The following is a 68,876-nucleotide window of genomic DNA, read 5'->3' as shown; positions in this document are numbered from 1 at the left end:
ACACTACAGAGTGGTCCCCACCACAAGTCCAGCTGTAGCCCACCCCCAACCCGTCCCCTCTGGAAACTGCTAACCTGTTCTCTGTATCTATGAGTTTGTTTTTGTTTCATTTTGTTTGTTGTTTGTTTTGTATTTTTAGGTACCATATGTGAGTGGGGTCATATGATATCTGTCTTCCTCTGTCTTATTTCACTTAGCATCATACCTTCAAGGTCCATCCATGTTGTACAAATCGCAGGACTGCGTTCCTTTTTATGGCTGAGCAGTATTCCATGGTGCACATACCACATCTCCTTTATCCGTTCATCCACTGATGGACCCTTAGATTGTCTCCATGTCTTGGGATTTCTTTATCTATCCATCCACCCACCCACCCATCCATCCATCCATACATCCATCCACCCACCCACCCATCCATCTACCATCCATCCACCCACCCACCCACCCATCCATCCATCCATCCATCCATCCATCTATATATCTCCTTGCTTATTGGGGGCAGGACAGGGCTGGCACAGGCCTGGAAATTCATGGGCCCCTTCCCTCAGCAGAGCTGGTGCCAAAGGTTTCCAGGGGCCCACATATTCGGGGGGGCGCTCTGGATAAACCAGCAGCAAACGGCAGTGATAAGCCCCAAAACCAAATGTGGGGAAGCTAGTGCTGAGCAGGCCGTGGCACGCAGGGCCCGAGCTCCAGACCTCGCCCGGCCAGGACCTTTGCACGTCTGTGCGCGTGTGCAAGTGTCCGCACATGTACACAGGGGAGTCAGAGGACAATGGAAGCTGTGCTGAGTGCAAAGCGTTGCACACGTGACTCACGCAGGAACCTTTTCATACACATGCACACGCACACGCACATGTGCACACACAGGCACAGCCCATGGCCCTGGGAAGCACTTTTTGAGAAAACACGGTGAACCATGTGCAACCCCAGCCTGGGGAGCCTTGGAGCCCGTTTCCATCCCGAGTCCTTGTGGTGGAGTTGCTGTTGGGGGGTGGAGGTCAGCTCGGTGACTGGGTGGAGCCTGTTTGCAGCACTGGGCCTGGCGCAGTGAATGTGGCCCCGCGGGCAGTGGAGGCAGGGCTTGGGCCAGCGTGGGGCCGGCCCGGCTGCGGCAGTCTCCGCTGAGGGTCCATTAACAGGGTGGGCGGAGGCTCCAAGCTGCAGCCAGAGATGACTTAAGAGAGCGCCAGAGGGAAGGGACGTGGTCCAGGAGGGCGCCCCCGGCCCCCCTCACCGGCCTCGGCCGGCCGGGGCCAGCCCTGTGCTGAGTGAATAATGCAGCAGGCCGGCTGGGACAGGCGGGCAGGGCGGCTCCGGGCAGCCTGCGAAGGGCGGGCAGGACGAGGGTTGGGGGGCGTATGTGCTGCGTGTCATCCCCACGTCCCCGGAGAGAGCAATCGGTGACTATTTCGGAGCTGGGGAAGCTGAGGCCTGGAGGGCTCCCTGCCCAGCCCCTGGGCTGGCTCCCCGGCACAGCAGGCCCGCTCCCGCCAAGCTGAGAGAAGCCTCCGCTGCAGAGGTGACATCAGGGCCCCAGGGCCTCCAGGAGCAGAGCGCACCTCCCGGGGGGAGCAGCAGGGCTTCCCGGCCAGGACACAATGGCTGCTTCGTCCTGCCCTGGCCCCAGATGCTCTGACCGGCCCCTAGCTTAGCGAGGGCATCCTGAGCCCCCGAGATCTGGAGCCCACCCAGCCACTCACCGGGACCAGGCAAGCAGAGGGATCGGCGGGGCTGGGAGGGCTGCCTCCTGGCGTCTGCCCTGGGGCTCCTCAGGCGTCCCAGGTGGGCACATCGCCTCCCCTGCTCCAGCCCCCTTCCCCAGGGAGGCCCTACCCAGCCTGGCAGGAGCGCTGTCGGACCCCTGGCAGCTGCCTGGAATCTTTCTGGGCTGGGCACGGACCCCACGGCAGCAGCCTCCCTCCAGGACCTGCCTGTGGTGCGGATGGAGCATGGGATAGCACCCATGTGAGCACGTCCCAAGACAGGACGAGGCCGTGGCCCCCCGAGGTGGGCTCAAGCCCCACTCCGCTGCTCACTGCTGCGTGTCTCCATTTCTTCATTTCTTCATCCACACGATGGGCAGCGCTGATCCAGGAAACCTCTGAACCGGGTAGAGGAGGTCGCTGCCCCCAGGGGCTCACGTTCTAGTGGGAGGTATCGGGGGGCAGCGCCTATATAAGAGCAGCTGAGACAACGTCTCAGCTTTTATAGGAGATAGGCAGATGGGGGCATGGAAGGCCAAGAAGGACTCCCCCCGGAAGAAATGTCTGATTCATGCCCGAGCCGCCACGCAGCCTTGTGGGAGAGCATCGCAGGACGCAGGAGCAGCAAGTGCAAAGACCCTGATGCAAACGGGCTGGGGGGCAGTCCACGGCCAGAGGGGAGACCCATGCGGCTGGAGCCCAGGCAGAGGGGGCCTGTGGTAGGTCTTGGGGGGCGTTGTGGACCCCAGTAAGGAGCAGGTTTTGTTCTGAATGAGGTGGGGGCAGAGACGGCAGGATCTAATCCGTGTTTTCACAGGGTCCCTTTGGCTGCTGTGGGAGGGAGATGGGGGGTGGAGCCTACGGGCAGAGGGAAACTTGAGGCTTATTGTGAAGGAGGAACCACAAAGCACAGAAGGGATGGGACGAGGCGGCTGAACGGGTGGCGGGGCCGTGGGATGGCCTGGGCCTGACGGGGCAGCAGGACGGTGCTGCCTGGCCACGCTGGGCCTGAGGCTCCTGCTGGCCTTCACGTGGACAAGCAGGCCTTCGAGGGCTAAGACGAGCTCAGGGGAAATGTACGGACGTGGACGTGAATTTCGGATCGTCAATGTCCGGGTGACATTGAAGCCCTGGGACTGGCTGAGGTCATGAGGGGTGTGGACAGTGGGGAGAGGAGGCCTGGGTCCCGCGGCCCTGGGAAGCAGAGAGAAGAGGAGGGGCCTGGATGGGGGAGTGGGAGGAGAAGTTGGAGGACAGTGTGTGTGGTCAGGGCGGGCACACAGTAAGTGCTCAATAAATGCAAAGTCAGTAAGTTATTGACACAAAGTTCCCTGGTCGAGAGACAGTGGGACTTAGCTGTCTGAGTCCGGATGGACAGTGAACGGGTCCCTGGTGTCGGGGGTGGTGCCGTCGCCGTGGCAGGGCGCCCACGTGGTTCCCACAGAGGGAAACGGAGGCTCGGGGTTACACAACCTGCGCAGTGTGAGGGCTGCTCCGGGACCCACGCGGGCCTTCGCGCACCTCCCGTGTGCTCTCCGTCGAGGCCGGGGGAAGGGCCTCCCGTGGACCTCTGCCCTGGGCCACGCTCCCTGTGACTGCAGGGCAGGTGTTCAAGCCCATCATCCAGGTGAAGTGACTGAGGCTCCCACAGGCAGGAGGGCAGCAGCCAGGTGGAGGCCCAGCGCATAGTAGGACAAAACCCCCGCCCCTGGGCTCCTAACACCCGAATCGGCGGAGATGAGCCCCCTGGAGTCACCTCCATAGGGCAATGACAGTGACCCTCCAGCAGCCGGGAGGGCAGACGGCTCCAGGCCAGGTGGTCAGCCTGGGACAGACGCCGGCTGCGTCTTCCCGGGAGCACCGCTCCCCATGAGTCCCCGTGTGGCCTGGGGGGGAAGGGCTGGCTGTATGGGTGCTCAGCCCAGGTCAGCTCGGTAGCCCCTGGGGCCTCTGGCCATGTCGGCCCCGTGCAGGTCAGGCCCGGATGCTGGTCAGACCTGGGTGCAGGTCAGGCCTGGGCGCTGGTCAGGCCCAGGTGCTGGCCAGGCCTGTGTCCTGGTCAGGCCTGGGTGATGGTCAGGCCTGGGTGCTGGTCAGGCCTGGGTGCTGGTCAGGCCCGGGTGCTGGTCAGGCCTGGGTGCAGGTCAGGCCCGGGTGCTGGTCAGGCCTGGTTGCTGGTCAGGCCTGGGTGCAGGTCAGACCTGGGTGCAGGTCAGGCCTGGTTGCAGGTCAGGCCTGGACGCTGGTCAGGCCCAGGTGCTGGTCAGGCCCGGGTGCTGGTCAGGCCTGGGTGATGGTCAGGCCTGGGTGCTGGTCAGGCCTGGGTGCTGGTCAGGCCTGGGTGATGGTCAGGCCCGGGTGCTGGTCAGGCCTTGGTGAAGGTCAGGCCTGGGTGCTGGAGCGTATGCTGGACCTCACCTGGACAGCCTGAGGGGAGGCCGGGCCACATGAACATCAATACTGCCTTAGCCAGCTAGGCTGCCTCAACAGAATACCACAGCCTGGGTAGTCTGAACACCAGAAACTCATTTTCTTACAGGTCTGGCGGCTGCAAGTCCGAGAGCAGTGTGCTGGCACAAGCCGGTTTTGGCAAGGGCCCCCTTTGTGCCGGCAGTCAGCAGCCTTCTTGCTATGTCCTCACGGGGCCTCTCCTCGCTGTGCCTGCAGATAGAGTGGCTCTTCTCATGGGGCCACTAATCCTACCATGAGGGCCACATCCTCATGACCTAATCTAACCCTAATTACCTCCCAAAGCCCCCTCTCCAAATACCATCACATTGGAGATAAGGCTTCAACACATGGCTTTCAGGGTAATTTGAGGGGCACCCAGAGGTTCAGTCCATAATGTGCAAAAATCCTCAACAGATACTAGGAAATTGAATCCAGCAAAAATAATGAGTCTGTCGTAACTGAGCGGAGCCATCTCTGAATGCGTGGCTGGCGCGATACTCGATATTCCAGTTACGATACCTGGGCAGTGCCGTTAGCTCAGGGAGGCCGTGAGGACTCCATGGGCAGCCACCACAGCTGTCCTGCAGCTGGAGGGGAGGCTGAGTGCCAGCAGCCGGTCGGGTGGGCTGAGGTGTCAGCACATTGATGCAACCTCTTCTTTTTCTGCGTCAAAGTCGACCAACATCCTTGGACTTGGGCAGCAGCTGCCCATCCTCCCGCCTCGACCGTGGGGCAAGTGGGGCAGTGCCGGACTCCAAGTCTGAGCTGGGAGCTGGGAGCCACTCGGCCACACGTGGAGTTAGGAGCAGAGGGGCTGGAGCCCACTCTGGCCCCTGCCCACCATTCTCCGAGCCACGCAAGCTGCCTGGGACCCAAAGCCCTCGTCAGATCCAAGTTTCTCGCCCCACACCCCAGCTCTGGGGGTGAGTAATTGATGGCAGAGCTGATGAGCTCAGAGCTGGTGGGGTGGGGGGCGGTCTGGCTGGATTGCGGTGACTCGGTAAGGAGGAGGAGACGGGAAGAGACGCATCTCACGCACACCGGCCAGCGGTAACGGGCAGGAAGGGGGACGTGAGACATGTGGGCCGTGACAGCGTAATGGCCTTTGGTTAGAGCAGCCCCTGAATGCGCTGGCCTGGGGAGGCTCTGAGCTGAGGCCACACCATTGGCCAGGCTGGGAGGGCGGGGTGGCACCGCCTGCTGCAGCACCTGCTGACCTCGGAGGGGCGGTGGTTGGGTGGGGAAGAGGCTGCCTCTTGGGGACCTGCACCACCTGGCCACACCTAGATGGAGACGCATCAGGGCCAGACCTGGGCCCACCCTGCCTGTTCAGCGTGACGCCTGCCTCCCCTGGGGGCCCTCCCGGGACCTGCCAGCAGAGGCTGGGAGGCCGGGGTAGTGAGGGCCTGACTACATGGGTTCCTGTTACTGCTGCATCACGGGCGCCCAGACTTGGGCTGTAAGATGACCCAGTCCATTGCTTTCAGAACCTGTGTGGCAGGATTCGGACAGGCCCCATGGGATGGCCTGGTTTTGTTCCTCAAGGTCTGGGAAGACTTGAGCCTGGGGGTCCTGTCACCTGAGGGCGTCTCCTGCAGTCGTGGCCTCTGTCAGCAGGAACCTTGGCTGGGACCCCTGCCGGGGCCCTGAACATGGCTCCAGCTTCGGCACCTGGCGCCCAGCAGAGACCAGTGCAGCCTGGGCCACCTTTTACGGCCAAGACTCTGGAGTGGAATGGCGTCATTTCCACCATGGTTACAAGGCCGCCGGATTCCAGAAGAGGGGACGGAGACCCCCACCCCTCCATGGAAGGGTGTCAGAGTAACACCGGAGAAGAGCCTGGGGCTGGGAGAGACCTGTCTTTGGAAAAGTGCATCCGACCCTTGAGTGGCTGCCAGCAAGGCCCAGAGCTACGCGCAGCCACCCGCAGGCCCTGCCACCAGACCCCGCGGACTGTCCTGCTCCGCCAGGCAGCCCTCCTTCCTTGGAGCCCTGGGTACAGCGGGAGTTGCTTCTCTGATTACTGTGACCCCTGGGGGAAGGGGTGCACCCCCCACACACCTAAACACTCCCAGAGCTCGCCCAGGACAGGCCTCAGGTCGGGGCCTCCCTGCTCAGAGCCTGGGGGAGAAAGCACAGCCACTCCCGGCTGAGCCCAGACGAGCTCCCAGACCCCGACTGCAGTCATGCCCTCGAGCTCGGCTGCCCTCCCAGCCGTGCTCCCAGGTGAGAGGCCAGGCCCCCAGCCTCCTTGCCCGTCTGGAGCCACTGGAACCACACTGGTGGCCTGGCGCCCACCAGCCTGCTGTGCTCAACCCTCTGTGAACGTGGGGCCCCTCCCCTGCTCTGCACCACCCAGCTGGGCTCCACTGGTCACAGACGTCTCGTCCCAGCCCAGCCCGGTGATCCACTGGCCTCCCTTGGGATGTCTGCTTTTCTGTTGCATCGGTGACGGGGGTTGGGGGTGTGATGAGAGGTGGGGGTCTCAGCCTGGCTGGGGTCTGAGGACGTGGTCCCTACACCCCCTCCAAGGAGACTGTGCCCACTCCCCTCCAGCTGTGCGGGGCAGCAGGGGAGTGGCCGGGTGGGAGGGGGAGAGGCTGAGCGGAAGGGGCCTCGAGTGGGGAGACGGGGCCACCTAGACCAGCCCTAAGCCCCAGATCTCTGGCAGCTCCGGTCAAGCCCCACTTGGGGCCCCTTTGGGGCCTGATGCCACCTTTCCCTGACCCTGCAGCACTCCTGCGGCCCTCAGCAATGGCCAGCCATTCTCTGCCAGGGCCGGCCCACGCGCAGGGACAGTGGGAGGAGGGGTGCCCTGCAGGCCCATCCTCATGGGGCCGAGGGACAGCTCACAGCAGCTTCAGGACCCAGCAGGCCTGCAGGTGGCCCCTCACTGGTGGCCACTCTTCCAGGTGAGTGAGCCACTGGTGGAGACTGGCTGGCCGTTGGGAATCATGTGAACTGTTATTTGTCATTAACTCTTTTTTTTATAGGTTTTTTTTTTTTTTTTTTGGCTGCGTTGGGTGTTTGTTGCTGCACGCGAGTTTTCTCTGGTTGCAGCGAGTGGGGGCTGCTCTTCATTGCGGCGCATGGGCTTCTCATTGCAGTGGCTTCTCTTGTTACAGAGCACGGGCTCTGGGCACGCAGGCTTCAGTAGTTGTGGCGCATGGGCTTAGTTGCTCCACAGCATGTGGGATCTTCCCAGACCAGGGCTCGAACCCGTGTCCACTGCATTGGTAGGCAGGTTCTTAACCACTGTGCCACCAGGGAAGTCCTGTCATTAACTCTTCTCTGATGTCACTCTATGACCTGATGAATAGTTGAGCTGGGCGGCCCCAGAATGTTTAAACTTTTTCGCATTCGGGAATTGCAGGGAAGCACACATCTCCGGAATGTTCTCCCTCACACCTGTCCGGGCAACTTTATAAAATCCAAATTGCCACTCCCACCTTTTGGCCACCATCTCATTAATAACGAATAGAGCACTTATGGACGACACCTTCCTTCAAATGCAACGACTAACCTACTTGGCTTTCATGCAAGTGGGTGGCATCATCTGAAATTCCAAAAGGAGAGAAAGACACTGCTGGTCAGAGAGGGGGGAAAGCAGGGAGGGCCAGGGGCTGATGAAGTCCCTGCCGTCAAGAACAATCCCTTGCTGGAGAACAAAGGGTAAAAATAGCAACCCAGCTAAATGGACCACACTCCTGGCGAGCGATGCCGGCTCTTCCTGCCCCCAGCTCTCCGAGGACCTGCGGGTTGACCCTGAGCTGGGAAGTGCTGGGCTGGGGGCCAGTGAAGCACTCAGCGCTGAGAGCGGCCCAGTTTTAACTGGTGTTATTCATTAGCTGTTTTACTCAGCTGGCTGGCAGGGCCCCAGCATGGCCCCAGCTGCCTCCATGGCTGGAGGGACGCGGGACTCTGGGCGAACGTCCCCCAGGGCCAGGCAGGGTGCACCCCCCACCACAGCATCCTCTCCTTCCTACTCTCTGGGGGCGTGTCCCAGAAGACCCATACCCCCAGCGCTCACCACCCGTCCCCAGGCCCTGCCCAAGGAAGCTGGCTGCCAGCTCTCACTTTCTGTGGGTGACTGAGGCCCTGGCCTGGGGAACCCCTCGACTGCATGCCTGTCACGAGCAGATTCTCCGAGCTGTGGCCCAGCCAGAACCGCAGCTCATTTCAGCTCAATATTTACACTGAGGGTCCGCTATGTGTCCGCTGTGGGCGCACGCATTTTAGAGAATTTGGTTTCCTCCTTAAACAGCATTCAAGGGGACTAGCAAACTCACCCCCCAACCAAGCTCCCGACAGAGTAAAGGGCCTTGTACGCAGCATGCTCCCTAACGACGCTCGCCCAGACTGCAGCTAAAGTCTTCCTGTGCTCAACACTACTCGGGCCTAAAAAGGAACGAAACAATGCCATTGGCAGCAACATGGATGTGACCAGAGGTGATCATACTAAGTGAAGTAAGTCAGAAAGAGAAAGACAAATACCATATGATATCGCTTACATGTGCAAATCTAAAACACGACACAAATGAACATATCTATGAAACAGAAACAGAATCACGGACATAGAGAACAGACTGGTGGTTGCCAGGGGGAGGGGGGGGAGGGATGGAGGGGAAGGTTGGGGTCAGCAGATGTAAGCTTTTATGTATAGAGTGGATACACAACAAGGTCCTCCTGTAGAGCACAGGGAATTATATTCAATATCCTGTGATTAACCATAATGGAAAAGAATATTTTTTAAAAATGAGAAGCTATATATGTATAATGGAATCATTTTGCTGTATAGCAGTAATTAATACAACGTTGTAAATCAACTAGACTTCAATTTAAAAAAATTATATATATAATATATATAATTTTATATATATACATTTTATATATATATATCTAGGGCCTACCTTCAAACCAAGGCGACAACGCCCACATTTAGAAATCCGTTCTGCTTTATTGTCTCCTGCCTGGAAACTATTGCGGGGGGGCAAACACTGCATCTCACACTCTATGATGATCTGAGATGGGCCAATAACATGTCTCGTAAACCTAAAAATGCCGCTGCCCTGACCCCCTGCTCTGTGGCCATTACAGCGGAGTTCTGCAGCTCCGAGGCCACGGGGAGATGGGGTCAGCTGGGACTTCCTTCCCCGCTGCAGAGGACATTTGTGGGAGGACCCCGTTCTGGAGGTGGGGGGACCTGGTTTCTTCTGGGGGATCCATCCCTGCCCCTTCCCAGCCCACGTGTCCCAGGGCTGGCTGGCTGGCCCTGGTCCGGGGCTGGCCCGTGGCCTTGGCGGCGTCAAGGAGACTCAGTCCTACGAGCAGTGATGAAAGGAGCAGCCTCTGTCTTTTCAGGGGGCTGCTTCTCTGCTGGCAAGGTGGGCCTGCAAGGGCAGAACAGTGGGGCAGGGTGGATCTCGTGCTCATAAATGTGCAGTGGGGCCCGAGAATCACCGATTTAAGGCCTTGTTGGCCGTGATAAAGGTGAAACGTTTAAATGAATCAGGTGCTGTGCAGAGAACAGCCTGGGAGGAAAAGGGTGAAGCCAGGGTCCCCCCACCGTTGGCCAGGCTGGGGCGGCAGGGACAGGGAGGGTGGGAGAAGACACCGGGGGCCAAGGGGCTCCCCGCAGTGGCGGGTGACCCCCACCCCCCAAAGCCATGTCCTGGCTGGTGGCCGCCCTGTCAGGGGACCCAGGGGAGCGAGTGGAGTGGGGAGGAGAGGGAAGAGGTCGCTGGAAACGTCCAGGGGGCCCCTGGAACACTGGGTGGAGGGCCCTGCCCCCCACCGCCTGGGCCAGGGGACACTGGGAGGCCCCTGCAGGCGTGTGGGAGCTGGACCGGCGTGCACACCCCCATTGGGCGTGTCCCCGAGCCCCCGAGGACAGGTCCACGTGGGCGAGGGGCCCGAGCCGGCGGGCCTGGGAGCATTTTTTTTTTTTTTTTTTTGCGGTACGCGGGCCTCTCACTGTTGTGGCCTCTCCCGTTGCGGAGCACAGGCTCTGGACGCGCAGGCTCAGCGGCCATGGCTCACGGGCCCAGCCGCTCCGCGGCACGTGGGATCTTCCCGGACCGGGGCACGAACCCGCGTCCCCTGCATCAGCAGGCGGACTCTCAACCACTGTGCCACCAGGCAAGCCCCTGGGAGCATTTTAGTTGCGAATGGAAGGATGGGTGGTGCTTAACTGGGAGGGAGGAGGACAGCCCATTCCAGGGAGTCGGTGTGGTCAGAGGCTGAAGGGAAGCTGGGCCAGGCCACTGGGAGGGGTTTGGTCTGTTTCTAACGCAATAGAGAACCACTAATGGGCTTTTAAACTGGGGCGACGGGGAGGGGGACGTGATATGATTCAGCAGCTTGTGTCTTTCAAAGATCACTGCTCTTGTGACTGGATTGGAGGGGGCAGGGTGAGGGATGATGGGGTGGTGGGGGGATGTGTTAGGTGTCAGGTGACAGAAGGTGATGGTTTGTACGGGGCGGGGGGAGGAGAGACGCCCACAGACACCAAGGACACTCAGGGGCGAAGTCAGAGGGATGAGCCCCAGCCACGCTCAGCTGAGGCCCCTCCTGCATTGGTCAGCTGTCACCGTGTGACCAGCATCCCGTGGCAGGCGCCCCAGGCGTGTCCCCCTCACTCCTGGGTCTGTGGGTTGGTTGGGGGTGCGCTGTGGAACCACAAGCTCTACCCACTGTGTTTCTTGTTCTTCTGGAGGCAGCAGGCTGCCAGGGCCAGTCCTTCCCAAGGAGACAGAAGCAGAGCACGGCCCACCCGCCGATGCGCAAAGCGAGCCTTTGCTGGTCGAGCACAGGGTCCCTACGGGGTGTGGAGTCCCAGGACCGCCCCTGGGAACAAGGGCCTCTGGCCCAGACAGCGCTCCCGTCCCCGGTCATCTCAGAGGACTCAAGGGGCAGTGACCAGCAGCCTTTATCGTAGCTCAAAGGAAAAGCTTCACAAAGGGGGAGGTTCTGGCCTCAAGTCATCGTACGGGGCAATGTTCACTAGGCGTGTAAACTGTTTTAAAAGGCCTCTCCCCCGGGGTATGTCCGATGCAAACCTGGGTCAAATGAACAAAGAAATGCGGGGCGGGGGGGCTCCCAGGCTGTCCACGTGGAGGAGCAGGAAGGCTGAGCGGAGTCCAGCCCAGAGGCCTCAGCTCTCCCCCCGAGGGGTCATCAAAGGACCAGGAGCTTCGGGAACAGCGCGCCCGCCTTCTGCAACCCCTGTCTGGCCAGGCAGCCGCAGTACAGTCATCGGTCGCGAGGATGCTCAACATAAAAGGATTGCTTTCCGGGAAAACTGCTGACGCGCAGGACCCTGGCACAGAGAGAGCTTGAGGCAGTCGAGCCTCCCGGATCCGCACGACCCGGAATCAATTTTCAATCCTTGGAACAAAAATAGTCCTGATTTATGAAGTTCCACAAGTTGTTTCTTTTCTGCATCGCCCGGCGTTGGAAGCAGGGACGTCCTCCCAGGCAGCCCCATCGGGCGCAGGGCAGGGAGCCTCAGACCGGCACATCCACGACCCTCCCGGGCTCCCACAGGGCCCAGCGCCTCGCACGCTGACTCCAAACACAGCGGCAGCAACCCTAGCGTCCACGTCTCCCGCGGGAACCCGGCCACACCCACGCCGGCCGTATCTGGGGGACCGTGTTTCTGTGCTTTTGTGGCGCTCATGGGCTCTCCTCTCTGAGACCTTGTGCTCGCTGGGGTCAGCAGTGGCTCTGAAACTGACTGTTACTTCGGGGGGGTCACTGCCCGGTAGATGGAAGATGACCCATTAAGGGAAAACAATTCTCTCCAAGTCCACTGACCTGGGAAAACTTTGTATTCAGAGGGGTTGATGAAGATCTATAGGATCTGTAGGAAATATCAGCTTCTACCCATTTAAAAACCATATAGTCATGTTCCATCTGCAATCTCCAGTCACTAATGCAAGATCCTCAGCTAACTTTTAGGTAAAGCATCTGAAGCGTAGATTAGAAGCTTTGCGTCACCACATATCCCGGTCCACCAGGCAGATAAAATACTGGGCATACAGATGAATCACTTCATTATTCTGGGATGCGAGGCCCTTCCAAGCACCGCAGAGGGAAAGCGTGATATGTTTGGCTACATGAACATTTAAAACGTCTGTATGGTTAAAGATACCATAAACCCAAATTAAAAGCACATGGCAAACCAGGAGTAAGTGTTTCAATCCATGTTACAGACAAATGGTTAATAGTGTTCTGAAAAAGCGGTACGTTTCTGAAGGACAAGCACCTCCGCAGAAAATGGGCAAAAGACTTGAACAGGCATCTCACAAACGCTCTGATCGGCTCGTGACAAACACTTGATGTCGCCTGAATCAAAGAGGTGCGATGAAAGCCCTGACGATAGTCTGTTTGTCTTCTGTCAAACTGGCGAATAATGGTTGAAATTTTAAAGCTGGTGCTGGCCAAAGAAGAGAGAAAAGACACCCTCATGCCCTGCCAGCAGAAGTATAAATTGGCACGTCGTTTTTGGAGGGTGCACAGATGGACTAAAATCCCGATAAGATCCGTGGAACTGCGTCCTGCCTGAAGATTCGCAGGCAAGAATAGTCATTACACATAATCCCCAAAACTGGGAACAATCTACGTAAGTTAGATAAATTATGGTAGAACAGGATGTAGCCCCCGAGAAAGCTGTAGACGACTATTTATGGGCACAGAATGTTATCCATTATACACTGCTAAGTGGTAAAGAGGGTTACAAAAAACGGCGGGCATCGCGTGTGTGCTATTTTATAAGAAAGGAGCGAGTAGATAAATAGATGGTCAAGGGCGTGTGCACACTGGTCATCGCTCTCACGTGACCACAGGACCTTCATAAACTTTCTTGCTACAAATCAGAAGAAATTACAAGGCAGGTGGATCAGTTTCCCAGCTACCCTGCTGACTAATCATCATTCTGTTCCCAATAATTTTGTTCTACAAATCACCTCCAATTGAGTTATTTGGAATCATAACGCCAAGAGGCACGCACTTGCCTGACACCGGCAAACACAGACGAGGAAGACGGGCACCCTCCGGTCAGCCGGATCCAGCAAGTCAATTACTGTAATAACAGAGGGGGAAGCAGCAGGCGGCCGGGGCAGGCCTACCGTCATAATATTTTCCTTGCAATTAAAACTGAATTTCTAAAAGGTAACGTGAGTGGTGGAGAGGAAAACAAGCACCTGCCTTTCAGAGGTGAATAAAGGCCGTGTGAGCCGTGGAGACCGGTGCCGCCGGATCTGCATTCCAGCTCCCCGCTCACCCGCAGGGGGATCTGGGCAAGCTACCTCACTTCAGGGTTTATCCTGACCTGAGACGCTGGGGAACGATCGTGTCTGGCCCACAGAGGGGTTGTCACAGGGTTAGAATCCGCTTTGGAGGTATTTGAGGAATATGTGTGGCGACTGTCAACCTTGCTATGTTACTGTATTTAAGCACAACACAACTCCTTTCCAGGGAATTTTGCATGGATAAGGCTTGTGAAAAGCCAGTTAAGGGCTTCCCTGGTGGCTCAGGGGTTGAGAATCCTCCTGCCGATGCAGGGGACACGGGTTCGAGCCCCGGCCCGGGAAGATCCCACATGCTGCGGAGCAGCTGAGCCCGTGCGCCACAGCTGCTGACCCCGCGCTCTAGAGCCCGCAAGCCACAACTACTGAGCCCCCGTGCCACAACTACTGAAGCCCATGCGTCGCAACTATTGAGCCCACGCACTGCAACTACTGAAGCCCGCGCTCTTTAGGGCCCAAGTACTGCAACTACGGAAGCCCGCATGCCTAGAGCCCGTGCTCCCCAACAAGAGAAGCCACCGCAATGAGAAGCCCGTGCACCGCGACAAAGAGTAGCCCCCTCTTGCCGCAACTAGAGAAAGTCCATGCGCAGCAACAAAGACCCAATGCAGCCAAAAATAAATAAATAAATTTATTTAAAAAAATCCAGTTAAGGCACATGCATACCCTGGACCCATCAGCTCTGCACAGGTCTCCCCAGGCACGGGCTATGATGTGCAGGTGGCACCATTCGTAACAGCCCCAAACTGGAGACAGCCTAGTGTCCGTGAGCCATTTACTGGATAAATTGTTGTGTGTTTGTACAATGGCGCACAATAAAGCAGTGCAAAGAAACAGTCTGCCACTGTATGTGACAACCAGATGAATCTCATGAATATAATGTCACATGAAAGAAGCCATACACACACATGTACCGAATGATTCCACCCAAGGTAAAAGACGGGAGAACTGGAAAACAGGACGGCGGTTCCTCAAAAAAGTAGGAGCATAGGATTACTGTCTGATGGGACTTCCCTGGTGGCACAGTGGTTGGGACTCCGAGCTCCCAGTGCAGGGGGTCCGGGTTCGATCCCTGGTCAGGGAACTAGATCCCACATGCATGCCGCAACTAAGAGTTCACATGCCACAACTGGGGAGCCGGAGAGCTGCAACTAAGGAGCTGGTGCAACCAACCAACCAAACAAACAAACAAATAAACAAAAAAGAATTACCATCTTATCCAGCAACTCTGCTTCTGGGTATTTACCTGAGGAATGAAAGCAGGGTCTTGAAAAGATATTTGCACATGCATCTTCATAACAGCATTATTCACAATCACCAAAAGACAGAAACAACCCGGATGTCCATTGATGGATGAATGGACAAAAAAATGTGGTCCATGCAATGGAATATTATTCAGCCTTAAAAAGGAAGGGAATTCTGACACCAGCTTCAACATGGATGAACCCCGAGGGCATGATGCTAAGTGAAATAAGCCACTTATAGGAGGTCCCCAGAGGAGTTGAATCCATAGACAGAAAGTACAATGGTGGGTGCCAGGGGCTGGGGCAGGGGGGATGGAGGGGTCAGTGTTTAGCATGTAGTCAGTCTCCGTCCCAGCAATGCAGAGGCTGGGCTGGCTGGCTCCATGGCACCAGAGGGCATTGCTCCTTTTCTCCAGGCCGGAAGGAAGGAAAGGAATCTCTGCTTTGCACCCAGCACCCTGACGTCTGATCCAGCACAGGGATTTGGGAGACTGGCCCCTGCCCTCCCCAAAGAGCAGCCCCCAAGTGCAGAAAGCCAAGCTCCACCTCTATCTCTGCTGTGCGGCGGGGAGACAAGCGCAGAGGAGAGAACATTCAGGAATCCTTCAGGGAGGGAGGCAGAGAAGTGGGGGGAGGGAGGAACAGTCCTGACAGTCGCATCCTTGGAGGCCCTGGAGGAGAGGAGAAAGAGTGTTGAGAGGGAAAAAACATTTAAAGAAATAGTGGCTGAAAACTCCCCCAATTTGGTGAAAGACATAACTTCGCAGATTCAAGAAGTTCAGTGGATCCCGACCAGAATCAGTTCAAACAACACCACGCCCAGACACATCATCATCAAACTGCCAAAAACCAAAGGTGAAGAAAACTCTGGGAAGCGGCCATGGAGAGGTGGAGAGGAGGTGGAGAGGAGGGAGGGAGGGCGGAGCTGAGGGAGGGGGGCGGAGCTGAGGGAGGGAGGGCGGAGCTGAAGGAGGGAGGGCGGCGAGGAGGGAGGGAGGGCGGAGCTGAAGGAGGGACGGCAGATCCCCAGGGATGCCAGGCCCAGGGCTGACCCCAAGGCATGCAGCTCCAGTGCCGGCTGGGCAGCTCCCTCAGTGGGATGCTTTGTGATGCAGACCCAGACAGCAGGGAAGCCCGCTGGAGGGCAAAGGGAGGCTCCTACCAGGGCTGCCCCTTCTGGGCTGTCTCACCTGGAAGAATCAGAAAATGGGATTTCACGGGTTACAGACAAAGGGGAGACCAATCTGGGGATGTGAAGGACACCACAGCTGCAGGTCAAGGACGAGAAGCAGAACCCCAGAGCTGGGCCCAAGAGTTAGAGGGACCTGTAGGACAGACGGAGTTGGAGGTGAGGATGGTCCAGCCCCTGGTCGTGGACCCAAGGGCAGAGCTCATCCTGAGGATGGCTTTCCCCAGGCTGGAAGGGGCTCAGGAGCTGAGCCCTGGAGCCTACAGGACCTGGTTCAAAGCCAGCTCTCTCTGCCACTAGCTGGTGGTGGGCTCTGGACCAAATTTCTTACCTGGGAGACTCAGTTATCCCATCTATAAAGTGGGCATAAGACAGCCTGTGCTCCATAGGCTTGTTGTGGAAGGCCATGCTCGGTGCCTGGCCCGTGGCTCCCACGCATGGCTGTTACTGTTATCTTCCATGGTCCCGCCCAACCCCTAGACAGGCAGGACTCTGAGTGGGGTGGCCTCCCTCCTGGCCAGCTGGTAAAAGTGTGGAGGTTTTGTTTTCCTGAATCTACTCTCTGTGGATTCAAATCTCAGGGAAGATGCCAAGGAGAAGCTGCTCGCAAAAGAACAGTTGAAAGTGGACTCCATTCAAGCAGAGCCCACTGGGTTCTCATCACCTGGGCAGACAGAGCAAAGAGGCAGAGGCCAAAGGACCGGCAGATACCCTCCCCCCCGCTGCCCAGCTGAGGACCTGACACAGCACTTCCTGCAGGTGGATCCGCACCTGTGCACGGTGCGCCCTCCCCTCACCCACGCACAGGGGCTTCCTCCACAGACCCCGCCTCCAGACAGCCCCCTGCCCGTGGCATCCGATGGCAGCCAGCTGTAAGCACGAGGTGACGGTTTTGGAAGAGGTGGTGTCCCCTAGGTCTCCCACACCCACCTTCCTGTCACCCTCTTTCTCCTGTTTGGGGGAATGTGGAGCCCAGCCTGCCCTGGAGGAGCCGTGGCCTTGATGATTCAAGACAGGGACTCGGTCGAGGATGCACCCTCCTGAGAGGATCCGAGTGGACGCCGGAGGCCCCGCGGGTGCCGGGCAGACACGGGAACCGGAGAACGGAGCCTCCCGGGGGATTTTGTAGCTTCCTCTCCTGCTGCAGCAAAGACAGGGACTGTTGGGCATGGAAGAGCCATGCCTGTCTGGACACAGAGCCTCGGGCGGGAATCCGGCTCAGAAGCCAGTGTTCACAAGGTCACCAAGCAAGGCCACCTTCCTAGGTGATGCCGTTTCACTCCCCTCCTGGGAAGGCAGTCCCAGGTTCTCCCTCAGCAGGACCAGCAGCTGCCCCTCCCCTCCAGCCCACAGACACCAGCAAAGACACCGCCTGTCCTGTGGCTGCCGCAGCCAGGGCGGCCAGGGCGGGACCCGGACCTGGGCGGGCTTTCTCACCTGGCTCCGGGGCCCGGGGCGGCCGGTGTGTTCTGAGCCGTGAGTGCGGAGAAGCCGGCTACCATCCCTCACGTACACCTGATCCTTGCTCACAGAGCCCCTTCCTCCAAGGGCAGGCTTCCTGCGTGGCTGTACCCCTCTCAGGGCCAGGAAGGAGGGCAGGAGGGGGTGGTGACAAGACATGCCCAGCTGGCCTGCCTGTGTTCTCAGTGGCTCCAGGGTCCCCCCATGGCAGCCAGCTGACTTATCACCTTCCTGCATCATCGACCTTCTCAGACCCGCGTCCCAGGGAGGTGCTGCCTGAGGGGCAAGATGGAAACACAAAGGAAGGACACAGGTAGGAAACACAGGTGCTGGGGGCCAGCTGGGCGGCGTCCAGCTCTCTGCGGCCTCGTAAGCAGCTACCGTCCAGGCCCACTGCGCTTTCATCGCACCTGCCACCCCAGGGAGGCACCAGGAGAAGCGGGTGTCAGACCGCCTTCCTTCTTATCCACCTCCTGGCACTGCCACTCACCCTCAGTGGCCGTGGGAAAGGCCGACGGGCACCTCCCGGCTTTTGCGAGGCAGGTGACCTTGAGGGGGACACAAGACAGCGGGCTGAGCATCCCGGGGAAAGAGCCACGGCCACCCCGGCAGACCCAGGCCAGGAGGACGGACGTCCCGCAGTGGGTGTGGGCCAGCCCTCACCGTGGCCCGGCTCTAGGGGGGGCCCGCGGCCCCAGCCCGCTCGCCACCAAGGTCCCCCGCTTCTTGCCTTAGGCTGGCTTTGCCACCAGCCCTGGCGCGGACACTGAGAAAACAGGGCCTGGGCTACACAGACTCCCAGCTGGAGCCCGATGGGTCAGGCCACCGCGCCCCCTCCCCATCCCACCCTCACCCCCCTCACGGCCAGGGCTGCCAGACCCCTCCCCCGGCCTGGTGTCCAGCCCGGAGCCAGCTGGGAGCCCGAGGGGTTGGTGGCCCCCTTCCCAGCCCGGGCTCAGGTCAGCTCCCCACCAACACCTGCCCCAGGCCCGCCCGGGGAACTCGTGGTCCTGCGGGAGACGGGAGAGTTTCCCAAAGACAGAGTTCCGACTTGCCAACGCCTCCACGTGGCTGCCATGGCAAGTGCCCGCCATGCGACCTCCACTTCCTGAGCACGGGGGCGGGGGGCGGGGGAGCAGGAGCTGAGCAATCCTGGGACCGCAGAGCCCCAGGAAGTGGCCTTGATGGGAGGGTGACGAGACCACAGCTCGAGAGCAGCTAGCAACCAGCGAAGCCCAGCCCCTCCCTGGAAACACCCCATGCGAGGCCTGCCACCTCGCAGGGGAACCACCTGTCACCCAGGTTTGCCTTCCTGACAACCACCCTCTGCCCAGGGACCTGCCTCCCCGACACGCAGGGGCTGGGGGCTGGGACGCCCCTCAGGCCCCAGGAACCTCTGTGTGATCCAGCTGTGCGGCTCTCAGAAGAGGAAGCTTCCAGCCTGGACCTCCCTCCCAGGAGTCCTGTTTCTGGATGGAGAGCAACCTCTCCCCTGGGCTCCAGCCACTGAGCTGGGCTACCCCCAGCAAAGGAGGGGTCAGTGGGGCGTCCACTCTGCCCACTGTGCTGGGGACTGTGGCCCAGACTGGCCCGCTGGAGGCAGAGACCACGGGCTTCACATCCTTGTGTGGCCAGCACTGTGCCCTGCGCCACACAGACACACAGAGACACAGACACACAGACACAGAAGCACAGAGACACAGAAACACAGACACACACGCATACACACAGAGACACACATAGACACAGACACACAGAGACACAGACATAGACATATAGAAACACTGACACATACAGGCACACACACGGAGACACACACAGACCAACAGACACACACATGCACATGCACAGACACACACACAGAGACACAGACACACATAGACACACACACACACACACACACACACACACACACACACACACACACATTCCCACCACCCTGCAGAGATGCTCACAGCCCCCAGCTGCCCTTTCAAAGTTGCCACTAGGTGGTGCATTAAACTTTCAGGTTTTGTTTTTTAAACTTTTGTGCATCTAGACCATCACAGTTCAGTAAAAATATAATAGAGCCATATATGTAATTTTCCATGAACCAGGTAAAAGTAATTTTAATATCTTTTAATTTAACCCTAAATAGCCCCCAAATTATCACTTCAACATACAATCAACATAAGGAATTATTAATGAGATATTCTACTTTCCCTTTTTTCTGGTGAGTCTTCAAAACCCCATGTATGTTTTAAGTTTACAGCACATCTAAATTCAGAACCTAAATCTTTATCAGAAATCGTTGCTTATACTTGAATTTCATAAAATTTATGGTCAGAAAAGGACACTCATTTACTTAAGTTGTTTCAAACATAAGTTTTCAGAAACTGCATGGGTATCAGTTTAAATTTTTAAATTTAACTTAAAATCAGAATAAAATTCTCCATGGCTGCTGCGTGGGACTGAGTTTCAGAGACAGTGTCTCCAGCCCCCACCTTCAGGCAGCCCACCTGGCTGAGCAGCTGTGAGATGACATTATCGGTGTTCCGAGGGACAAACAAGGTGGGACGGTAGCAGACGCGTCCCCTGCCAGCACAGCACCGACAGCAGAAAAACCACAGGGACCAGGCACTAGCAGGGTGACCCTGGGGGGCCAGCCCCACCCTGGCAGAAAGAAGAGACACCAGCCGAGACCCCAGAGTGAGAAGGATGGCCAGGCTGAGGGCTTGAAAGCCCCTGGGAGCAGGCACAAAGAGGGAGGAAGGACAGCAAGGTGACCAGTGGAGGGAGGGTGCCTCTTGGCCCCAACAGCACCGCGTCCTAACCCCCGAATCTGCGAATATGTTACCTTACCTGGCAAAGGGGTATGAACCGTGAGATGGAAGATGAGCCTGGTGGTCTGGGTGGCCCACTGGTCTCCAGCGTCCCAAGAGGAGGGAGGCCGGAGGGTCAGAGCCAGAGGAGACGCAGCGATGGAAGCAGAGGTTGGGGTGATGCGAGGAAAGGGCCATGAGCCACGGGGCGTGGCGCCTCTGAGGGCTGGAACGGAAGAGAAAGCCTCCAGGAGCTCCATCCCACAGACACCGCACCCGGGGGACCCAAGACTCTGGCCCCAGAGCTGCAAGGTGCTGTCTGCGTGCTGCTCCCAGTCTGGCTTGGTGATCTGTCACAGCAGCCGAGACTCACCACCTCCTGGGGAGGAGCTGGGTGCCGGGAGCCGTGGATGCTTTAGGCAGGAAAGGGACAGTCTAATCCGTGCTTCTGAAATATGGGCTCGTGATGGGACGGCCACCCCAGGGCCGGCCCGAGCGATGCTCACACTGCTCTGGGCAGCTTGTGGCCTTGTCTCCGGAGCTCCTACAGCCCTGCTGGCTCCCCCACTGCACAGACGGACAGACTGAGGCCCACGATGCAGCCTGTGTGCCGGCCTCTTGGACACAGGATCACGGAGGAACCCGGAAGGGTTGATGTCATCATGCGGACATTTAATGTGCCTAGGGTTAGGGTCGGCTGCTCCGGTTTGCCCCTGTTTCCATCCGTCAAGCTTTATGTGGCCCCGGACGGACCCAAGCAGAGCTGTGTGTAACTTTCCAGTGGCTTCTCCCCTGGAGCGTTTAGGAACCTTCCCTGGGACTGACGGGGTTTACCCATGTGTGCTGGTGTGACACCCACACAGGGGGGACAGGTGCCCCAACCAGGGACAGAGCGAGATCAGAGGGGGTCACGTTCCCTCCTCGATCCGAGAGGAGGGAGAGGGGTGACACAAATATTCAGATTAGTGGCATCTACAGACCTGAACGGCATCACCTGTGCAGGTTGGGGAGCTCAGTGGGCTCTAGACCTGCCCCCCACCCCAGGACTTCCAGCCTTAAGTAGGCTGGTTGGCAATTATGTTTTCTGCTCTAATGATTTAGCTGGTACTTAACCCACTTTCCATATTTACCTGACTTCTAGGTGCTTTGATAAGGAGTTTGCCCAGGGAGGGTGGGGGAGGGCCCGGACTCCTGCGCACATAGGAATCATTTCAGGCAGTCTCTGGGGTTTGCCATGCTTTCCAGAAGGAGTCCATGTGTCTGAACTCACAACTTAGGGTTTGCACCTGTTCCAAACGGCGGAGCCGCTTCTCTGACACAAACTAGCTTGTGTCCACGAGGACAGTCTGGGACATGGCTTTCCTGCTGCCAGAGGGTCAGGAAAGTGGTTCTAATAAAGGTTGCCAGGAGTCCGTGTCTGTCCTCGCAGTCTGAGACCAGCCGGGAAATTTCTCTCTCAAACTGCCCCAGGGCAGAAACCTCCCTAGCTTCCTGGCCTGGTAATTTTCCAGAGCTGAAACTTTCCTCTCAAGGGGCAGGAAGGACGTTCAGCCACTGACAGCTCAACCAGAAACATTTCTGACCCACCAGAAGCCACAGCCTCCCTGAGCGGGAACGGAACGTGACTCAGCAGGACAAGGGGCAGGGCAGGGTGGGTGGCGGAGGCAGCCTGGGGACCGCCATGTTGGGTCGAGGTGGGATGGTCTGGCCGCCCCCCACTTTTCAAATCACGTGAGTCTCTGGCCTCACGTGAGCAGCCTTGACGGGTATAGATCGGTCTGGGGGCGGAGGCTCAGGACGGGGCCGAAGGTGGGAGAGAGGCCACGGAAGTACCTGGCCCCTGTTCCCGTTTGGTGGGAGCATCTGGGGGAGGAGGGAGGGTCCGCAGACTCAGGTTCCTCCCCGTCACAGTGCAGATGGCGGGGCCGGGTGCCTGAGCTCTGCCAGCTCCCCCGAGATGACCCCTGGATTAGACCCAAACGAAAAGGAGTGTCAGGCCGCGACTCTGTCCGGAAGTCCTTCTCTGGCCTCAGGGCACGTGGCAGGAGGCCACCTCCCTGCACTGGGGGTGGAGGCCCCCATGGAAACTGAGGTTCAGGTGGGAGCCCTCAGAACTCAGCAGGTGGGAGCCCTCAGGACTCAGCAGGTGTGAGGCTCACCTGCCCCTCCTCCCCTGACAACCTGGGCCCCTGCACTGGCCCCTCTGGGGGCCAGTCTGCTGACTGCTGCGCCTCTGAACCGGGCTCAGCCCCAGAAGTGCCGCTAACAGAGCCCCCTCTACTAAGCAACTTCTGCAGTTCTCTATTTGGATATCTTTAAGGGGAGTTCTTTATTATTATCTAAATATGGCACTATCAAAAAAAAGGGGGGGACAAAGAAGAGGGAAATGCCCATCCAAACCACACTTCTGCCAGTTTCACCAGAAAGACCAGATAAAACCGGAAATTGCATGAAGGGACAGAGCGAGGCCTTCATCCAGATAGAGGAAGCGGGCATCACATCCTCTTGCTCCCAGAGGGGCCACGCTGTCTCCACCCTCGAGTGCCTGCCAGGGACAAGTGGGGATGACACAGACTGTGTCCCCACGTCCCCATGTCCCCGAGTCCCTGTTGACCACTGACAGTTACAGATTGGTCTGAATAGAATCCCATGGAGTCTACGCAGGTCACTGGAGCCCTGGCACGTGCTTCCAGAATCACCTGTGTGGAGACACCCCACCTTTGCTTTCCTCCCCAGAAATGAGGGCAAAGAAAACTTAAATGCAAATCCCCATTTTATGAGTTTGGTTTTCATTATAAAACATCTCCCCATTTCCAGGCAACTCCCTGTGAAGTAGAACAGAAGCCGAGAAAGCGCTGTAAGGGCTGGAACCCGCAGCCCCACGCAGCAGGCAGAGCGGGGCATCACCAGGGTGGCGACTGAGAGCCTCGTCTGCGGCAGCAACTGGGCCCCGAGAGCACTTTCCTTGACCGTCACCCTCATGAGAAGTCCGCTCCGCTGCCAAGCACAGTGAAATTCCCACCATTTTCCACCCTTTGGTTTGTAACTTAATGTTGCTCCGACTAAGACAGAACAAAGCAGCTCACGGAAAAGCCCTCCCTGTGGCCGCCTTCCTGCCCCCGCGGCGCCAGGACGACAGCTGCCAGGATCGATTTCCTTGTTGGGCCCATCCTGCCAAGGGTGTGGCCGGCCCGGGAAAGCAGTGCCAAGGGCAGGAAGGGCACAGCCCTGGGCGATCCAGGAAGGAGACCCCAGAAATCAGAAGGCAGACAGGTGGGTCTCTGTGAAATGGGAGCGACCACAGGCCCCAGCGCGACCTCACCTGCAGGAGGTGGGCGGAGCTTTGCGGGCAGGACCCTTGCTGCCCCCAGGCCTGGTCCCCATGCCCCATGCCCCCAGGGCTTTGCACAGTGATGCAGCTGAGCCCAGTCTGGGATGTGCCGAGGTTGGGGGGCTGCTCAGACCTGAGTCCAGGGCAAGGGGCCCAGGGCAAGGAGCCCAGGGGAGGATGGGGTGACAGGTGACTCAGTGAGCAACAGGCTGCCCTCCTCCCTGCAGCCTGGCCTTTGCTGTGTGCTCTCCCCTCCTTGCTCCAGATAACTCGGGGCCCACCGAGACCTCAGACCAGGGAGCAGGGATCTCCGGGTAGAAGGACACCTGGGGAGAGGTCAGCAGCCTTCACATGGGCTTCTTGGGTGCTGCTGTCAGGGTCACGGGGGAGGAGCTGATGCCCCCTCCTCCTCTCCATGCCCCTCTCCTCTGTTGGCGCCTCCTTCCCAGGCTCCTCCCTGCCAACCTCCACCCCGGGGGCCCCAAGCCCTACATAAGTACCGCCTAATTTCCGCAGATGAAGTCCCATTTCTTGCATCCAGGCCTGACTGTCCCTGAAACCCAGAGCAGTGTGTCCAGCTGCTGATCCTGGGTGTCCAGCAGGCATCTCTGAGCAGCTGAATTCAGAAACTTTGGTCCAGATCTGCTCTCCCCACCTCCACATCTCATGGGTGATTCTCTCCCTTACCCGTCACATCTGCTCTAAGAGCTAGTCCTGGGCTCTACCTCCAATACATGTCTTGAACCTGCTGCCTTCTCGTCACTCCTCCTGTCCCCCTCACCTCTTGCCTGACTCCTTGTGCTCCTTCTGGTCCCCTGCACCCACTATGGAATCTGACTCCATACTGTGACATCCCCCAAGAACACACTTAGAATCATGTCCCAAAGCAGTGAAAACATCTCAATGGCTCACCATCATTCTCCAGATAAAGTCCAAGCTCTTTATCATGTGCTAGGAGGAGCGCTGACGTAGGAGGACCTCCATACATCACTGTCATCACCATCACCACCACCATCACCATCATCACCACCATCATCACCATCACCATCATCACCACCACCACCATCATCATCATCACCATCATCATCACCATCACCACCATTGTCATCACCATAGTTTGCCTACAAAGCAAGGGAGAATCTCCCTACAAGTGGAACCCAGGAGGCAAGGACATCCCCAGACAGTGCTTCTGTCACTGTGAGCGAGGCCCGGAAAGAAGGAAATTAACACCCCCAGGCCATGTAGAGACATAATTAATGAAGGTGATGAGGAAAATATTTATTAAACACTCAGGATTTTTCCACTTCCCTGACCTGAGCCAACCGGCTATGAGTCACTTGTCACTCGCGGTTGAGTTAAGCAGGCTGGGCAGCCCCCACCTCGCTCAGCCAAGCGTGGAGCCTGCCATCTGGAGCCCCACCCAGCACAACTGCCCCCCACGGGCTCCTGAAGCCTGAATTCTATTCCATTGTGCGGACAGGCACGTTTTGTTTATCCTTCACCCATCGACGGGCACTTAGTTTGCTTCCAGCTCTTGGCAGTTGTTAATAATGCTGCTTTGAACATGGGTGTGCAAACATCTTTTCAAGTCCCTGCTTTCAGTTCTCTTGGGGATAATATACCTAGAGGTAGAATTGCAGGATCACACCGTAATTCCGTTTTTAGGGTGTTTTTTTTTTCAGAATTGCCAGACTGTTTTCCACAGCGGCTGCAGCATTTTACATTCCCGTCAGCAATGCATGCAGGCGGACTTTTTGAAAAGCCCCCAGCGGGTAGAGGATGGGGTGGGTGTGCTCTTGAGAAATGCTGACATAAATTCCCTGGAAATTGAGGTCCTAGCTACCCCTGGCCTCCCCCAGTGGCCCCAGCCCCAGCAGGAGCCGGGCTCCCAAGTCACTTGCAAACACGGAAAGGATGAGAGCAGGAAACAAAGACTGAATCAGAGCAGCTACAACTCTGAGGAGGTGCAAGGCTGGTGCGGGCCGCAGAGGGGGCTTCCAGGGAAAGAGAATGGCTTGGCCAGGGAGGGGTGGGTCCTCCTCAGGGCTGGGTCCTCAGTGGGGCCAGGCACCCCCAGCCCAGTGCATGGGGAGCAGCCTGGAGAAGGGACCTTCCCCATGAATGGCTGAGCCCAGGAGGGTGTCCAGCCTGGGCCCAGCACACCTGGGGTCAGGCAGCCAGCCTTTCTGGTCTCTGACCCTGAAAGCTGCAGCTCCCAGCCCATCAGCTTGATCTCCTCCCCAAAACCATTCTCTGGGTTACTTGGTCTGGGCTGCCAGGCTGCCGGGGCAGCCCCCTCTCCTGGGAGTTGCACCGCCACCCACCCAAAAGCAGTAAGGGTCCCCCACAGGGGGCAGAGTGGGCTGGGGGCACCTTCTCTGCAGGTTCCAGGCCTGGGATTCTGGAAGGGGATTTAAAGGGGCACAAATGGAGCCTGGATCGCAGCCGGAGAGACGGCAGAACGCGTACTGGCTGTAGGAGATGCAGAGGCCGGAACAGGAACAAGGTAGGGGTGGGAAAGGGGGAAGCAAAGGGGCAAGGTCACACCTGGGGCAGAGCCTAATGATGTGCTGGACGGTGACACCGCTGGGCGAGGGAGGGAGGAGGGAGGAGGGAGGAGGGGGAGAGGAGCTGCAGGTTTGAGGACCAAAGGCTCGAAGGTGGGAGCCCAGCCCCCTCCCTCGGTGGGTGGTGTGTGGACTGGGAACTGTGCTGGGAGGTGCCCAGCGCCCACCGCTGGACCGGCTCGGGACAGGCGTGAGTGGGAGGTGCTGAGTGGTAACTGCTGGGTGAGAAGGCCACCCAGGAAGCCGGTGCTGCAGTGGGGAAATAGCTCTGGCCTCGAGAATGTGCTGTCCTGGGCCCGGCTCGCCACCAAGGTCCCTTCCCTCGCTGCTTCCCGTGCGCTGGGCTGGGGGTGCCTGGAGCCCACTGAGGAACCAGGCCTGCACCCCCAGTGGACCAGGTTGGGGTGTCTAGGAAGTCAGCACCCCCACCCACACCCCCCAGGGTGGACAGTGGGTGCCCTCCCCACCTTTTGCTAAGACAGGTGCCAGGCCGCAGGGGTGCAGCTCCCGGGTACCTCGCTCTGAGGCATCAGCGCAGCACGGATGTCCTCCAGTAGCAAGGACCTTGCTCTCCCATCACGCACCCTCTGCTCCCCTGCCGACGGGCACTGGGCTGTCTGCACGAGCTTGGTGGGGTTACGTGCAGTCTGTGTTTTAGCAGCTCTGCCAGGTGATTCCCCCCAAAGTGGAGGCAGGTAACCACAGCCACCAGTCCTCTCTGGAGTCACCTGTGCCAGCTCCTCAGGGACCTCAGAGACGTTCCCGAGACGAGGAACAAAGAAAAACACAGAGCACAAGTGGCCCCCATGGCGGCCAAGCCGGGAAAAGGGCCCCAGCCCCGTGTCCATGCCAGGCCATGGCCATCAGCATGAGGACGGGACCACACTGGTGACAGGGATGGAGCAGTGGGTAAATGTGGACACAGTGTTAGGAGAGGGTATCTCTCAAGCTGTGTGATGCGAAAGTGGCCGTCACCAGCCAGGACTGGAGAGAACGTGGACACAGGAACGCAGCCGCTGTGCACGTGTGGAACCACGAGCGAACGGTTCTCCTTTAAAAATATCCATTAACGTTGTTATAATGTCGATCTTGCAATAAATAAGATGCCTGGGACAAACAGGAGGCAGAGAACGAGACAAACAGAGGGATAGAGACAGAGAGACATGCAGAGAGCCAAGGGGAGAATAAAGCCTGGCGGGGGCAGATCAGCAGGGCCGGGGAGGGAGCAAATGGAAGTAGCCTGATGAGGGCTGTGGGATGTCCTGGCCCAGGGCTCTGGGGTCTCTGGGGAGCCCTGGCAGTTGGACACTGGGGAGGGCAGGGCTGGGACAATGTGTGGGGTGCAGACAGTGGGCAGAAGAGAGGCTGGTCGATATTCTTAGTGAAATGCAGGGGCCTGTCTGCACTGGTGGCCAGCACAGTCCCTGAGCTAGAATCCCGGATGCAAGCACTGCACAAAGGCACACAGGTCTGGCCAGGGGACCCATGCGGACAGCAGCAAGCAGAGGTGATGGGCCAGGTGCAGAATGGGGAACAGGAAGAGTGAACGAAGCCTGGGTGTGGGCAGAGGGGGGGGTCCTGGGCCATGACCGCATCTGGGGGACCACTGGAGAGACCCATGTGGACACCTCGCAGGACCACAGGCCTCCACAGGGAGAAGTGGGAGGACGCCTGGTGGGAACACGGGTTTGGGGCACATGGACAGAGGAAAGAAGCTGGCCTGAGCCACGGCAGCGCCCGCTCTGAGGCCGAGGGCACAGAGAGGCAGTGACAAAGGACGCCAGGCTGGTGAGGCCTTGGAGGGCGGGGGGATGAGTTCCCAGGCGGTGCCGCTGGAGGGGGGCTTCCAGGGGAAAGCACGGGAGTGGTTTGGGGGTGGCAGATGACGGGCGGGGCCTGTCGGGGGCTTCGGGGCTGGATGGAGCCCAGGGCAGCAGGCGCAGCATGGGGTGGGGTTTGCACAGGAGGAGGACGTGGGGAGGGACCCGGCCACGGTCACCAAGGTGCCCAGGTTCAGAGGTGACCTCAGGGGGGCTGCTGGCCCAGCCAGGGGCGTCTGGAAAGGTCTGTGGGAAGCATTTCCCGCAGAAATGAGAGGTGTGGCTGCAGAGGGCATCCCAGGCCTGGCCCCAGGCCGGGGGAGGGAGGAGCCACGGGGCGGGAAGACGGGCGGGTCGCGGGGGTGCCTTGCAGGCCGCGCAGAGCCCCAGAGGCGCCTCGCGGGGCCTGCACACACGGGCACCCTCGGGCCCCGCAGAGCCACCAGCCACCCCACTTCCTGTGGTGATCAAGGCATCTGGGACCCGGAAATTGAGCCGGCTCTTCAAATCCCCTCTGGGTCTGCGTGTTCCTGGGGTTTAATAGAACATTCAGGCCTCTCGGTGAGCCAGAAAATCGCGTTTCTCCCCTGGAATGAGAAAGTGAGAGTTCTCCCAAGTGGGAGAGGGCCCAGCTCCTCTGCAGGGCGCTGGCCACGGGCCGCACGATCATGGAGAGTTTTGGAAAGATTTCCTCACCACTAAGTGGGTGTAGATGGCGTTCGCCCTCCCTGAGAACTCGCTGAACCCGCCTCGCCCACTGGCTGGCCTGTTCAGGTCAGAGCAAGCTGGTACAAGCTGGATGGGGTCCCGGGCCCCAAAGACAGCAGACACCTCCCCGGAAGGAATCTCGGGGACCAGGAGGCACCCCTCTTTTATGCCCCTGGGTGCTCTCTCCTGACATCCCCTGTAGCCCTTCCAGTGGCCTTGGCCAGGCCCCGGGGGCTTGGAGAGGGCCAGTCGGGGACCCACACACCTCAGGCAAAGCCCCAGAGTCTCAGCTGGTCCCCAGGAGGGTCAGCCCGGGCCGAGGAGCTTCTCCCGGCTGCAGGCCTGACCAGCCCCATCTCTCGTCCAGACGCAGCGGCTCTGTCTCCTCGCAAACCCCGGGCCCTCCAGGAGTCAGACCACGCCCGACCGGGGCTGGCAGCGCCCCTGCCTGCGGCCACAGCGCCCGCCTGGCTCTCCCGGCCCCACCTGCAGCCTTGCCGCCCCCGCCGGCCTGGAGCCACACTTGGCCCTCCTTTCCAGCTGCCCCAGAGCCATGTCAACACCAGTATCAAGGCCACAACACATGCACTTGTCAGGACCTGGGTGGCAGCGCCCCCAGAGGTGGCATCTGCCTCCCAGCAAACTCCCAGACCCCCACCCCACCCTGGGAACTGCCCCAGGGCAGCAGCAGCTGCAGCCTTGTCGTTGCAGCCCCTGGAGCTCGGCTTCTCAGATGGGAATTTGTCTCTTTTTTTCCAGGGGAGGGGCTCTCAGGCCTGGGCACCTGTCAGCAGGTTGGAGCAGGGCCAACCAGGATATCTGGCCGTGGCTGCCCCTCTGGAGGTCAAAAAGGTCCTGGGTTGGGGAGGAAGGTGGGTCAAGGGCTCAGGCCACTCCGCCCTGGCTCGGCCAGTCCTGGTGACTCAATGAGTGTGGTCGGCAGGAAGGAGCCAGCCCAGGTCACAATTCTGGGACTCTGATAAAGCCATCCTGAGCAGAGGGGACACTGGGGCCCTCTTTACAGAACTACAGAGCCCAGCAATACATTGGCTTCCAGGGGTGAAGAAGAGGGAAGAGAGGACAAGTGGTTCTGGAGGACTTCCTGGAGGAGGCGGGGTAGAGATTTGCATAGTCAACAAAGGAGGAAGCTTTCAAGAACACTGTAAGTGCCAAGGCACGGGGGTGGGGGACGACCTGCAGGGTACCTTGGCGAGAGGAAGGTCCTGGCTGGAGTGGACATGGCAGGCAGATCACTGGGAAGCTGAGGGTTAGGGTGAGGGTTAGGGGGGTGGTGGGGCAGGCCGGGCAGGGAACCAGGAGCCAGGCAGGGGGGTGTGAGCTCCAGCACCAGGCCAGTGGGGGACATGAACGAGGGAAGGACGGGGCAGGAGGGGCCCAGGGGAGTCCAGAGGCTGAGAGCAGGACGGTCCACCCCGGCTCCACTGGAGAAGCAGAGGCCCCTGACTCTCGGCGGCCTGGGTTTATCCCTCCCTTCCACGGTCTGACGCTCTTTTCTGCTGGTTGTCCTGAGTAGCAGGGCATTTGCTCCTGGGGAGGTAGCAGCTTGTGGGTGAAGAGACCAAGGGCAGGGTCTCAGTAGCACGGTTTGCTGAGATTCCCGCCCAAATAAAACACGAAGAAAGGCCCGAGCAGCGCGGCAAATAGTTGTTGATAATTTGAAGGTCTGCGTTCATTGTCTTTAACACAAAAACACCCTCGATGCAATACAATCTTCCTAGTCACGTGGCAATTACAGGATTGACGAATAACGTTGTGCATTACAGGCGGGAGGCTTGGCGGGCGTCTCTCTGCCATGATGGACCCCGCGATGCATACATAGCTGTGTTTGAAGCTACTGTAGCGACTCCCCTGAAGTGGGGTCCTTCCGGAATGTGAAGTCTCCACTGGGTGGACCTTCTGAGCCCACCTCCACCCTCATACTGGCAGGGCGGGCACTGGGCAGGCCTGGGCAGTTCCCATGCCTTCCACCTGGCAAAGACACTTGCTTCTTTATGGAAGCGGATGCAGAAGGACCGCACAAGTGAGTCCACAATGAAACTCAAATGATTTTTATAGGGAAATGCTGGGCAGCCGAGGCCCTGGGTCTGGACAGTGTTGGGCTCTGCGGGCGCCGGGGGGCCTGGCACGTCCCTGCCCGCAGTTTCGGCAACGCCTGTGCCGTGGAGCCCCCGGCACGGAGGGGGGCTTCTCCTCACTCTGCTGTCTGCCTTTCCTGGAACTTAGGGTGCCCCGGGGTGTCCTCAGATGGTGTCCTTAGGGCTCAGGGCTCTAAGGGAGGGCGGGGAAGTCCAGACTCCATCTTTTTCTACTCAAAACCTAGTCTCTAACTCCAAGCTCTCTGAGCAATTTCCAGTGGCTTCTAGAGAGAACCTGACACCGCCGGCATCTGCCTGTCCAGACGCCTGATTTATCACCGGCGGAATAAGCCGACCCAAGTAAGTGCTTGTGAATGAGGGTCTCTGTTCTCCTGGCCCAGCGCTCCCATCACCGCCGCCAGAAGGGCAGCCTTTGGACGGTAAACGCATGTTGCTCCGTGTGGCTTATCTGTGAATCTGTAACCCCAGGGAGAGCCTCCCGCGTCCACCAGCGTTTTGGGAGAATGCCCGGGACCTGTGCAGGGGAATCCGATTCCCCAGCAGCTGCCTTCAAAGGCCGCAGATACTCTAAAAAAGACAAAGATGGAATTGAAACTCCGAGTCACCTTGCCGGGGAGACACAAAGAGTGAGGAGCAGGGGGGAGGTTTGTGGCCCCGAGTCGGCCCTTCACAATTTGCCTGGACCAGCCAACAGGTGCTTGCACCGAGCTGGACGGTGTCCCGGCCCCCGAGGCCGACATCTCAGTTCACATCAGAGGTTAGCAAAGCAGTGCTGTTGGAGCACAGAGATCCTGCCACGACGGTGGCAGCTTGAGTGGAGGGCCTGCGCACCCCCAGCACGGCACTGAGCGCTGTGAGAGGTGCCGGAAGCTGATAAAGCGACCCAGGGAAAGGTCAGCAGGCAGCCGTGCAGAGTCCAGAGCCGTCTGCTCTGCTGCAAAGGGGCTCTCCCCGCCTAGGGTGGAATTACAACTTTGAGGACAGAAAACGGTTTGACCATACATAGACTCTTGCTACCAAAGACCCTCCCAGCGGCCCATGCCCTCCTCTCACCTGACAAGCTTAATCCCCCATGAAGCTCTGCCTTCCAGGAAGTTTGGACGTCTCTGGGCTGAGTCTCTTCCTGGGACCACTCTGACCTCATGATTCTCTTCTTCGGTAAGCCAGCTGTCAGCCCACACCTGGACCGCACTGAATACTCATCCTCACCTGGCCACAGCGTCTGACAGATCACAACAGCTCACACAGCCACTGTCTGTAACCAAGCCTGACCTCCTTAACCTTCAGCAAAATCCTCTTTCTCATGCGAAACAGTGAAATCAGCCTACTTTGTTGCAACATGTTTGCATCATTTCTGAGGTGTGGTGTCAGTTGTCATTAGGTGGAAATGGACATCTTGGGAAGTCAAAAAAGGAAGAACATGGGCAGTTTCAAATGATTCAACTGATACATATGCAAAATTCACCAAAATAGCAGTGAACATAGGATTTTAAGTGTTCTTCAAATACAGCACGCTCGCTAAGCTATGTTGTTTTCAGATACCATGTCTGATGGTCCCTTTTCCAGGCCAGACACCAGACTGGGGTGTCAAGTCTCGTGTGGCAGCGGGGGAGCTTCCTGTCTCCAACGACATGGAGAAAGTTTGTCTCTCTCTCTCTTCACTTCTCTTCTGATCTCAGGAGGAGACACACTTTCCCCAAAGTAAGATGTCCATAGAGCCAGCTGAAGTCCGTGGAGAGAGGGGGTGTGTCCGCACCAGCTCCTCCATTTCAGTTCTTGGACGGAGGGGCTCCAAACACTGTGCCGGAGGACCGTGATTGACCATAAAAGTGTGAAGCGCCTATTCTGAGCCCCTAGAGCTGCCAGGACAGGCAGCAGAGGGGAGCCAGAGGGACCTGGGTTCGTGCTTTCTTTCCCTTTTAATGACTTCCTCTGCAGACAAAGCCCCACCGGGATAGAACTTAGCGAGTTCAGAATGTTCCAGGACACTTTATCAGGCTACCCTTGTTCTCAAAGGCTGCTGTGCTCTGCGGGTGACCTCTAGGGCCTCCTCCCACGCCTCCTAGCTCCTGCAAGGCGAGGATAGAGTCTCCTGAGCCCACGGTGCTGGTGGCCGGGGGGGTCTGAGCTAGATCTTGGACCCCTTGGCATCCGGGGCTGCACAGCACGTGGTCCCAGGGCGCACAGGTGTTCCCGGGGCCCCTCAAGGTGCCTGAGCTCAGGGTTCGCCTTGAGCACCAGAGATCTGCGTTTTGCATTAACACACCTGAAATGTGTGTCCCCGATTTACCTTTCAAATTGTGCCCGTAGCCGAGTCCTGTGGGAGGATCCCTGGTGCAGACACGGTCCAGCAAGACAGGGCTCCTCGGGGGCCTCGGGGCCAGTGTTTCCCCCCAGGGCGGGTGAGGGCCTCTGTGGCCTGTGGGTAATGGACGCAATGGCCTGAGGGAGCTGGCTCCTTCCACCCTCTCGTTGCTCTGTGCCGGTCACATCCAAGAAAACGTCTTGTTAGTGACAGTCCATCTCCAGCACCTGTCTGACACTCGCCAGTGTCCCTTTACACACAAGGAACGCGCAGGTCTAAGGCTCAGGGGCCCTTCTCAGGCAGCAGTACTTGGCTAACGTCAGAGCAGATCTAAGGCTCAGGGGCCCTTCTCAGGCAGCAGTACTTGGCTAACGTCAAATACCACTTTCTCTTGTACCCATTTTTTATGGTAACCTCTCTATGGTAATGACACAGATTCACCTTTTTAAAACTAAACTCACTCTTTTAATAAAATACATAAATTGTTCAGAGGAAGAAAAAGTGTAAATAATGGTCTCAAGGAATAAAATCCAAAATGAAGTTTGGAAACCCCAAGTCTGATCCTGCTTCTGCCATTGGAAATGCTTTCACGGCATCACCGTCAGAAGGTGGGCTAGTTCTGCTCACACACCTCCCGTGACGGGGAGCTCACTACCTACAAAAAGCATCACCATTCGGCTCTCCTGGGAAACGCTGCTCCCAGCAGTTTCCACACTGAGCCCAGGTCTGCAGGGCAGCTCAGTTCCCTGTCCTCATGGGGAAATCTTCATGGAGCGGGCACCTGTCCACTCCCAGCAGCCTCCTCTGCCAGGCAGAACGGCCGACTCCCCCGCAGTCCCTCATCCTCTTGGAGGGAACTTCTCCATCCAGGAACAACAGTTGCTGGTTTTTTACTCTTAAAGGGCAGTGCCAGGAGCGGAGACGAGTCTTCTAGGAGTAACTGGACATCGCCCCAGCTTCCAGGAGTGGAGGCGTGGAGGCGGCCGGGAGCCCTGCAGACATCACGAGGGACTCCCAGCACCAGATGTGAGTGGGCAAAAGCCCAGCACTGAGGAAGAGCATCTCACAATTAACTGTGAGCGGGACAGTCTCCCATAAGCCCCAGCGCCTCCTTCTCTAGTTCTGACTCCCCACCCCCGCACAGGAAGAGGCCAGCCTCTTGCATCTCCTTTGCGGTTCCACGGGCTTTACCAGGCTAAGGTCACACTGGTCATTGCTCCCTTACCCAACTTATCTCAGGATTCAAATACACACACACACACACACACACACACACACACACACACGGTTGACCTTTGTAGGCTTCTTTTTAAAATAAATTGATTTAAAGGAAACATTGTGGAGTGTGACTGTGATCGGCTATTAATATGTCACTTCCTGGCAACTCTTAGGAGCCCTTACATGGGCCAACCTCTGGCCCTGTTTTATTTCACTCAGTGTTTTCCACAGCCCTTTAAGGAAGCCCCATCGTCACTCCTCTTTCACCGATGAGGAAACTGAGGCTCAGAGGAATTAAGCACTGTGTTCAAGGTCACACAGCAGGAATATTGGGAGGATTCAAACAGGCCCCCCTGTTGAGGGCAGTGTGTCTGGTGCCTCCCCTTCTCCTGACATCAGCGCTGACGTCAAAAGAGGATCGTTTTACTGAAAAGGCAACAGACGGAAAACAGTGGATTGATTCCCCAGGGGAAGGTGCTGGCCTCGCCATGCGCCCAGGGCACGTCCCCAAAGCCGCATTCCCAACTCCCACGGGCGCCGGGGGCCCACCACAGGGGCTGCTCCCAGGTGGGCGTCCCAGCCCGGACCTGGGTCTAGACCACTCCTGCGCCTCTGCCCCGGCCCCCACCTGGCCACAGGTGGCCTTGCCGAAGGGGTAGTGCGGGAAACTGCCTCCCTCCCACGTCCTCTCCCAAAGGTCTCGGCCCTACACGCCCTGCTTCAATTCCGAGTCAGTTCGAAACTGAGTAGTCGCGCGGCCTGGGGAACACACTTCACCGCTCGGCTCTCGGTTTCCCAGCCTGTAGCTCGGAGATCGGGGTCTCTTGGGGTTGGGAGGGATTAATCAGCGAACGCGCGCGCCGGCGCCCGTGCGGCGGCGACCTGGGGGATGGAGGGGCGTCCCAGCCCCCGCCCCTCCTCCATTCGCCCCGTCGGGTCTCGCGCCCCCTCCTCCCTGCTCCAGTCCCGGGCCCCGCCCCTCGCCAGCTCCCTCCCCAGCCGCGCACTCAGGCCTCTGTCACCTCTCAGTGGGCGGGCCCGGGGGGGGCGCGGCCCCAGACCGCTCGGCACAGCCATTGGCCGCAGTAGGTGAGGCCGGGCAGCCTCCTCCCCGCGGCGGGGCGGGCCCGGGAAAGGATGAATGAAGCTGGAGTGGGCGCTGAGCGGCAGCCAGAGCTTGGTTCGCAGCGCGGCGGCTGGGTCCTCTGGACGGTGAGTGCTCGGGGCAGCGTGGGCCGCGGAGGGTCAGGCCACCTTCGTGGGCGCGCCGCCCAGGTGCGCCGGGCCCAGACCTGCTGATGTCAGGAGCGCGGCAGGTGCCCTCAGAGGTTGGGCGGGGACCAGGGGATCGGGGAGGCCGCGCGGGGCGGGACTCGGGGCGCCGGCAGTGCGCCCCAAGCCCCTCCGCGGCCGGGAAGGCGGGACCGAGCGCGGACCAGCACCCCACATCCCGCCTGCCTCCAGGGAATCGGCTGCACAATGCGCCCCTTCTAGCTGCCCGCTCCCCAGGCGGGGAGCTTCCGAGGAGGCAGGCCGAGGGGGAGGGAATGGATGGTGGTTGGGGTCAGGCGGGGATGGGGGGAGCGGCCAGGGCTAGCGGCCGGGGCAGGTGGCCGGGCGCGCACGCGGGCGCAGGCCACGAGAGTCGCACCAGGGACAGATGAGCCTCCCGGAGCTGCAGGCTTGCGGCGGGGCCCACACCTGCGGCGGATGCCGCTGCCGCTGAGTCAAGGAGGAAATCGTCTCGAACTGAAGTTTCTCGCGGGCGGCAGGGCTTTGTTCGCGCCAGCCGCGCTCCAGGCACCTCGGGGAGGGGAGCGCGGGCGGAGCCGGCCCCGCGGGCCGAGCTACTGGGTGGGCGCGAGGGACTGGTCCCAGCCTGGGCGATACGGGCCACACCCCTGTCCCCGCCCCACTACGCGAGGTCCCCGCGTCCGGTAGAGAGCCGGCACTGGAAGACCGGGCGCCCCTGGGCGCAGGCGGAGGCTGAGGGAGGATGGAAACGAGGGGCCCACCCTCTGCACCCAGTGGGCACGCTTGGCTCTGGACGGGAAAACCTAGGCAGATGCTGAGATTTCCAGCCCGGAGGAGCAAGCCTGGGCGGTGTGGAAGCCGGTGGGGAGGAGCCCATCAGGCAGTGGGGTCTGGGCCCCATCCCCCATGTGGGTGCCTGGAGGCTCCTGCTGCCAAGGTCAGACTCGGTGATGGGCCTGTTTCTGTCTGGAGCCGCCAGGAGCTGCAGTAGTTTTCCACAGTGAAGGAACCAGCTTCCTAGTGGCCGCTTTTCGCGGCGCTTTGGGGAACTTGGGTTTCCTCTGTCTAATCAGAAACTGGCTCCCGGGGGCTGGCGGGGCGGTGAGCCGTGAGCATGGCGGTGCCGTGAGGTTTCCTCTGTGCAGCCTGGGGCAGATGGACTTCAGAGGAGAGAAAGCACTTGGTTTTAGCCGGGTTGGAGGGTGACTCTAACACCGGCAGCAATCATAATGACCACAGGCGTCTTTGTTGGTCACTTAGGATGCTCAGGCCCTGTGTTGCGTGCTTTGAGCGTCGTCTCATTGGATCCTTACCAACACCCACGAGGGAGCTACTATCGCTCCCATTCCACAGATGAGTAAACCGAGGCACTTGTCCAAAGTCACACAGGCAGAACGTGGTGGAGAGGTTTGAACCACATTTGTGTGATTCCAGACGTTTTGCAGCTCCGTTCCTGGGGGAGAAGGAGGCCCAGGAGGGCCAGGCCCAGGAGGGCCAGGCCTGACACAGAGCGGGGTGTCCCGCCCGAAAGATGGGCGGCACCTAAGGGGACAAGAGCATTTGGCCAGGACAGTCCAGGCCTGTGGGATGCAGGCGGGATGCCTCTGGGCCTCCACAGCCCAGCTTTCCCACGTGCTGCTGGAGGGAGGGAAGGGAGAGCCCTCTTGGTCGGACCCACGCACCCCTGACTGCCCTGAATCAGCAGGACCCGTCCTGCCGGGCAGGGCTGGCAGATATCGTCTGGAAATTCTTCACGGGGCTGCTTCCGTCCCGGGTGGCTATGACCTAATCCATGGTTCCTCGGGTATAGTCCCTGCAGCAGGTGCTGGGCAGATCCCAGCCACGCCCTTCCCCGCTGCTGTGGTGAGGTGGCTGGGAGCCTGGAGGTCAGGATGAGGGCCGTGTGAACGAGGCAGGATGAGGGCCGTGTGAACGAGGTCTCGGGGCTGGCATCCGGTCCTGTCTGAGTGCCCAATTCCGAGCAACTCGACTTGGAGAGCCAGCAGGTAGTGACTGACGCCAGCATCTCAGCTCTCACAGGTGGAGCTACGGCGAGCCATCCAAGTGGGGGCCCCTGGCCTCCTACCATACAGCTGTGGGGGGGGGCGCTTGTGAGGCTGTGCGGAGCGGGGGGAGGCAAAGTGGGGGAGGGGCCGGGAGTTCCTCGGCACAGACACCTCTGGGCTCAGCTGATGGGCCAGGCCAGCTTGGGAGTCCGAAGAAGCCTGTGGTTTCCTTCTAAGATAGCCGTGCACACACACAAAAGTACGCTCACACGTGTGCACACGCGTACACACCCTCACTCACCCAGCTGAAGCCCTGGGTGCAGAGCTGCTGGCCTGAGGCCCCAGGGTACACGTTACCCCCCTGCCAATCAGCCTGCCTAATCCCGCAGGCTCTGACTCTCCCCAGGGGACAGGGGAGGGAGGCCTCCGGCAGTGGGGCATACTCCCACGGTCCCTCCACCTGCTGCCGACCTGCTGCCGCCTGGCCGGGGACAGCCCGGGAGGGTGGGACAAGATTCCCCCTTGAGAGGGGGCTCCCTGGGGAGAGCTGCGTGCCTCCTGCGAGGAGGACAGTCCCTTCTCTGTACAAGGAGGGGCTCTCCAAGGCCAGGAGAGCTGTCAAAGGCTTCATCAGAGCTGCTCCCGGCCTCAGACGTCTTTCCATGAGAATGCTGGCAGCAGAACAGCAGGGAGGCCTGCCTGAGGGCTGAGCGGGTGCTCCAGGGCCGCCAGCGCCCTGCTGCCCCAGTTTGGGGGTCACATGGCTGGAGCACCCCGGAGACTTTGTCCTAGGGCGGCGGTCCAGCACGGGGCCCGGGGGAGGGTGCCCGGCTCGGGGGGTGGAAGTCACATCCTTAACGTGGGTGTGCCCATGGTGGGGGATTTCACGGGTGTGCCGTGCGCGGGAGGGGGCTCAGCTGAGCTGGGCCGTGGGACGGGCGTCGATGTGATGGTGGCGGCGTGCTGTCAGGCGCCCTGCCCTGCAGCCTGGCTCCCCGGCCTTTGGCGGCTCCAGGCTGTGTGTGTGTTGCTGCCACCGGCTCTCCGCAGCCCGTGCTGTTTGGATTTGCAGCCGGGACGGTTTGCCGCTGGCTCGGGACAGCCTTGGGTGTGGCAGCTGTGAGCTCCTGTTGGCAGGACGGTGTCCCGCGGTCCCCAAACCCGCCGCCCGGCACAGGCCTCGCACAAGCAGGTGTTGGCACAGGACTACCTGCTGCATGAGTCAGGGGTCTCCGGAGAAGCCCAGCCAGTAGCAGATAGGTCGCTATAGAAAGAGACTAATTCTAGGAGCTCAGCCCACGTGACTTTGTAAGATACGTGGTCGGCAGGCTGCAGGCCCGGCAGAGGTGATGTCGTGGCTGCCGTCTGAAAGCCGGCAGCCTCAAGACCCAGAGAGAGCAATGATGTTTCCATGTGAGTGAAGGCAGGACAAAGCCGGTCCCAGTTCAAAGGCAGCCCTGCAGGGCAGCTCAGGGCTCAGCCTTTCCGTTCTATTCAGCCCTTCAGCTGATTGGATGAGGCCCACGGGCTCTAAATATACCGATTCAAATGCTAATTGATTCCAGAACCTTCCAGAACCGCCCTCACAGCCGCACCTGGAATGTTTGCGCAACGTCTGGGCGCCCTGGGACCCACCAGACTGACAGGTAGAAGCTATAATCATTCCGCTCTTGGCTCTGAGATCATGGACCCGGCACCAGACTCTGAGGCGTGGGCTCCGCAGAGGGGAGGGAGGAGAGGCCGGGATTTAGATGGCATCGGGGTCTCTCAGGTGAGGATACCTGTGCACTGGACCTGGGATGCTGGCGGGAGCTGGCCCGTCCTTCCTGGGGTGCAGTCTCCACCCAGCTTGGCTGCAGTCACCAGGGCCCCGCTCAACCACCAGCCAAGCCTGAGAATTCAGGTCCCGGAAGAGGCACCACACCTTGCATCAGGCCTCAGCAGCAGGTGGGAAGCAGATACGCTTTTTTGCTAAAACGATTTCCAAGCGGAGAGAAACCGTAGGCCACATGCACACACTCACAGTGCCCAGAGGGGACCGTAGGCCACGTGCACACTCTCAGTGCCCAGAGGGGGAGTTGGTGGGGAGGCCTGACTTCCACCCCAAGCCCAGCTGTGGTGTCCACTCCTTGGGGGAGCCAGCTGGCATCTAAGTGGTGCTGCCACTGGACTCTGCAGCCCCTGTCACCCTCCCACCAGCTTGACCACAGGGACCTGAGACAGAGGAACAAAAGGCAATGGCCTCGGGACCACCAGCCTGGCCTTAATGGGTGTTGGCCACCTGCAGGGAGTCACCAGCCATGAAGTCACCTTCTCCTGGCTGAGCCCCGCGGGGAGTCAACTCTGGCCCTCTCAGAAGCATGTCCAGGAAAGAAATCACCCCGAGTGGCCTGGGTTGCACCCCCAGGCCCCAGCAGCGTTGTCGTGAGGGTGCTGATGACCAGGAGACCAAGACAGAGCAGCTGGCCGTGCCCACCCACTCCACGTCTGAGTCTGCGTCCTGCACTCGGCCGTGGCGGCTGAGATGCCCTCGTGCCGGAGCTGGCAGCTCCTGCAGGCCCGTTTATGCAGCAGACCTTTGCCGTGAGATTCAGTCCTCGAGCTGCACACACAGCAAAGTGTCCTTTAAGTCCGGGGCAGGCGTCAGCATGACTGTCTGTGTGCATTTCTGGAGCTGTCTCCTGACACCGTGCACGCCCAGCATGTGTCGCCCGGGCACAGCCGCATGAGATCTGGGTACAAACTCGGGAATCTCCCCCTGAAGACCCGAGAACGTGTGACCGTCCTCGTGGCTGTGAGATTCCAGGTGTCACACAGCCCGGACCCAGTATCCGGCGCTGCCTGCCGACGGAGGGGACATTCCAGACACACTGGCCCCACGTCGCAGGTGTTTCTGTCCGCCTTCCCCCCCACACCTCACACCTCAGCGCCTGCGTCATGGGAGGGCCCAGCCTCCTTTCTGATCAAGACGCTGCTGTAAGGGTGAACGCCTTCCGGCTGGAACACAGCAGGTGGAGCAGAATCTGGGCTTAGTGAGAGATTGGGTCGACGCTGTCCTCGCGCTGCCTCGAAGGTGGGCGGGGGCGTGCAGTCTGCACTCAGGCTGCTGTGTCCTGGCCATCACAGCCGCTCTTGATGGACCCAGGGAGGAGAGCCCGGGGCTGCCCACCCGAGCGGCGCCATCTGCTTCTCATCCCGTGCGGGTGGTGACCACGCCGGTCGCCTGGCTGGTGTCTAAGATGGGATTTTCAGTCTGAATCAACAAGCAAGTGATGTGCGGGACTGCAGGTTGACTTTATGTGTTTACGTCAGAGATCAGAGCTCTTAGCTCAGGTAAACTTTACGCTGACGTGGAGCTGTTTGGGCCACACACCAGTGGGACTGGAGTCTTGTTGAGGGTTTTATTTTCAAATAGGAAGGGCTCCATTTCTTCATGACCATCCCTAGTTGCGCTACCTCAGCGATCTGGCCGCCCCCTTAGCCCTGCTGGGGTCCGATCCTTCCCGTCCCGGCCCCTGCATTTCTCCTTGCGGGGGATGGGCGGGATGGTTAAACAAGCCCAGAGCTGGGGGGAGGCGCTTCTGCAGATCCCTCCTAGGAAGGCCCACCCACCAATAACAATTCCCCGGCCCAGCACTGACCATCCATCCCCATAGGCCGCTGGAGCGACCTCTCAGAGCAGCCGCTGCCCCTCGGCCCGCTTGGATGCCTTCCCTTTGGGGCCACCCCAGCTGGGAAGGGGTCCAGGGCCCTGCTGGTTATGTGCATGCGTTCACGTGTTTCCATGTGGAAGGTGTGTGCACAGATGGGTGTGTGTGCGTGCACATGGCGGAGGAATGCATCCCCACAGCACGAACACGCGGCCGCCTCTGGGCGAGGTCGAGCTTTTTCCGCGTTTCTGTTTCGGGAGCCCGTCTGAGCCGCGGGGCTGGTGGGAAGCAGCGCTGTGCTGTCTCGGGGCTCACGCCTGTCACCGTCTGCTCTGTTCCACGGCGGCCCAGGTGCCTACAGTGCCTGCTTTGGGAGCAGGTGCGTGGCTTTCTGTCCCTCCTGGAGGCTTGACGGTCCTTCACGCGGCATGAACTTTGCTCCTTCCGTGGGCACCCTCCTCGTCCGCGTGACCGAGCCTGGCGCACCAGGGTGCACGGAGGAGGTGGTGGCTCTATACATACAGCCCTGGGCGTGGTCGCGGGCCCTGGGGAATGACTCAGGCGGGAGGCCTCGACATCTGGCTGCCGATCGCCTGGCAGTGCCAGTTTCCAGAGCAAAGACTTGGCCCCGTGTGTCAATGCCACACAGTTGGTCGTGGTTCTTTGAGTGAAACGTTGGCGAGGACAGCCAACACGCTCGTGGGCTCTGAAGCTGGACCACGTGGTCTCGTCCTAACTGGCCCTGGATGGCTGTGTGGCCTTGGGGAAACTCCTGACTCCTCTGGGCCCACTTCCCTTTCCTGTACGATGGGCTGTGCGTGGAGCTCAGACTCCGCCAGGAAGTGGGATGCTGCGTTGTCTTATGGCATTTGTGCCCACGGCCTGGCCCCAGGGAAGGCAGGAGAGGAGGCCGGGGTGAGGCTAAAATTAGCTAAGACGGCGCAGCGGAGGAGAGGCAGAGGTCTGGCAGAAAGACCTGGCGTCCCAGCCTCAACGCACAGGGTGCGAGGGGATCAGGAGAGACGGAGCTCCCAGACCCCCCCACACGCAAAACTGCCTCCTAGACCCCGGTGTGGTCCCACCACGGCCCACTCCCCTCACCCTGGACCACTTCCCAGTTTGCAAGGTTAACACAAGATAAAGCCAATCTTTTGTTTAAAAACAGTCCTAACCTGGAGGCCCAGTGGTTAGGACTCTGAGCTTCCCTTGCAGGGGGCACAGGCTCGATCCTTGGTCGGGAACTAAGATCCCTCATGCCACGTGGCTTGGCCAAAAAGCAAAGCAAAGCAAAGCAAAACAAAGCAAGCGGACAAACGAGACCAGCCCACAGCAGCCGAAAGCCTGTCGTCGCAAGGGCTGAAGGACCTGCCCGTGGCCAGCATGGCGGAAAAGTCCTCTCTGCCCTCTGCCAGCTGGGCCCCTGCCAGGCGCAGCTCCCCCAGAGGCACCCCATGTCCCCTCCCGCCCTGCCGCCCAGGACTCTCAGTGGTACCGCCCTCTGCACTCACCACTGGGCTCACGTCCTGTTCTGAGTGTCTGTTAGACTCCACCTCCCTCCAGGCCTGTGGTCTCCTGAAAGCCGGGCCTCCTGGGGGGCCGCGTGAGCGTCCCGTAACGAAGGGCCACAAACTGGGAGCTTAAAAGAACAGAACTCTATTCCCCGCCCAGTTCTGGAGGCCAAGAGTCTGAAGTCAGGGTGGGGGCAGGGCTGCCCTCCCTCTGGAGGCTCCGGGGGAGGGTCCTTCCCACCTCTTCCAGCTTCCCCCAGGCGTCCTTGGCTTGTGGCTTCATCACTGTAGTTTCTGCTTCCGCCATCACGTGGCTTCTCTAATGACACTGTCGCTGGATTTGGGGCCCTCCCCAAGCCAGAAGGACCTCATCTCAAATCACCAATCACATGTGCAAAGACACTTTTTCCAAATAAGGTCATGCTCAAGGTTGGGAGGATGTATCTTTTCGGGCCGGGGGTGGGGACCACCGTTCTGCCCCTCCGCGTCCCCGGCTCGGGGCCCAGCAGAGTGGTGCTCTGTGACTAGCTGCCTGAAGGACTCGGTCCACCAAGCCTAATCTGAGACAAGTCTGGGGGCAGCGGCAGCCCTCTGGGCAGCGGCCTCTCCCGACATCACTGACACCCGTGCGCGGTGGGGGGTCTGAGGCCGCCTCGGGCCCTGAGTGGCCGACAGCGGGTTCTCCCTGTGTGCCTGTCTGGGTCCAGAGTCCTTCCTTTAAAGGACAGTAGCCGCAGTGGACCAGGCCCCCCCTGTGACCTCATTTTACCTGTCACCTCCTTAGAGGCGTCCCCTCCAAATCACTCCCATTCCAGGGGACATGGTTCAGCCCATAGCGAGAGGTAACCCGACGGAAGTGTGTTGAGTTCGGCAGAAGACCCTCGCACGGGGCCCCCGGGGCTGTGGGTACAACCAGGGTCAGGTGTTTCCTGTCACAGCGACTGTACCTGTGCCGACCGGCTTACTTCTGTCGGGAAAGTCAGCGTTTTTCCTCTTAAGATGCAGAGTGGTTGTTGCCACCTGGAGGGTCCAGAAAGATCTGTTTACCTGGCAATAGGTCCCGCCTTTTCTCAAAGCTTGGGGGTGTTGGGGGTGTTTGGGAGCCCCGGGAGCCTCGAGATGCAGCCATTTCTCAGGCCCGACTGAGCTCCTTTTGGTCCGTGGGCTGGGAGTCAAAGTGAGGGCCCAGATAGGGCAACGGGAACAGGCCGGGCTGGGAGTTTGCAGAAAGATGGAGCGCTGGCACAGTGTCCCTTGAACCTGTCTGCGGGGCTGCGACCTGCAGCGGTTTCAGCATCTCGAGAGACCAGCCACGGGCGAGGCCCGGCGCCAGCCCACCCTCCCGCCAGGTGCCGTCCCGGGGGCCCGGGTGGGCCTGCCTGTACCCCCTTCCTCACTTCCCACACTCTCCACACGCTGGACTAAGTTGGATTTCCCTTTCACGCTAAAGAGCACAAGGCCGGCCGGGTGTGAGTTCAGGGAAGATGGAGGCCGGGCGTGGAGTTGAGGGCGGGCGCGGTCAGCTGCCCCTGGCGGAGCGCACAGCTCAGGCCGGAGAGCCAAGGCCGCGGGGAAGGTGCGGGTCGGGGTGGACCAGGGGCTCACATGGCGTCTGATTCAGTCCTTCTGTGTCTCAGCTCCACTCTCAGCTCTGTGGCCTCATTCAGGCCGGGGGCTGCCCTCACTAGGCTGGGTAGCGGACAGGCAGAGCCGTCGGTGCCCCCGGGGACAGGCCGGGGGAGGGTTCTTCTGGAGATGGATTCTTCCCGCAGATCGGACCGCCGCTGGAATTCCACATCCACTCCCGCTGCCGTCGCTGTCACGCCCTCGGAGATGCCGCAGCTGGTCTTCCCCAGCCCCCCGTTGGCCACCAACAGCGAGTGTGACTGCACGCCCCCCAGCAGGCGGGTGTCCCTCGGCTCACCCCTGAGCCAGCCGCTGTGCCAGCCGCAGCCCGAGAAGCACGGGCTCCAGGCGGCCCGGGAGGTGCGCTACGTGGCGACGGGGCGGCCGGACGAGGCCTGCGGCTGGCGGGCCTTCGCGCCCACGTGCCTGCAGGCCTTCAACACACCCCGGGGTTTCCTGCTATTCCTGTGCGCGGCCTCCTTCCTGCAGGGCATGACCGTGAACGGCTTCATCAACACCGTCATCACCTCCATCGAGCGGCGCTACGACCTGCACAGCTACCACAGCGGCCTCATCGCCAGCGCCTACGACGTGGCCGCCTGCCTCTGCCTCACCTTCGTGGGCTACTTTGGGGGCCGCGGCCACAAGCCCCGCTGGCTGGGCTGGGGCGTGCTGGTCATGGGGGCTGGCTCACTGGTCTTCTCGCTGCCCCACTTCACCACCGGCCCCTACGAGGTGCAGGTGGACGAGGCCGTCGGAACGTGCCGGGCCAACCGCAGCGCAACCTGCAGGGGCCACGCCTCTGGCCTGTCCAGCTACCAGCTGGTCTTCATGCTGGGCCAGTTCCTACACGGCGTGGGCGCCACCCCGCTCTACACGCTGGGCGTCACCTACCTGGACGAGAATGTCAAGTCCAGTTACTCGCCTGTCTACATCGGTGAGTGGGACGGGTGTGATGGTGGTGACGCCAGCCGGCCGTCTACTCAGAGCCCTGCCCCGTCCAAGCCCCCTACATGCGTGTCCCTGTTGGCCACACGCGGCCCCAAATGGCCCCAGGTGCTCCTAGGCGAGGTGACACTTCAGGTGATGGAGGTGGTGCTTGCCAGCCTCAGCCCGACCCCTGGCACATCCCACAGGGTCTGGAGCGCGGACACTCGTGGTCCGGTGGTTAGGGCTCTGCGCTGCCACTGCAGGGGGCCCAGGTTTGATCCCTGGTCAGGGAACTAAGATCCCGCGAGCCGGGCTCGGCTGGTGGCTGGGCTGCAGAACTGGGTGCTGCCACGCCGCCCTCGGGGGCTGGGCTCGAGCCCCGAGCTGCCCCCGAGACCCTCTCGTTTATCTGGGGTGAGATTTCCACGTTCTCAGCCTCAGGCCAGCCGCTTCTCCAAATCCCTCCTGCGAGGTCAGCTCTCCCAGGGAAGGGGTCGGGGTCAGTGGGGAGCCCGCGGCCGACGCCCCGGCCCGGCCAGATTTGCCCGCTGTTCTGCTCCATTACGTCCACCTTGGACTCTGCTCATCTGTGTCACGTAGCGGCTGCCGTTCCGGGGGCATTTGGGACCCGGGTGAGCCTGCAGCGCTGCATGGGTGCCGCCCTCATCCTGCAAAATGAGTCTTAGCATCTTTGCTCTTTTGAGGGGGAAAGAGCCCAAATGGTGTCTATAGGGGCTTTGAGGGAAATAATTTTAAAACACCTTGAAAGACTGATGCCAGCCGATATCAGACACAGTGGAGACTGTGCAACGAAAACCCCAGTTTAAAGGAGTTCATGCCTGGGGATGGGGTGGAGGTGCAGAAATGCAAGCGGGGACGGAGGGGTGGCGCAGAGGGCGCAGCAGGTCCGCGACAGCTCTGCTTCCCTTCCAGCCATCTTCTACACCACGGCCATCCTCGGCCCCGCAGCCGGCTACCTGGTCGGAGGTGCCCTGCTGAATATTTACACTGAAATAGGCCAGCGGTGAGTGACCTGGGCCCACAGGGAAGACGCCCACTGTAGGTGCAGGAGGGCGGCGGCCCGGGTGGGGTGGGTCCAGGCCGACCTTGCTCTGGTGGACCTGGGAGTCCGGGCAGCTTGGAGAGTATGGCCTGAGGGAGGGGACTGCATGGATGGACGGCCTCCCGAAGCTGGAAGGGACCAGGCCACAACTGCTCCAATGCCCTTTGCAGAACCAAGAGGGGATTTCCTGCTGCCACCGGGAGGTTCTTTTTTGGGGGGGTGGTCTACACCAAACAATTCTCTGGACACCGGCTGGGTGTCCCCAGTTCACCTCAATCTGACACTGACTTCTGGAGTCAGCTCAGACCCCACAGGTAAGCGAGAGCACCCACACTTCAGATGCCAACTGCAGTGGCGGCTCCCAGTTACCCACGCTTCCGTCCAACCTGGCTGCAAAGCAGAGGGTCCTAGGACCCCGCCTTCTAGGAATTTGCTAGAATGGCTCACAGAACTCAGGAAAGCACAGCACTGGCTCAGTCGCCAGTTTCTTTCCCAGAACACAACTCAGGGGCAGCCGGCTGGCCTCTGCCAGCCCCTTGTCTCCTGTCCACCTGGCTGTCCAGCCCAGGGTTCTTTCCCACGTACCTTTGAATTTAAAGGTGCACTTGTGTGCAGGCGGGGGTCGCAGGCAAGCCCCCTGAGCTTCACGAGGCCAGGGCACCAGCCACCCACCCTCTGCCCTGCCCCTCCTGGGCCCCCAGCCCCTATGGCCTCGTCGGGAGGCAGCCTCGCAGGTCCCAGAGGGAGGAGTGGGCCTGGGCAGGGTCCCCTGGTGCATGTCCACCCCGTGTCCGTCCCGATGCCCTCCGTCCACTGCTGGTCCCAGACCGGGGGTGGTGGGGCATCAGGGCGGGGGCCTCACGCAGAGCCTTTGGTCTCCGCCTCTCACCGACCGGCAAGCGGGATGCCCGGCGTGCGTGCCCTAGATGCTGTGAGCACAACGCTGTCCCCACGTGCCTCTTCCCGCAGGACGGAGCTGACCACCGAGAGCCCGCTGTGGGTCGGCGCCTGGTGGGTGGGCTTCCTGGGCACTGGAGTGGCCGCCTTCCTCATCGCTGTGCCCATCCTTGGCTACCCGCGGCAGCTGCCAGGTAGGTGCGTCCCGCAGAAGGACACCCCATGCCCTGCTCCTGCTGCCTGCCAGGAGCGGTGGGGCCGGGATCGTCGTCCTCTGGGTGGGGGCTGCCATCTGGCAGGGCGGCCCGGCCGGTGTGCTCCCTCCAGCCCTGCGGCCTCTGCCCGCTCGGGGACCACGGAAGAGGCTTGTTTCACCGGGCGATGGGCGCCCCTTTCAATACCTCCCGTCTCCCTCTGGTCCCAGGTTGGGCCCGTTGGCTCTCTCCCACCTCGCCATCCCTGCCACCCGTCACCGTGGTGCATCTGTACGGGCCGTCTGTCTGGGCGCCCTCGTCCACTGGCTGGTCCCACACCCAGGAGGAGGGGCATCGGGGCCTTTGGTCTCTGCCCCTCACAGATGTTCACATCCTTCCAGGCTCCCAGCGCTACGTGGTCATGAGAGCATCTGACACACACCAGTTAAAGGACAGCAGCCACAGGGTGACCAGCAACCCCGACTTCGGGAAGACCATTAGAGACCTGCCTCTGTAAGGACCTGGGGGGCCTCTTGTCTGTGTCTGTGTGTCCTGAAGACCCTTTAGGGTCCTACACATGCTAGGTCTTGACCCTAAGCTAGGAGAGTCCTGTGACCCCTCCAGGGCCACATGGGAAGCCCACAGCCCCTAAACCTCCTTCTGACCCAACCGTCTTCAGGGCTTGGCCCCAACACTTGGGCTAAGGGATTAAGGGGGAGCGGACAGAGCCTCCTGGCTTGGGGGAACCGAGGGCCTGGTGCGACGGAAGGCCCGGGGCCTCAGCCTCATGGTGCCCACCCCTCACTTCCCGGGCCTGTGGGGGACCCAGGGACACGCACGCAGGGACCCGTCTGCGCTGCCGCATGGCAGGCTCTGGGGGCTCTTCCTGACGCCTCACGGTCACAGAGTGAATCCCTGACGCTCAGCGAGTTGCCCACAGCCAGCTTGTCCACAGTCCCCAGGAAAGCAACTGACCACTCCCCCCAAGATCATTCCCCAGGAGTCACCCCTGCACCCCGTTCTCTGACCGTTTCACTGGGAGTCACCTGCACGTGCCCACGGGGCTCCAAGGAGGGGACCGTCCGGCTGCCCGTCCTTGCCGCCCTGCGGCCGCCCCTCCTCTCGGGCAGTGACCTCTCGTTTATCTAGTACGTGACCTGGTCTTACTGTGCTGTCTTCACACACCGTTGGGACAAACAGAGCCTGGGCTGCTGGGGCCTCAGAGGGACAGCGTGCGGCTGGGGGCTCCTGGCCGGCCGGTGCCCCTCATCAGGGCATTCCATGGGGGGCTCTCCTGGCCAGGGGGAGGCGGCCCTCGGAGGGTCCCCTGCCCGAGTCCTCGGCCTCACTGAGCGCCCACCTGCCCCGCAACTTCCTGAGCCCGTGAGTGTCTACGTGGCAGGTGGAGGCTGTTAGTGGCGGGAATGAGCCCCCGCCGTCTGTCTTCAACACGGGGGGGTGACGTGGGGTCAGGGAACCCCCCTGGCTACCCGTTGCCTGGTTAGACCCCCCAGGAGAGCCGCCCACTCAGGAGGCTGTCACCAAGGCCGGCAGAGCTGGCCCAGGGCCACGGTGGCCGGGGCGGCGGGGTCGCCCAGGCAAGGCAGGCTCGCCCCGTGCAGCGGGGGCAGGGCCACCTGGGAGCACTGGCACCGACGGCGTCAACAGCTTGGTCCCCAGTGGACCCGGGGGGAAGCCCGAGATAAGGAGGTTTATGCCCAGGCTTGGTTCCCCAAACCGGTTGCTGATAGTGAAATAACTACCGGAACATGGGCCCTCTGTCAAGGTCATGACTAGTTCTCTGAGCAAATTCAACATGGGAGTTGCAGCCAAGCAATCTGCGGCTGAGATTAAGAAATAAGGAAGTTCACATACTTCTGGGGAGAGTCACCTGCCCCCGAGCCCGGGCGAGCCTCCCCGAAGCCTGGGCAAGTCTGGGCAGGACCGGGAAGGGACTGGCTGCACTTGGGCTTCCCCTCAACACACACGCACACACACGCACGTGCACACACGCACGCGCACACACGTGCACACACGCACGCACTCTGCTCCCAGAGAGCCCCACCAGGATGGCGTTTCCTCCGCATCTTGTTTCCTTCATGGATGTGGGACTTGGGCTGTTGACCAGAAAGAAACCTTTTCAAGTCCTTGAGTTTGAAAGTCAGTTTTGAAGGAATTGGGTCCCTGTTTGAAGCAGGACGGGGAAGGAGGCCACTCTGCAGTTACCCTGAGAAGCCGCAGGGGCCGGGGGTGGGGGGCGACTTCCTTAGCGTCAGTTCCCTCCCAGGGCACGAAGGCTAACTGGCCACCCTGCATGCTCCGTGGCAGGATCCGGTTTACTGCTGGCCTGTGTCCTCAAAACGAAGACCACCGGCGTGTCAGGGTGTCTGTGCTGCTCTGACGCGCACAGGGAGGTGTCGGCATTGACGGCTGGCCGGGTGGGGGTCTCCCTCCCGGTGGAAGATGACCCGTAGGGTCGGTGGGGGCTGGTTCTCTGGGTGGAGGCCGTAGCTGCAGACACGGAGAATGTGAGCGAAGGCAGCCTTGTCGGAGCCGCCGAGATGGACCCAGGGCTCCAGGGGAAATTGTCCCCAGCCCACATCACTCATGAGTCCTGGACCTGCCATCCGGTGGCTGAGAGGGGCCAGGCCCGGGAAAGGCAGGCGGGGTGTAGAGCCGTGTGCACTGGGTTCAAGGGGGAACTCTCAGGCCAGGTCCAAGGCCCAGTTCTCAGGCCCCTGGCATCACTACACCGGCCACTGCCCCCCAGGTGCACACCAAGAGAAGTCGGAGAGACAGCCAAGCCCACACAGGGTCTCCCTGGAGGGGCCTCTCGGCCCAAGCCCTCAGGGATTTCTGTCCCTCCTTTTCACCAGCTGGCGACTGAGAAGTGGTCCCACCCCTCAGGCCCCGTTCCCCTCTCCTGGGGGGCACCCAGTCCTGGACTTGGTGACAGCCGCCTCCCCCGCAGCCTCCGGCTCCTGGCTCAGGCCCCTCTGCTGGTTCTCCCGGCTGCCCCTGGGACAGATTCAACAGTGTCACAGTCACTCAGGGTCTCTTTCCCCACTGCAGCCGACCTCTGTGACAGCGGCTTTCACAACAAGCCACAGGCTCTGGATCCTGGTGCCAGCTCTCCCCCTGCCCCAGCCCAGCCCCACACCCACTCTCGGTTTCTCTGGAGTAAATGTGGGGTGCCCCCTGGCTCTCCCACACCCCACTCCACTCCCCTCTCAGAACCAGGCTCTTTGTGCTCAGTTGGGAAGGGCCAGGGCTCTGGCCCACTCTGACCCTCTGTCTCTTCTCTCTGGTCTCCATTCCCCTCCCACATCCAGCTCCATCTGGCTCCTCCTGAAGAACCCCACGTTCATCCTGCTCTGCCTGGCCGGGGCCACAGAGGCCACGCTCATCGCTGGCATGTCCACGTTCGGCCCCAAGTTCCTCGAGTCCCAGTTCAGCCTCAGTGCCTCGGAAGCTGCCACCTTGTTTGGTGAGAATGTTCCCTGAACCTTGTGGTGGTGGGGGTCCTCCGTTTTTTCACTGGTTCTTAGAGACTGAGGGGCCTTTGAAGGTCTCTTCTAGAAAGACGGGGCGCACATCCTGGGCGTGTGGTCCCCCCAGGCAGGGGCCCCGGAGCAGGTGTCTGGGCTCTTACACAACAGCTCTAATCACACTTACAAAGGCTGCCGCCGCAAGGGGCAGGACAGTTTGGGAAGTGCTAAACACGGCCTGCTGACCCGTTCTCTCTGCCGCCCCCCTTGCCACCCAGAGCCTGGGCCTTATGCGTCATCCTGGCTTGTGGCGGAGAGGGTTTGGGTGGCAGGTCCCACCATGCTCCCTCGGGCCTGGCGGTCCCCGTGAGCCAGGCAGTGGGTGTCCCGGGGTCTCCCTGAGGCTGGAGCCCTGGGCCTGCCTGACCGGAGGCGTTCAGTGGCCAGAGTGAGAGTCCCCCTCAGACCCCCGCCTTCTGGCCCTGTCCACGGGTAGCGCTGGGCAGGGGGGGCAGCCACAGCCTCACCGAGAACCTGCCAGGCAGGAGGTGTATGTGGGTCGATCCTGGCCGGGCGCCTCCCACCAGGGAGGACGGTGTCAGACTGGGGCTCCCTGGTGACTAGTGCCCCAGACTCCCCTCCTTGCTGGCCTCTTGGCTGTGACCCCACCTGCAAGAGCCCCACCCCCGCCAGCTGCTTCCCTGCCCCACAGCGGCCAACAACCCTCCTGGGACAGCTGTGTCCTCTGGGTCCCCCCCTCTGCCCCCAGAGCCGGTCTCCATCTGGGGAGACGGGCTCACCGCACCCAGGGTCTTTGAGATCTCCTCCACCCTTGGAGAGCCCCCCCTCCCATCTGCACCCCATCCCAGGGCAGGCCTGGAAGCCACATGCCGATGAAGCCCAACTTGCTACCAAACGGCGGCCACCAGCTTCTCCAAACACCCCCTTGTGGTCAGACTCCGCAGAGGCCGTGTGGGCCAGGGGAGCGCGATTGTCCTTGGGTCTCGCCAGTGGGAGGGGCAGGGCCCAGGGACCTCTCCTCCTCCCTCTCCTGCTCTGCCCCTGCACCCCTGGGCCTCTGAGCAGCTGGCCGGGTGGCCTCCCCAGGCTCCGAGGCCCCCTGTGAGCACCGGTCAGGGTCCTCACAGCGAGAGCAGAGCCCGGTGCCGCCACGCAGACTGGGGCCACGGCTGTGGGCCTCTGTCTCCCATCGCTAAAGCGGAGACCAGGCCCGGGGGGTTGCGGGCCCCACCCCCGTGGCTCCGGGACGACCGAGCCCCTCCCTCCCCACAGGGTACCTGGTGGTGCCGGCGGGCGGCGGAGGCACGTTCCTGGGCGGCTTCTTTGTGAGCAGGTGCAAGCTCCGGGGCGCGGGCGTCATCCGGTTCTGCCTGCTCTGCAGCCTGGCCAGCATGCTGGCCTTCCTCGTCTTCTTCATGCACTGCCCCAACGTGCCCATGGCGGGCGTGACCGCCGGCTACAATGGGAGGTAAGGGCCAGGTGGCCCCTGGGCGAGGGGAGACCTCGGCACACCTGTTGGGGGCACCGGTGGCCCCTGGGGAGGACGGGGGGTGTCGGGCACTTGAGGTGAGGTCATTGGAGATGGTCGTAACGGTAAGGATGGTGTCCTCAGCGGGGACCGATGGCCAGCCACTCACACACGGCACCTGAGCCCCAGTCCTCTGTCTGTAAAACGGGACAGTCCCAGCCCCACCTCCTCTCTACGAGTTGTCTTGGAAAGTGGGGCTCCCGTGCGTCACTGCGTTGGGAACGTGAGGGGAACAGCCCGCTGGGGGTGATTTGGGAATACCTGACGTAGACGCAGGTGAGCGATTGCTGGCCGGGAATTCCCCGTAGAGATGGCCGTGTGAGTGCCGAGGGCAAGGATGCCATCGTACCGTTACAGCCAAACTAGCCAAGAGTTGGTGCAGGGTGGAGGGCTTGGGACCACGGCAGAGGGAGGAGTCTAGTCCTTGGGCGCCTCCCAGATAGTGCTGAGCGGGAAAAGGAAGGAGCAGGACGCAACGATGTGTACAGTGTGCTCCATCTGAGCGCAGAGGGAGCGTGTGTGTCTGTGAGGGCGCAGGTGAGCGATCTGTGGAACGTCACGCCTGCGCTGTAGAGCAGGGACCGGGGCCACAGGGACGCTTGGCACCTGGCACTCAAGCAGGTTTTGCACGTCGAGCTCTGTGAACGCACTGCCTACCCAAAACCAAGCCAGGCAGGGCGTGCGCCGTGCAGGGTTGGTTTGCTTCACTCTGAGCACATCCAGCGATTCTAGGAGCCAAGGCGATGCAGGAAGCCCCGGTCCTCGGGTGGAACAAACCCAGCGAGTTTGGAAACCTGCGGACGTGGGCCCTCAGGGACCAGACCCCACGCTGGCCTGCGCCCCACCGTCGCTCTCTCCCACCCGCAGCCTCCTGCCCGAAGGCCGCCTGGGGCTGACAGATGCCTGCAACGCCGCCTGCGGCTGCCAGCCAGAGCACTACAGCCCCGTGTGTGGCCCCGACGGCCTCATGTACTACTCGCCCTGCCACGCGGGGTGCCCAGAGGCGGCCTCGCCTGGCCCCGGTGGCCAGAAGGTGAGTGTGCGTGGCTGCTGCCCAGGCGGTCGGTGGCGCCCAGACGCGGGGCGGGGCGGCCTCCGCCCCTTCCTCCTGTAATCAGCGCTGTCGTTGCGCTCCCCAGGTGTTCCGAGACTGTAGCTGTGTCCCTCAGAATTTTTCCTCTGGTTTTGGCCATGCTACCGCAGGGAAATGCACTTCAACTTGTCAAAGAAAACCCCTCCTTCTGCTTTTCATATTCGTTGTAATTATCTTTACCTTCCTCAGCAGCATCCCTGCACTAACGGCAACGTTACGGTAAGCCCGGGCCTGGGTTCCCTCTGGCCCAGAGCCTTCCCTTTGCAGCTACGGCGGAGCTCTGCAGACCCCTGCGGGGTACGTGCCGGGCCCCCCGGAAAGCTGTGGCAGGAGAGAGCTAACTGCCTCTGTGAGGTGCTTGCCACCTGGGGATGCGGCCCGGGGCTCGGCCAGGACGCGGCCACTGGCGTGGGGTGTGACGTGGCCGCGCTTCCCGGGCGTCGACGCGCCGGTTTTCCGTTGCAGGTGTGTCTGTGACCAGCAGCGATCCTTTGCGCTAGGAATCCAGTGGATCGTGGTTAGAACTCTAGGTACTGTGCTGTGGGAGGGAGCCGTGCATAGCTGTGGAGTGCATTCACCGCACAAGGGCACGCGCCAGGCTGGTGTGCGTCCCAGCACGAGGCTGTGCCCGCCTGGGGAAGGGCTCCATTCCCTAACCGTCCGCTAGAGGGACCCATGGCCATGTTTTTGCCCAGAGGGACCCATTTCCTCATTAACACACGGGCTCCACCAGAGTCGAAGACCGTGGGGAATCTCCCGGCGTGGAGGCAAGCCCCCAGAGAAAGGAACATTAAGCCCCCTTTGCACCCGCTGTGAACACCAGTGGCCGAAGCCATGTTCCTTAGAGCCCGCCTGGTCTGGGTCTCTGGACGCCCCCGCGGGCTGTCCGGGTACTGAATGTGCCTCTCTCTGCAGGGGGCATCCCGGGCCCCATCGCCTTCGGCTGGGTGATCGACAAGGCATGCCTGCTCTGGCAGACGCAGTGCGGCCAGCAGGGCTCCTGCTTCGTGTACCAGAACTCGGCCATGAGCCGGTACCTGCTTATCGCAGGGCTGGCGTACAAGGTGAGTGGGCTGGCCTTGCCCCCAGGTGCGCTGGCGGCAGGAGGGAGCCCCAGAGTCTGCTCCAAAGGGCCGAGAGCCTTTTCCAACTAGCTCGGGCACCTGGGCATGCCACTGGGGTCTTCCCACTGGAACCCCGGGCATCATCCTGCAGCCTGGCTTCCAGAAGTGGGATCCTTCCCCCTTTTGAGCTGTTGTTGTTGGGGATCGTGATGCCGTGATGCCAGTGGCGGGAAAAGTGGGACAGCAGGCCCAGGTCAGAGGGGCTCACTCTCCAGGCCCCCTGCCCTCCAGGGCCCTCACCATCCCGGCTTGGTGGTTTGCCCCTGGGCTCTGGTCAGCTAAGGCTTTGGAGAAATCAAAACTGCTCCCCCTGCAAGAGCCCGGGCAGGCCCGCTCGCTCTGGGCCGGGTCGCCTGGCTGGGTCCACAGGCAGCGCTTCTCCTTCTCCATCCTTAGTGGGTCTTGAGTTATGTCCTGCTTCTTAGCCTGACCCTCTGCTGTCAAGCTGTTAATGGAAACTTCCTGCCGTATCTCTTGGCGTGTGCTACATGGGGTGAAGCATAGCATTTATATTTTGAGTTTCCCCCGTTGGAGGAAAAGGCACACAACTTCCCAAATGAAATGAAATCCTAGGGCTGGTGTATAAGAATGCCTTGGATTTCTTTGGGCGGAGGGTGGACTCGGGAACGTCCCACTCGGGAACGTCCCACTGGCAGAGCCTTTTCGGGAGGGGCCTCAGAGACAGAGGATTCTCAGCCACGCCTGGGTTTATCTCCCCGAAGATTAGCTTAAAAATAGCCAAGTGTGAGAAGGGATTTGCGCGGCTCTGGACAAACGGGTCAGTTCAAATAGACGCGCCCCGCGCAGGGAGCCGGCCCTTGCTCTTCTTTTTCCCTGTGTTGTAGGGTCCCTCGGCCAGAGCAGCAGGCTGGACCCCGGGACGGCTGTCTGCCCAGATAGTCCCCCCGCGGCCTCGGCACAGGGGTAGGATTGGCTCCCAGAGTCAGTGCTCATTCTAGCGGGGGTGGGGGCAGCCGGGTGCACCCCCGAAGTGCTCTCCCGCTCGCTCACGGGGCCACAGAGTGGAAACAGCCTCTCGTTCCTGTGGCTTCAGGCCCATCTGCCTGGGCGGTGTTCCAGGAAACCCAGGGTTCACACGCTGAACGCACACACCCACGTACAGAGGCTAGCACGCGCGCCCACACTGTCATCTTCCAGGCTGCGCGTGATTCCCAGGGAGCTCAAGGTGGTGGCTGTGGTGGAGTGACCACCGAAGCCGGCCGCCTCTGACTTAGGTTCTGGGGTGGCCGTGACGGAAGACCCCACACCGGGTGGCTCGAACAAATTCATTTTCTCTCGTTCTTGAAGCCAGACGTCCAAAATCAAGGTGTCTGCAGTGCCCGTCCCCCCGGGGGCTCTGAGGGGACTCTGTCCCGTGCCCCTCCCAGCTCCTGGCGGCTCCTCCATCCTTGGGGCTCCTGGGCTTGTACACTCCTCACCGTCTCTGCCTCTGTCATCACGGGGCTGCTCCCGGTGTGTCACCGTGTTAAACCTTCCTCCCCTTTCTCTGTTTGGACACCTGGAGTCCACCCTAACCCAGAGTGATCTCAAGATCCGTAACTTAATTACATCTCCAAAGACCCTATTTCCAAATCAAGGTCCCATTCACAGGTTCCAAGTCAGGACTTGGACACATCTTTTGCGGGGACCCCGTTCAGCCCACGACAAGCACCTCCACTTCATCCAGTGCCTCTGTATTTAAGTCAAATCATACTTTTCATTCCCCCCTAACAATATTGGGGTCCAGGCTAGGGACTGGCTATGCAGAACGGGTGGACCCTCTGGCCAGAGTAGGGTTGGTTCCCCGGGACCTCGTGAGAAAGCCGGGGCTGGGCGGGTGGCCCAGGAGAGGCCCAGCGGCTCCCTTCTCCCCAGGTCCTGGGCTTCGTCTTCTTCACCACTGCCTGCTTCCTGTACAAGCCCCTGTCGGGGTCTTCGGACGGCCTGGAGGCTTCTCTGCCCAGCCAGTCCTCAGCCTCCGACAACCCCATGGACCTTCAGGAAGCCCCCTCAGCCCTCCAGATCCAGAGCGACATCTGACAGCCCACCCGCCTGCCCGGGGGCACGGGCCTGTCGCGACACTTCCTAGGAACACTATCTAATTTCTCCCCGGAAGTGGTGACCCCTCCCTGATTGATCCCCGGCACTGAGGACCCTGCAAAACTCTGCCACTGGGTCTGGGGGGACTGAGCCTCAAAGGCACAGAGGAGAAAGAACGCAAGACGTCTGAACGGACGCCCCTGCCCCAGCCCCCCAGACCTCGCCAGAGAGAGTGGGGTGACCAGCTCTTGGCTCGGACGGAGCGGTCCACTTCCCGGCCGGATGCAGGGCTGCCTCCCTCTGGTCCGCTCACACTCTGGCCCTCTCCCACGGACTTAGCCAAAGAGCATCCCCTGGGGCCTCAGGGTCCCTCGGAAACACGAACAGCTGTGCTTCCAAAGCAACGTGTGCGATACCTACGTAACTCCGTCAGTAGTTACGAAAAGTGCGAAACCACCTGTGGACTTCGGGGAGACACTTCTGGCATCCCTTGATCTCTCCTTTGAATGGCGGATGTGGAGCTGGTGGCTGCCCGGCGGTTTACAAGCTCTCTTCTCTCTGGAGACGTTAAGGCTGGTGATGCCGGCGCTGTTGGAGCTGCTCCGTGGAAGGGACAAAGCACCCACCGCCGTGGGTGAGCCGGAGCTGGCGGTGCTTCTGCGCGGGTCCACACCATCCTGTGCGCGGCCTGGCCCTGACTTCCTGTGTTTCTCCTGATGCAGTGGAGGCCGGCGGGCTGCCGTCCCCGGGGCACATCCACGTGGACCCCTCTCCTGCGTGTGTTCTGAATCTGCCGTCACCTCCTGTCCTTGGGGCCACAGCGCTGCAGCAGGACGGGAGCGACTTGCATAAGGATGTATTTATGGACGCGTATTTTGCATAAACACCTATTTATAGAATTTGTTTTTTACCTGACGGTGTGCTAAGCACTTGTGAATTCTACCCGGAGGGTGTCGGGACTTGCGTGGAATGTCTATTGTGGGTGATCTCAGTTAAAACTGTGGGTATGTAAATATATTTTAATATTTAAAGCATATATTCCTGCCCCGTGTGTTTTATTTCTACAAATCTGCAAAGTTCGGCAGTTTTGCAAATCCTCCAGGTGGGCTTTCGTGAGTTTGTTTCGCCATGGGCTGCCCGGGGTGAGCACTCGCTTGGCTGGGTTCCCCCGGTGGGTGTCCCCCCACCCCTCGAAATGACCCCTCCGCAGCTGTGACCCAAGAGTCTCCTCCCTTCAGGGCCCAGCACCCAGGCTCGTGGGGGGGGCTGGGTCCTCAGCCAGTGTCCCACTTCCCGCCACTGTCAAGGCATGCTGGGATTCGGTCAGGGTGGCCAGCGCTGCGGTCAGCACACATGTGCGTGAACACGTGTATGCACGCGTGAGAGCCGGCACTGGGTTACTCTTTCCCTAAATGTCCAAATGTGGCAGAGCCATGACCAGGCTGGGCCGCGACCCTGTCTGCTTCCTCTCCTGAGGGCCAGAGGATAGCGATGGCGGTTCTCAGCGACGCTTCTTGGAAGAAGCAGAAGAGAAAGGATCTGGCTCGTGGCTGCTATCAGAAGGTGGCTCCTCCGTCTGGGGCCTCATCGCACAGGGCGCGTCAGGCACCTCTGCCTCCCACTCTGGGAGGGTCTGTGAAGTCCCCGGAGTCCCAGGGGTGTGGACGGAATGGGCTGCTTAATTGGATCTGGGTGGGAGTCCCCCAGCACCAGCTCTGGCTGTGAGCTCCGAGCCGGCCCCCAGCCCCGCACCTCACAGGGAGCCCAGAGGATCCGCAGTTGTGGCCGCAGGCACCGGGGGCGGCACAGACGCATCCTAGGCACAGGAATCCAGGCCCACGGGCCCACCTGCCCACACGGACCCCAGTCCCTTCCCCAGGCAGCATCCCCTGCCCCGCAGATGCAGGACAAAACAAAATGGGGGTCTCTCCCTTCCACTCCCCTGGGAGACATTTCTGAGATGTGAGCTGGACACCAATCCTTCCTCAAATCCTGGCCCTCTATTTGCTGGGAACTGGGCAGGACCTGGGTTTAAGCAAGGAACAAACAGGCTCGCGGCCTTACAGATGACACCCGACCATTAACTGAGCATCTGCCCCACGTACCTGCCCCGCCCCAGGCCCGCGAGAGCCCCGCCAGCCGGGCCTGGAGTGCACCCCCTCGGGGGCGGGACCCCGGGCCCCTGGCAGAGCCCATGCTCCTGCATCCTTTACTCCTGTCTTTGCCCTGGAAGGGGTGTGTCTGTGGTGTGTGCATCTGCTGAGCTGGGTGGGAACTTATTAAAAATGACATTTAAGAAAAAACAGCTTTAGTGAACTATAAATGACATGCGTGTAATTCACCCATTTGAGGTGAACGGCATAGCGGGCAGGTTGGGATGTTCCAAAGAGCATACACAAAACAGCCCCTCCTTGCTGGCAGTGCGCATCAATGTTTCAGTGACACAAACAAGCAGAATTTGAAATGAAAGGCAGGGAAACCCCCAAGAATCGGAATCAGATATTACAGCATCAGAGCATCAAACACTCCCGGGGAGCTCTGGGCTGTCACTCGAGTCCCCGTGGTAATTAAGCAGCACGTGTCAGCCTGGTGGGCTGGGGAGCAGAGATGAAGGGGGAGATGCAGCCTGGGGGATGGGCGGGGGGGGGGGGGAGGTGCAGCCGGGGGGGGGGGGGGGGGGCACAGGCAGACCGGAAGCCAGGCCCTCGGAGCGGCAGAGGCTCCGCGGAGACCCCTCTGAAGGGGAGACGCTGCCCGAGGCAGAAGCCCAGCTGGGAGGCTTTCCAGGCCCACCTCCTCCTGCGAGCCGGGGCCGGCAGGAGGCACCGGCGGATTTTCAGGGTGGAAGGAGGATCCACATCTCCAGCGCCTCCATCTGCAGCGAAAACCAGTAGCCAGAGGATGCTTTTACGACAAAGACAGGTCACACGCTCCCTCCAGAGGTCCAGGCCCCGCCCTCCGGCCACACCCGACTCCTCGTCCTTGTCCGACAGGCTCCTTGTAGCTCCACACACGCACCAGGCCCATTGCTGCCCCAGCACCTTTGCACGGGCAGCTCCACCTTCCCAGACATCCCCACGGCTCCCCCTCAGTCTTGGATCAAACGTCTCCTTCGCCATGAGGCCCAACCTGATGGCCTCGGGGAAATGGCAGCCCACACCCCACTCTGGCACCCCTGCTCCCCGACCATAACTGTTTCCAAGGTGCCCGACACCTTCCCACCATGGTGTCATCAGTAGCTGTGCCGTCTGTTGCCGGGATGCGAGTGTCCTAAAGGCGGGGATCTCGTTTGCTCCCCTGCAGCAGTGCCTGCGCACAGCCGGTGCTCAGTAGTGTTTGTGGGACAATGAGTGGGGCCCAGGAGGCGGTGGCTATCGCTGCCCGATGGCCAGGACTCTGGAGAAGCAGCTGCAGGGGGACAGGCCGGCATCGGTGGCTCTCCCAATGGGGCGGCGGCACCGCACACCCCACCGGCCGGCCAGCTGGCCTGCGTCCCGCCCATGCAGGAGGTAGATGTGGCAGCTCCCCAGGAGGGGTATGGTACAAACATCAGATACCAGTTCCTGAAATGCCACCAGAGGACGGAGCAAGACCCACTGAAAAGGCGGAGGTTACCCAACGCCCTTCCCAGGGAGCCGTGGGGGAGCCATCACTACAACAGTTGAACCTACAAGGCACAGGTGTGAATTGACCCAGAGATTAGCCCAGACACAAGTGCGCAAACTGCAGGTTGGGGTGCGGTTTCATCCTGAGGTGGAGCCCCAGGGGAACCAGAAATACCCGGATCCAGTGGCTGGAGCAGGACCCTCCCCCTCCCCCTCCCCCAGAGATTCCTCCACCTGAGCAGCCAGGTTAGGCCTGGGGGCGCCTGGGGGGCCACGTTCTCACAGGTTGTGGCCATGTTGCCGGAGCCCCCAGGCAAGGGGACCTTTCACAGGACACCTCCCCTGGGGGTGCGGTGGGGTCTTCTGAGATCCAGGTCCCAGCCCATCCTTCCCGCAGTTCCCCACCTCCAATTTGGGAAGGACCCCCCTCAGGGGGCTGGTGGCATGCCACATGAGTTTGCAGGACTCTGGGGCCTCTGCTGAAATGTGGGGCCTCACCCCATCGAATGACAGTGTGCGGGCACACATGTGGGCGTGTGCAAGCGTGACCACGTACACACAGACACTCGCTCACTTCTAAAGTGCTGTCCCATGAAGTGCGTTCCAAACCTGGCCCTGGAGTGGGGTTTGAACCCGGCCCCTGGCACGTACAAGTGGTTTGACCTTGGGAGAGTTATGGCGAACCCCCGCCTCAGTGTTCTCAGCTGCAGGTGGGACCCGTACGGGGACCCCCTTCATAAGGCGAGGTGAGGATGGCTCAATCCTGTGCAGAGCCCCGAGGACGCTGCTGGACACAGCGCGCTCGACTGCCGTCATCCCGGTCGGTGCAGGACCCTCTGTGTCCCTTGTGGACTGAGGCCGGGCGTCGGTGGTCCCTGAAGGACCAGTGGTGCTGGGGGCACTTTGAGGCCCTTCCTCCCCATGCCAGCTCCCGGGGGCACCGAGACGAGCTGGAGAGCGACTGCTCTGAATGACAGTTTGCACTTAGATTTATTTAATCGCCAGCACGTTAGTCAGGCACATGCAATAGCTGTTTGATGACTGTTATATGTATAATCCATTTTATTCTCAGCTGGCTGCCACGGTAATTGCATTCTGTGGTGTTTAATTCAGAACGTGATCATTTATTCCAAGTCATGTTGGGTTGGGCCACAGGCTCGAGGAAGGTGCCGCGGGAGGAGCCCGGCCTCCACCCTGGCCCTGCAGGGAAGAGGCGAGGCCTCCAATGTCCCCCTCTCGTGGAGGCTCCCGGGGGAGGCTTGACTCTGGGCCACGACGGGGCCGGCAGAGAGTGGTGACGATGAACTCAGCAATTTCCTACTTAACTGAGCAGCTGCACGTGACGCGTCCACACCTCACCCCACCTCCACGCCTGTGAGGCGGGGCTGGCAGCGCAGCATGAATTTAACAGGCCTGGGCAGATCTGTGGGTTCAGTTCTGTTGGTCCTGGGAGTTTGACTTGACCTTTCTGTGCCTCGGTTTCCCCACTTCCGAAACGGGGATGAGACCACGGTATCAATTTCACTGGGGCCCACGAGGACTCGAGTTCCCAGATTATGGTAAATGCAGTAAAAATGTTTTTAAAATAATTACAATAGTCATCACCTTTGCTGCTCAGGCAGGGACACTGAGGCAGGGAGAGCGATCAGCCCGCGTTCTCCCGAGAAACAGAGCCCGGACGGTGCGTGTAAACACACAGATACGAAGGCATTCCGAGGAGCTGGCTCCCAGCCACAGCGGCCGAGAAGTCCCACGTCTGCCGTCTGCAGGCTGGAGGCCCAGAGCCGGTGGGCAAGTTCAGTCTGAGTCCGAAGGCCTGAGGACCAGGGGAGCTGATGCTGTGAGTCCCAGTCACACCACGTGGGTGCCCCGTGGCCCGTCGGGTTGACACAGAACATAAATCGTCACACACACATGCGCCAGGACTCGCTGCCTGTCCTGAGAACTCAGGTATCCCCAGGACATCCGTCCACTGTGCCGGCCTTTCTCGGGCTTCGGGGCCCCACCACCTCCACCAGAACCTTGTGGGAACCTGCTTTTAAAGGCAGAACCCACTGCCCGCACACGCGCTGGTTTAGAATCGGTGGGGAGGGTCTTTGCCCCCAGTGTTTAAGGAGCACCGCAGGCAGCGGGGGCTCATCGTCAAGTTCAGGCCACCCCCCGGCCCCACCCACACAGTCCCCGAGCACGCAGGCAATCCTGGGGGCCGTACTGTCAGCACCCCCGGGAGTCACTCGCTTGCCCGAGAGCAGTGCCGAGCCCTCCACGATTAATCACGGCTACCCAGGCCATCACCACGCCTGGAGCCCCTGATTAGGAGCCTAACTCGTCCCACGGCCTCCGTTTCTCACCCCAAAGGCCCCTTCGCGGGTCTGGTTGCGCCTAGTGGCCGTGTCCTCACGACAAGGACGGCAATTTCCTCGAGTACTTATCTCCCACCTTCACCAGGAAAGCTCTGAGGGCAGCGTGCGTAAGCCGCCTGCAGCCCTGCATCACCGGCCAGGACAGGGCTAGCAGGTGGTCAGAGCACGGAACACGAGGTCAGGTTTCGGGTGACCACCCTCCTGTCTTAGCAAGGATGGGATGGCTGGAGGAGGGATGAGCTGCTGAGGGGTGAGGAGGAAAGGGAGGAGGGAGGGGAAGGGGGCATGGGGGCTGGGGGAGGGGTGGGAACGGGGGTGCCGGGCAGGTGGGTGGGGGGTGGGGGGATGGGGTGGGGGCCTCCCCGGCCTGGCTCCCCAGAGATGGTCCACGGGGGCCACTTTGCATTCAGCCCTTTCTACTCTCTGTCTGCGTGGCAGGGCAGGAAGTCTCGCTTTGTCTTAAGGAGGAGTGAACTTGGGAAGCTGCCAGACCCCTCGTGGGCCTTACGCATCGCTCACCTCCAGCTGGAGCTTCACCAAGGCCACCGGGAAAGTCCCATCCACACGCCGACGCCCGGCTTTTCTCTGGAGGGTGAACTGCCTGCTTGCCTTCTCCTTGGGAAGGAAATGCACTGGTTTCCAATATGCCCAGAGACAGAGGCGCAAGATGCAGACAATGACCATGGAGGAAGCTGGGGTTCTCATCCCGGGAAACCCCAGGTGCGATGGCTTAAACTGAAGGCTTTACAACGAACTGGTGGATAAGCTGCTGTGTTCTACGGAAGTAACAGAGCTCAAGCTTCCTGAGCAGTCCTGGCAGCTTAGCAGGGGGAGGAGGACTCCTTGCAAGGAGGGCTGCTCCAGGCTTCTTCCTCGGGAAAGCCCCGCCCCCCGTGCCCCTCCCCCTCTTCCCCCTCCCTCCTCCAAGCTGCAGTGGTGGGACCAGTCAATGCAGCAGCTGGGCCTTCTCTTTCCGGCCACCTTTTTTTTTTTTTTTTTTTTTCCGTCGGTACGCGGGCCTCTCACTGTTGTGGCCTCTCCCGTTGCGGAGCACAGGCTCCGGACGCGCAGGCTCAGCGGCCATGGCTCACGGGCCCAGCCGCTCCGCGGCATGTGGGATCTTCCCGGACCGGGGCATGAAACCATGTCCCCTGCATCGGCAGGCGGACTCTCAACCACTGCGCCACCAGGGAAGCCCTCCCACGGCTCTTATTTTAAAGGCAAAGGAGGGACTTCCCTGATGGCGCAGTGGTTGAGAATCCTCCTGGCAATGCAGGGGACACGGGTTAAAGCCCTGGTCCGGGAAGATCCCACATGCCGCAGAGCAACTAAGCCCGTGCACCACAACTACTGAGCCTACACACCACAACTACTGAAGCCCGCGCTCCTAGAGCCCGTGCTCCACAATGAGAGAAGCCACCGCAATGAAGAATAGCCTCTGGGCTTCCCTGGTGGCGCAGTGGTTGGGAGTCCACCTGCCGATGCAGGGGGCGCGGGTTTGTGCCCCGGTCCGGGAGAATCCCACGTGCTGCAGAGCGGCTGGGCCCATGAGCCATGGTCACTGGGCAAGAGTAGCCTCCGCCTGCCGCAACTAGAGAAAGCCCGTGTGCAGCAACGAAGACCCAACGCAGCCAAATATAAATAAATAAATAAAATAAATTGTTTTTAAAAAGGCAAAGGAGATCTGCAGAGAAGCCGACGGCCCCCTCCCGGTCCCCCTAAACCTGGATGACAAAGCCGGGAGCCCACGGCTGACAAGGCGGGAAGGACGCGGCCTCCAGCTGCTCGGGAAGGTTCAGACTAGGAAGGTGCCAGGTGGAGCTTCTGAAGTATTTTGAAAGAAGTATCCGAGGGCCCTAGAACTATGTTTTCTCAAAACCTTGTTTTTCTTAAGTAGCTGGCTGTGTAGGCAAATCAGCCTGAGACAGCGACATGCTGTCACAAAGCTACTCATTAGCTGTCACGGGAAGGAGCAAATCATCTTCACTCCGCTCCCATCAGACCGAAGCATCCCAGGAACTAACGTCTTCATTACCCAGCCTTGAAATTTCCAGAGAGGACGGGAATCTATTCATGCGTGGCACCGTCATCATTCTCCAACTGCTTACAGAAACATGAGGGCTTGGGCTTTCTCTCCACGCCTTGCTGCCGTTTCTCCATCCTCACACCTGAAGGATTCGGCAGTCACGAGGACCTGGAACAGCGAGCGATGTCTGAAGGGCCCATGGAGGGCTCGGCGTGTCCGTTTCTGCTCAAGCACCCACAGTCATGATGCTTGAGTGCAGGAGATGGAAACGCAAGTCAAACCAGCTTGAGGAAAAGCGGGGTGGGCAGGGCGAGCTTCAGGTATGGCAGGATCAAGGGTTAGAGCAACGTCATCAGGGCTCTGGGCCTCTTTCCGTCCCCAGCTCTGCTGGAAGCAGCCTAGCAACCAGTGACAGGGGCCTCCCCTTCCCAACAGGCAGGAAGGACTCTGGGCATCCACCTAGTGTCCCTGGGGCAGTGGCAATGGGGACCCTGATTACCAGGTGTGGGGAGGAGAGGACCGGCCCTCACATAAGGCCATGCAGGGTGGACTCTGAGGAACAGAGACCCCTGGGACCCAGCAGGGGGGCCGGCCTGGGGCGGGGGCGCTGTGGGTCTGGACAAGCAAAACCAACAGATGTCCCCTCCTGAGTCAGCGCCAGCTGTCACCAGCAAAGCAGCGCCGTTTGGCCTGTTGAGGAGACTAACAAAGGGGCAACAGGTTTCCCGTCCAGAGGACGAGCCTGTTCAACCAAAACGGCATTTGAAGAAAAGATTATAGAAACCAGACTCTGAGATTCAAGGGCTATGATGGTTGTCGACTGCGAGATTATTCACTTGGCGGCTTCCGGCAGCCTCGGCCCTTTTTAAAAGAAAAATAGAATGACATGTCATCTCTCTTAGCCATCAAAACCATGATATATGGGTGTGTGTTTAATATGCGATCTATGGCTCTGTGTGTGTGTGTGTGTGTGTGGAGGGGGAGGGGAGGGAGGGAGCAGACTCAAGGAGACGGTGCACGTCAAGAACAATGCCGGCAGCAGATCCCGGCTCCGATGACGGCCACGAGGCAGTGTATGTGCACAGGCGAGCACGCGTGTATTTATGGACCCGACAGAGGGTGTGATTTCAGCAGGTTGCGCTGGTTCTGCATGCGTAATCTGATTATATTTTAATTGCTCATTTACACTAGAACACATTTCCCTCCAACATGTTAATGCTCTTTTCTCCCCCCATGATATTTTTAAAAACCAGCTTGCAGAGCGGTACTGCCCCGCTGAAAGAGATTTCCGAGGGGAGAACAGGCAGCCCTTCGTGCGCGGGCATCGCGCTCCCCCAGAGTTACACACACGGGGGACAGACTGTGTGTCTGCAGAGCCTTCAGCTCTGCCCCAGGAAAGGGCTCTCCCAGGACTGGGCCCCAGAGAAGGTCCGCCCTTGCCCTCGCTGGCTGGGTCATGCTCCGAGTGCCCACAGGGATGCCCACGGGCAGAGTGACGGTGTATCTCTCCTGCCCCTGGAGAAGGGGGGTTCACGCACACCCTGCGTTCACCCACCGAGAGGTTGCAGTCCCCCAGCCGGTGGTTCTCGGTTACAGCAGCCCTGGACGCTGACGGGGCCCAAAGAGGGACTCCTCAGCCACCCACGATCCGCAGGTCCAGAGGAAGCCCCTCTGAGCCCCCTGGGCCGGGTGCTGGCCAGCTCTGCCCACCACACCCCTCCGCTGGTGGGTATATCTGGGGAGTGTCTGCACTTCGGTCTATCGCAGCCAAGGGGCCCTTCAAGTCTTCCAGCTCTTCAGAGGTTTTGATTCATTTCAACAGAACAGCATCACCCTCAGCATCCTATTGTCACCCCGATGTTCAGGGTGCCCCTCGCGTGCCCTGGGCAAGGTAGCCTGGCAATCTCTTAAGGGCTGCTGTCTAAGCTCCAGGCCCAGAAGCAGACCCCGTGCAAGCGGGGCCCCCCGATCCCACAGGGAGCCTGGAGAGTCTTTACAGCTCAGAGTGTATCCTGTCTCAAGGCCACGGCACCAGTGGGTCATGGGATGAAATCTGCCCCGGGGAGTGAAAACCCGAGACGCTTCCGGCTGGTGCTCTGGGCTTGGGGCACCTCCAGGGGCAGAACTTTGAAGGTCTCAGTCGAGATTCTAAAGTTCTGGGCCTGGTCCCCAAGCTGTGAGTTTGTAATGAGACCTGGCAAAGGGGCCTCTGCACATGTGGTTATGGTGGAGAGCTCATCGTGGATTACGGGTGGGCCTGTCCCGTCCTGGGTCCTTGAGAGCTGAGAACTTGTCCGGACACCGAGGGATGGAAGCACGAGAGGTTTGCAAAGTGCTGCGCTGGCTCAGCGTGGAGGCCTCAGGGGCAGGCAGCCCCGCTGAGAGCCAGCAGGACGGGACCGCCATCTGATAGCCCCAAGGACCGGGGTGAGCCAAAGCGATTCTCTCCAGAGCCCCCATCAGGGGCCCAGCAGGTGATGCCTGGGCCAGCCCACTGCACTCCTGACCCGAGAGCCGAGACAGGACAGCGGCCGCCGGGGGCCACGGGGTGCGGTCCCTTCAGGGAGCCCTCACCACAGCTGCCCCTGCCCAGCCTCTGCTGCTGGGTCAGATGCCCCTGAGAGGAGACCGGGCCCTCCAGGCCTTCTCGTCCCATAGGTGAATAAATGATGGAGGCATCTGGTGAGTTCACAGATGACCCTCTCAGGCCACTTTGGGGGCAAGTGGCCAAGTCTAACCAGCTGGAGGGCACAAAGGGTTCATTGTTCCAAAATGCCTGCAGGAACAGCCGGCGCCGCTCCAGGGCCTCAAGCCACGTCCTCGGGAGCTGCAGGCTCCACTTCACTCCAGAAATGGTGTGAGGGAGGCTGGGTTCCCAGGGAGGCGGGGGTCCAGCACCAGTCAGTGGTGCTGGCATCTCTCCCGTAGCTTCTGTCTTGCGGTCCCGCCACCGTGAGCACTGGGCCAGGCAGTGGAAGCCAGAGGAGGACCCAGGCCTGACAGGAGGGGCGCCCCGTCTCCGCACACCTGCTGGCCAGAACTTATTCCCATGACACACCCGCCTGCAGGGTGAAGGGGAGACGGGATGCTTGGCCCCGCCCCGCCTCGTCATCCCTCACGAGAGTCCCAAACTTGCCATGGAGACTGCACCCCGGAGTGGCGGCCTGCTGCAGGCGCCTCTGCGGGATCCCCTCCTCCCTCCAGGGCTCCCGTCGTGGAGCAGGGGCCGCCCCCGGCCAGCGGGTCACCTGGTCTCAGCCCTTATAGCACATACTCGTTTCCAAGGGCGGCCCTTGAATGGGCCTTCGAAGCTCCACAGCAGGAATGACTAAGGGTGCATGGCTCAGGTTTTATTTCGGAATTATTTATTTATTATTTTTTAAATTTATTTATTTATTATTTATTATTATTATTTATTTATTAGGCTCAGGTTTTATTTCGGAACTTATACGAAGTCATTAGGAAATGGGAAATATGTTTTTCCATTTAAATATTTCTAGGCAACTAGAACTCCTGATTACAGACAAAGGGCACAGGCTTTGGATCTCTGGAGGATGAGCTGGAAGCACCAGAGTCCTGTTTATGCAAATGCCATCCCCCCTCCAGGAGAAGAGAACGTCAAAGGCAGAGGAGAGGGATGCTGACACACAGCTGCCCCTCCCGCCTCAGCCAGAGGCACCGCCTGGCAAAGCCCCCAGAGGAGAGCCAGGGGCACCGGGGCGTGCGGCGGGGTCCCAGCAGCTGCCAGGAGACTCGCATTAGCTGAATGTGACTCTTTCAGCTTCAGTCTCAAGTGTGTTCACAGGCACCTCTGGGAAATTTAACCAGAAATTGGTAAATTTATAAGAGGCATAAACTCTCAGCTTCCCCTGGTGAGAGCTGACAAAATACTGCTTTTCTTTGCAAATTGAACAGATGGAATTGTTGGTCCTTCTGCATTGGATGTGCTGTCGTCTTTTGCCCAAGAGCAAATCTCTAAAAGAAGATGCCTTTCCTGGGCCAGTAATTAGGGACCCTCCTTGCAGCCTGACCTAGGTGTGGAGGGGGAGGGGAATGAGGGGGGAAGGTGGTGGCCTCACGTGGACGGGATTATTCCATCAGTTTCAAACCTGGTCCCCGGAAGTCAGGGGACTTCAAAGAAAATTCAACTTCAAAGAAAATTCTCAAAAGCATCTTTTGTGTTGATCAGCCTGAAATGAATGCCACCGCAAAGCCTTCCCGACAGCAATCTTTA

The 68,876-nt window shown here is 60.3% G+C and overlaps 1 protein-coding gene and 1 long non-coding RNA gene across 8 annotated transcripts; one reads left to right on the top strand and one right to left on the bottom strand.

Annotated features, from left to right (window-relative positions):
- Window positions 1–30,251: 30,251 nt before the first annotated feature.
- Window positions 30,252–34,677, bottom strand: LOC113609491 (uncharacterized). Its single transcript, XR_003428646.1, has 2 exons — window positions 31,757–34,677; window positions 30,252–31,675 (listed from the first exon to the last, which is right to left on the bottom strand). It is a non-coding gene; the product is annotated as an uncharacterized LOC113609491 (long non-coding RNA).
- Window positions 34,678–35,325: 648 nt separating this feature from the next.
- On the top strand, window positions 35,326–57,684 carry SLCO4A1 (solute carrier organic anion transporter family member 4A1). Of its 7 annotated transcripts, none has more exons than XM_027086783.1 (13): window positions 35,326–35,438; window positions 44,417–45,207; window positions 46,134–46,224; window positions 47,233–47,354; window positions 47,756–47,867; window positions 50,687–50,841; window positions 52,136–52,331; window positions 53,259–53,424; window positions 53,531–53,703; window positions 53,950–54,014; window positions 54,400–54,548; window positions 55,454–55,532; window positions 56,484–57,684. In XM_027086783.1, the coding sequence occupies exons 1-13, from the start codon at window positions 35,368–35,370 to the stop codon at window positions 56,708–56,710; spliced, it is 2,397 nt and encodes a 798-aa protein (XP_026942584.1). In that variant the 5' UTR covers window positions 35,326–35,367; the 3' UTR covers window positions 56,711–57,684. The 7 variants fall into 7 exon arrangements, 4 of the variants coding, with proteins under 4 accessions (XP_026942584.1, XP_026942585.1, XP_026942583.1 ...); XM_027086784.1 differs by lacking the exon at window positions 35,326–35,438 and having other exon boundaries at window positions 37,641–44,630; window positions 44,760–45,207; XM_027086782.1 differs by lacking the exon at window positions 35,326–35,438 and having other exon boundaries at window positions 37,641–45,207.
- Window positions 57,685–68,876: the final 11,192 nt, after the last annotated feature.

Source organism: Aethalodelphis obliquidens, unplaced genomic scaffold, assembly GCF_003676395.1.
Source record: "Aethalodelphis obliquidens isolate GAN/ISIS:26980383/991018 unplaced genomic scaffold, ASM367639v1 scaffold57, whole genome shotgun sequence".
NCBI classification, from domain to species: Eukaryota; Metazoa; Chordata; class Mammalia; order Artiodactyla; family Delphinidae; genus Aethalodelphis; species Aethalodelphis obliquidens.
The sequence above is the reverse complement of the archived record's forward strand: the minus strand, read 5'-3'. Positions and strand labels throughout refer to the sequence as shown.

What these genes read in the sequence shown, in the direction of transcription:
- SLCO4A1 (XM_027086782.1), top strand. Translation starts at nt 44,250, where the DNA reads ATGGCGTCTGATTCAGTCCTTCTGTGTCTCAGCTCCACTCTCAGCTCT. An exon ending in ACCGCCGGCTACAATGGGAG is followed by an intron (nt 52,332 to 53,258) that starts GTAAGGGCCAGG and finishes TCCCACCCGCAG; the next exon opens with CCTCCTGCCCGAAGGCCGCC. An exon ending in CTGGCCCCGGTGGCCAGAAG is followed by an intron (nt 53,425 to 53,530) that starts GTGAGTGTGCGT and finishes TGCGCTCCCCAG; the next exon opens with GTGTTCCGAGACTGTAGCTG.